The sequence below is a fragment of the Lathyrus oleraceus genome, chromosome 1, assembly GCF_024323335.1.
Source record: "Lathyrus oleraceus cultivar Zhongwan6 chromosome 1, CAAS_Psat_ZW6_1.0, whole genome shotgun sequence".
NCBI lineage: Eukaryota > Viridiplantae > Streptophyta > Magnoliopsida > Fabales > Fabaceae > Lathyrus > Lathyrus oleraceus.
Genome location: NC_066579.1, coordinates 345,860,186 through 345,932,274, shown reverse-complemented (window position 1 = coordinate 345,932,274; position 72,089 = coordinate 345,860,186). Strand labels below are relative to the sequence as shown.

Sequence of the window (72,089 nt, the reverse complement as noted above, 5' to 3'; positions counted from 1 at the left end):
CCAAAGACATTCACAAGGGGCCAATTCAGGATCAAACCAAAAAGGCAAACTGAATCAAGACTCATCCTAATGAGGATATAACTCAATAGGGGAACCCATCCCAATATATGTGTTGGGAGGAAACGGAAACAACTGTCGTCCACGAGGATATAACTCAGTGGGGAAATGGCAGGAAAGATAAACACTTTCTGCTTAAGGGGGTGACTCTACATGGAGAGAACAGACACACACATCTGCTTGGGGAAATACATATCACCAATTAGCAGGAGACAACAAACAAAAGATATATGCAAAGAATGCAACATGAATATCTGAATGTTATAATTATGCATGTGTATGCGTGATTTATGTTTGATGAATGCTGACAAAAAGACATATCTAACACAAACAGGTCCAGGAATCAACCACCCGGTACTACATCTCAAGAGAAGGAGCCAGGATCACCAGAGAATATCCAATCTGCCGGGGATCAAAGACAACAAAATCTCTGCAGGGATGAATCATCAGTCTCAGCTGGGAAAAGAGAGTTCAGCGCACAGGCAGAAACTGCCACACAAGCAACTCTACTGGGGAATCCAGAGATACCAGGAAACAACAATCTCTGCAGGGGATAACATCACCACAGATAAAATCCAACACACCAACTCTACTGGGGATCTATCTGAGGAAGAATAAGGGGAATCTGGTGATCCAACATCAAGTACCAAACTCACCAAGGAAATCACACCTGCTGAGAAAAAACGCTCTTCTGCTGAAGGGAAAATAGAGGAGAGTGGTGAACATCTTAACAAGCATACCACTCGGGGATGAACTATAGGTCTCAGCTGGGGAGAAGAGCTTTAAGCACAAGTAGAATCTTCCATCCAAGCCACTCTATTAGGGATTGAACCATCACATATAAAATCCACCACACCAACAACTCTACTGGGGATTTATCTGAGGAAGATAACATCATCATAGATAAGATCCAACACAGCAACAACTCCGCTGGGGATCTATCTGAGGAAGTGAAGGAATTCTGGGGATCGACCACCAAATACCGAACCTTCCAAAGAGAAATATATCTGCTGAGGAGGGAAGACCACTGCTCTGTTGAAGGGAAGGGAGTTAAAAAACCTCAACAAGTACTCTGCTCGGGAGAAAAACCACAAAAGGCTCCAGAGGAAGAGGATACAGTCATGCCAGGGATATGAACAAATGTCTTACCCTGTTGGAAATCATGCCACCCTTGGGAGAGCATTGAGGATCCCTTAAGTATCCTTTCATCATTGTGAACGTTCACTTAGTTTAAAAACAATTTGTGAAAATTCATTTTTCAAAACAATGATATTTTCTCAATTAAAACATGCAAAACATTTGTTGAGTAGAAACAAATAAGAGTGCAAATAATTGGATAAAGGCTCAAATTTATTTGATGGAATGGTAGCCTGCAAATGGCAAGACTCCATAGATCTTTACAAATTTGAAATTGGTGATATATATTGGAAAAGGGCTACATTGAACATAATGACCATTTCTCCACCAATTCTGAATTCGATGTATTCGAAGCTTTGGTTGACGACGAATGAACAAGAATATCTGATGGATGACAGTTGTAGAACACAGTCTTGTCAGGATGCAGTTACTTGCCAAATCCCTAATTTTTGCCTAGATTGCCCCAGGATGAGGTACTCAATCTAGCGGGATGCATATATTCATTTTTTCATTTCTCTAATTTTTGCCTGGATCGCCCTTTCGGGTTTTCAATCCACCGAGACGCTCATTTTTTCCTAAGCCGCCCTTTCGGGTTTTCAACTTAGCGAGCCATTCTGTTTTTATTTTTAGGCGAAGTATTTCTTGACTGCATCTGAATTCACAGGACGAGTGAAATCCTCCCCATCCATAGTTGTAAGTATCAAAGCACCGCCTGAAAAGGCTCTCTTAACAACATATGGACCTTCATAGTTTGGAGTCCACTTGCCCCTGGAATCGGGCGCGAAAGACAAGACTTTCTTGAGCACAAGGTCACCTTCTCTGAACACACGAGGCTTGACCTTCTTATCAAAAGCTCTCTTCATTCTCTGCTGATATAACTGACCATGACACATGGCAGTCAATCTCTTCTCTTCAATCAAATTCAGTTGGTCATAACAACTCTGAATCCATTCAGCATCAGTCAACTTGGCCTCCATCAAGACCCTCATTGATGGGATCTCCACCTCTACTGGGAGTACGGCCTCCATGCCATAAACAAGAGAGAAAGGGGTTGCCCCTGTTGAAGTGCGGACAGATGTACGATATCCATGTAAAGCAGATGGCAGCATCTCATGCCAATCTTTGTACGTAACAACCATCTTCTGGATAATCTTCTTGATATTCTTATTAGCAGCTTAAACAGCCCCATTCATCTTGGGTCTGTAAGGAGAAGAATTATGGTGTGCAATCTTGAACTCATCACACAACTCTTTCATCATCTTGTTATTCAAGTTAGATCCATTATCAGTAATGATCTTATCAAGCACACCATAACGGCATATGAGTTGATTCTTGATAAACTTCATGACCACCTGCCTGGTCACATTTGCATATGACACAGCTTCAACCCACTTAGTGAAGTAATCAATTGCTATGAGAATAAACCTGTGTCCATTGGATGCTTTCGGCTCAATCATGCCAATCATGTCAATTCCCCACATAGAGAAAGGCCATGGTGATGAAATCACATTCAGAAGTGTCGGAGGAATATGAATCTTATCCGCATAAATCTGACACTTATGGCATTTCTTCACATACTTGCAGCAGTCAGACTCCATTGTCAGCCAATAGTAGCCTGCTCTCAACATCTTTCTAGCCATGGCATGTCCATTGGAATTAGTACCAAATGAACCCTCATGGACCTTAGTCATCAACAGGTCTGCTTCGTGTCTATCCACGCATCTGAGCAAAACCATGTCAAAATTTCTCTTATAAAGCACTTCGCCATTGAGGTAGAAACTGCCTGACAATCTCCTCAAAGTCTTCCTATCTTTCACAGATGCCCCAGGAGGGTAAATCTGGCTCTGAAGGAAACACTTGATGTCATAATACCATGGCTTATCATCTTTTACTTCTTCAACTGCAAACACATGAGCTGGTCTATCCAAGCGCATCACGATGATATTGGGAACTTCATTCCAATACTTAACCACAATCATCGAAGCAAGCGTAGCAAGAGCATCTGCCATCCGATTATCATCTCGAGGAATATGGTGGAAGTCAACCTCGGTAAAGAACGTTGAAATCCTCCTCACATAATCTCTATATGGAATAAGACCAGGCTGATTCATTTCCCATTCACCCTTAATCTGATTGACAACGAGGGCCGAATCACCATAAACATCAAGATGCTTGATCCTTAGATCAATGCATTCTTCCAATCCCATAATACAGGCCTCATACTCAGCCATATTATTCGTGCATTTGAAGGTTAGCCTTGCTATAAAAGGAATATGTGTGCCCTGAGGAGTAATAATTACTGCCCCAATACCCTTTTCGTACTGATTTACAGCGCCATCGAATACCATACTCCATCTGGAACCAGGCTCTGGCCCTTCATCGAGTATAGGTTCATCACAATCTTTCATCTTTAAATACAGAATCTCCTCATCTGGGAAATCATACTGAACTGACTGATAATCTTCGATCGGTTGATGTGCCAAGTGGTCAGCCAAGATACTACCTTTAATAGCCTTCTGAGCTCGATACTCAATATCATACTCAGATAACAACATCTGCCAACGGGCAATCCTCCCGGTTAAAGCAGGCTTCTCAAATATGTACTTGATTGGATCCATTCTGGATATCAACCAAGTTGTATGATTTATCATATACTGGCGTAAACGCTTAGCAACCCAAGCCAAAGCACAGCATGTCTTCTCAAGCATTGAGTATCGAGACTCACAATCAGTGAACTTCTTACTCAGGTAGTAGATGGCATACTCTTTCTTTCCTGATTCATCTTGCTGACCAAGGGCACAACCCATCGAGTCTTCAAGAACTGTCAGATACATGATCAAAGGTCTTCCTTCCACAGGTGGAGACAAGATTGGAGGTTCAGACAGATACTCTTTGATACGGTCAAAGGCCTTTTGGCAATCCTCGGTCCAATCATGAGACTGATCTTTCTGAAGGAGCTTGAATATCGGCGCACATGTGGCAGTCATGTGGGATATGAATCTGGAAATGTAATTCAAGCGGCCAAGAAAACCTCGGACTTGCTTCTCAGTTTTGGGCGCAGGCATCTCTTGTATTGCTTTGACCTTGGCAGGATCAACCTCAATACCTCTTTCGCTGACAATAAAGCCCAATAACTTGCCAGAACGGACTCCAAATGTACACTTGTTAGGATTCAGACGAAGCTTGAACTTCCTCAAACGCTGAAAAAGCTTCAACAAGTGCTCTACATGTTCAACTTCTGTTTTCGACTTAGCAATCATATCATCAACATATACCTCAATCTCCTTGTGCATCATATCATGGAACAAGGTGGTCATAGCTCGTTGATACGTGGCTCCGGCGTTCTTCAAACCGAAGGGCATCACTCGATAACAGAATGTTCCCCAAGGTGTGATGAATGTTGTCTTCTCCATATCCTCGGGTGCCATCTTAATCTGATTATATCCAGAAAATCCGTCCATAAATGAGAAGATATTGAATTTAGTTTTATTGTCTACCAACATATCAATGTGTGGTAGAGGAAAATCATCTTTCAGACTAGCTTTATTCAAATCTCTATAATCCACACACATCCGGACTTTTCCGTCTTTCTTAGGCACGGGCACAATATTGGCCACCCATTGAGGATATGTAGAAGTCACCAGAAACCCCGCATCAATTTGCTTCTGAACTTCTTCTTTGATCTTCACTGCCATATCAGGATGAGTTCTTCTGAGCTTCTGCTTCACAGGCACGCACTCAGGCTTCAAGGATAGGAAATGTTGCACAATATCTGTATCTAGACCTGGCATGTCTTCATACGACCAAGCAAAGATATCGACATATTCTCGTAGCAATTCGATCAACCCCTTCTTAACAAATTCTTCCAGGAGTGCCCCAATCTTCACTTCTCGCACACAATCCTCAGACCCCAAGTTGACTGTTTCCAGATTTTCAAGATGCGGCTGAATGATCTTCTTTTCATGCTCAAGTAGACGGGTAATCTCATCAGGAATCTCTTCAACATCATCTTCCTCTGCCTCAAATACAGGGAACTCAAAATTGGGAGATAGTGTTGGATCATTATGTTCAATGGGTTTAGAAATCAACCTGCATAATGATTTTGGATATGAAAAGCTTTTAGAAATCAAACAAGGAAAATCATTATGCAGATGAAAAGATTGATTTTATTTTATTTTATGGTTTTATGTGATCACCAATTTCATGTAAAAAGCAAAAAGGGAAAATAATTGGAAAAATAAACATTTAACATGAATTTATTGAATGAAAATATCATTGTATTTATGTTGCCAACAATGTCATCACTTCTCCTTTTGGCATGGGAGAAGGGTTTTTAAACAAAGTGATCATTACGTTGACTTGTGGACAACTGTAGGAACATCCACAGCGACCCAATTATTGCAGATCCCTCCAGGGATGACAAAATTGTCAGAATCCTCTGCATCCTCTTCCAAGACAGCAGCAGCTTCTTCCTCCTGACCGGTGTGGATAAAACCTCCACTCTTGAACAGCCCTTTCTCGTTGAAAACCCCAGAAGAAAAGCCAATACCAGCCCGGGACTTATTGTCTTCCAGCTCAATCATTTTTCCTAGACCAGCAATTGCACCATGCTCAATGGCCAATTTCGCATCTTTATAGGAAGTAAATGAAGGAGTTCTCTTCTCAACAGGCTCAGCTATAGATAAAGCTTAGAAAGGAGTTCCAACTTCATCCTCAGCATCTATGTATGAGAAGGAAGACAAGTGGCTAACCAGGAGAGCCTTTTCTCCCCCTACCACTACCAGTTTCTTATTCTTCACAAATTTCAGCTTCTGGTGTAGGGTGGATGTCACGGCACCAGCCTCGTGAATCCATGGTCTGCCTAGGAGACAACTGTACGATGGGTGAATATCCATAACCTGGAAGGTAATTTGGAAATCACTTGGTCCAATCTTGATTGGGAGTTCAACTTCCCCAATCACAGTCTTACACGACCCATCGAAAGCTTTCACAACAACTCCACTATGCCTCATGGGAGGCCCTTGATAAGACAGACTGGAAAGAGTGGTTTTTGGCAATACATTCAGGGATGACCCAGTGTCCACCGGCACATTGGACATGGCGTCGTCTTTACAATTCATGGATATGTGTAAAGTCAAGTTGTGGTCTCTTCCCTCTTCAGGGAGATCAGAGTCACAGAAACTCAAATTGTTACAAGCAGTAATCTTTGCAACAATGCTATCAAACTGTTCTATCGTGACATCGTGATCTACATATGCCACATCCAAAACTTTCTGCAGAGCCTCTCTATGCGGTTCTGAATTCAGCAGCAAAGATAACACGGATATCTTGGATGGCGTTTGTAGAAGCTGGTCTACAATACTGTACTCACTCTTCTTGATGAGCTTCAGCATCTCATCACAGTCTTCTTTCACATTGCCACTAGGGCCAACAGAAGTAGGAGCTTTCTGTATAGAGGAGGGTTTAACAACAGGTGCCGGATTCGGGGTGCTCACAGCATTCCCAATCGGGCGTTCAACAAAATCAGCACTAGCCTGAGGCTTCGGTGGCGCAGAAAAATACACGACCGCTACGGGTCAAACCACTTACGTCAGCAATATTCACAACAGAGTAGGATGGCAAAGTCACCTATTTCCCATCTTCTACAGCAACAGCGTTGTAACGGAAGGGAATTGCCTTTTCAGAAGAATACGGTACTGGATCGGCAGGCTTAATGATCAAGGAAGGAGAAACCTTCTGCTTGCTACCATCATATTTGATGATAATAGGCTCGGGTATCCGAAATACTGGGGAGATTACGTTGACCTCTGGTTCATCTTCGTCAACATTCCTATTCTAAATAATCTCAATAACTCCTTCATCCAGCATTTCCTGAAGATCTTTACGCACCTGGCAACAACCCAATCGGTTAACAGGACAAATTCGGCATCTATCATGATCGTGCTCATAGTGACTATAATCACACAGCAAACGATGCAACTCAACTAGAGACTGTCGAATGTGACTGACATATTTGACTTTGTACTTGCCATTGCAACCCTGGACCATGTTAACAGATTTCCCATGCTCGGGCAATGGGTTCTTCTTCACATTAGGACCTACGTCCTCAAAGCACAAAATGCCACACCTCACAAGGTCTTGAACCTTGGTCTTCAACGGAATACAATTCTCCACGTCGTGGCCGGGAGCACCAGAGTGATAGACACAATGCAATTCAGGCTTATACCACCACTGAGGGTTAGCAGGTATAGCTGGTGGGTCTCTCGGAGTAATCAACTTCCTTTCTATCAAAGAGGGGTATAGTTCTGCGTACGTCATCGGAATCGGATCAAAAGTGATCTTCTTCCTCTCATAACTCGTGTTGGCTTGATTACTGTTGCGAGGCTGATAGGTCTGCTGTTGCGGACGGTGTTGTTGCTGCTGATATTGCTGAGATGGTTGTTGATTGTTATTATGTTGCTGATATTGTTGGTTGTCTCTGAAAACAGGTGCTATATGAGCCACCTGGTGCTGATTACCGGCGTGACGCACGGTCTTCCTCCTCACAGAGGGTCTTCTGGATTTCACATGGGAGGTCACAGCATGTGCCTCTCCATCTTTCTTCTTTGCAAACGCCCCATATCGTTTGACAGAAGAGCCTTCTTCTTTGGTTAGACGTCCTTCTCTAACCCCTTCTTCTAGACGCATCCCCATATTCACCATCTCGGTGAAGTCAGAAGGAGCGCTAGCAATCATCCGCTCATAATAGAATGAACTCAAGGTCTTCAAAAAGATCTTGGTCATTTCTTTCTCTTCTAGCGGAGGCACGATCTGAGCTGCCAACTCTCGCCACCTTTGGGCATACTCTTTGAACGTTTCTTTGTCCTTCTGGGACATGGCCCTTAGCTGATCCCTATCGGGAGACATATCCACATTATACTTGTACTGCTTGACGAAGGCCTCGCCAAGGTCATTGAAGGATCAGATGTTCGCACTGTCAAGCCCCATATACCAACGCAGAGTTGCACCGGACAAACTGTCCTGAAAGTAGTGGATGAGCAACTGGTCATTATCAGTCTGAGTAGACATCTTCCTGGCATAAATGACCAGGTGGCTGAGAGGACAAGTATTCCCTTTGTATTTTTCAAAGTCAGACCTTGAATTTCACCGGAATCTTCACATTGGGAACCAAGCATAACTCGGCAACAAACTTGCCAAAGAGATCCTTTCCTCTAAGAGTCTTCAATTCCTTGCGAAGCTCAAGAAATTGGTCGTTCAAAGCATCCATCTTCTCATGAACATCTGGGCCCTCAGACGGCTCAGAATGATAGATGGTGTCGTCTACCCTAGGCATGGTATGCACAACAGAAGGAGGAACAGCAAGGACCGGGCTAAATGTCGGCATAGAAGCAAAAGTTGGAGCAGGGCCCTCAGGCATAAAGCTGGGAGGCATCCCCCACGGAAATCCGGTTGGCATGGCTGTTGGCACAAAGTGTGCATTGGCTGCAGGCGCAGTTGACGAAACAATCTCAGAGATGATTGTCCTCTAGGGAGGAGTTGAAGGCGTTGGAGAAGACTGGCTTTGGGCAGCCAGGAACGATTCCATCAAAGCACTCAGTCTGGCGACTTCTTCCTTGAGTTCACGGTTCTCTTGCTCTAGATGATCCATCAATCTGGAAGAGTTGACTTTAGTGTATTACCGGTGAGTCAGCTTGTCTTCAAAATAAATGAAGAGCACAGAGTTAGACCACAGGACCAGAAGCCGAGAACAAAACCTACTTATGCATATGATGCATGCAATGCTTGTGCATATGGTTTGTTTTTATTTCAAAGGAACTTTAGGGTTTTATTTGCAAATTTTGGAAATATTAAGCATTTTATCGCATATGGAAATATCTCATCAAATTATATCAGGGAAAAGAAGTACAGCATTGTCAATCATTTACAAGAGAAAAGGAAAATAATCATCCTATGGATCCCTAGAAACAATCATCTAAGGCTCGGGACACAGGAAGATAAGTTGCACGAAGCCTCTTCACCTCTCTCTCGTAAGCTGCCTCCATATCTGCCTTCTCTTTGGCGAGTCGATCATACCTCCTTTTCCAAAACTTGGAAGACTGAGGAAGTAGAAAAGTCCATGCATCATCAGGATCATCAATAACCTGATGCTCGAGGAACTCAATCAAATCATCCTTCTCCTTAATCTGCTGAAGCAACTCTTCCCTTTCACGGATCCAGGCACGTGATAGGTCTTCGTCTCTCAACTCCTCTACTCCTTGGTTAGGGAGGGTTGAAGGCCCAGCCACAACCAAAGGTGTAGGTCTCGGATACTCGTAAGGCATGAGATACTCAGATAGCAATGCAATTCTTAGGACCAAGCAATGCAATTCTTAGGACCCAACTCCTTCCTTCCTTTCTTATGAACCTTGCGCCAAGCGCGAACCATTCTGCCCTTCAAGCCTTGGGGATCTTTACCCTCCTGAAAGAACACACCCTCTAACAGAATGTTATTAGGTTTATCCTTTAGGGGGAACCCAAGCTGACGACGTGCTAAAACAGGGTTGTAGTTAATCCCCCCACACGTACCAAGAAGAGGCACATTGAAGAATTCACCACAAGAGTCGATAATCTGCACACCATCATATACACGGTTATACCAAGAGATATCATCATTAGTGAGAGACATGAGTCTCGTGGACCACCGTAGACATCCCTTGTTCTCCTTGAAGGCGACCGTCTGAGGCAAGTGAGAAATAAACCACTTGTACAACAGAGGCAAACAACACACAATAGCGCCACCACCCTTTGCATTCCTCATATGCAAAGAGAAATAGGTATCACCCAACAGAGTCGGAACAGGATTAAGAGCGGAAAAGATCCTAATAGCGTTCGCATCCACAAACTTGTCGATGTTGGGGAACAATACCAACCCATAGATGAGAAGTACAAATATGGCTTCAAAGGCATCCTCACTCATGGCCTTCCCATAAACAGTAGCTTGAGAAATGAGGAACTCAGAAGGGAGACCTCGAATTCCACCTTTGGTAGTCATATGAGCACCAACCAGAGATTCATCTATGTGTAACATGTCAGCTATCTCTTGAGAAGTAGGAATACTCTCCAAGCCACTGAATGGCAACTGATCCAGGATAGGTATACCCACAAGATAAGCATACTCCTCAAGGGTAGGCAACAGCTGGAAGTCCGAAAATGTGAAGCAACGGTGCAGAGGATCATAAAACTGCACCAATACGCTCATCAACCCTTCATCAACCTGAGTAGTCAGAAGAGGAAGAAGCTTCCCAAAACGAGCCTTGAAACCCAAGGGATCTAGTACATAGGATGTCAAATTCCTTAACTCTTTCAGGTCAGGTTGTCTGAAGCTGTACTTCTTTGTATTCCTTCTTTGTATTTCCATGTCTGAAAATTTATCAAATAAACCCCTTAAGTTCCTTGAAAATTTTCCTTCTTTTACTGATGATATGGATGCAAATGGGTGCATGAATGCATGAATGCAACAATCACACTCAAGGATCAAGCAAAGCACACCAAACAAAGGTCATGGGATGGATCATATTATCCTTAATATCAATCATCCATTTTGGTGGATTATGGTTTAGACCTTATCAACACCCAAGTTCCATTGATATTAAGGATACATGAACGGATCAACCATGAATCAAGGGTTTGTTGCAAGTCACGAGCATGGAGTCTCGGTTAAGAACCACCCAAAGGGAGTGTACTAGGGTTTAAACCTGCCAAACATGTTCTACAAGAGGTTCCCATAGTCATCATCCCATCTTTCGGATATTATCGGAGAAACGACTACTCGTATTCCAAAAATATCCTCAAGAGAGACTCTTATGAGTGTAGTATCGCGTAACAATCACATCAAATCTTACATTTGAACGATTTCCGCACTACATCCTAAAAATAGGCCAAGATGGGTTTGGTAAACTAAGGTCCTTGGCTTCTAAGGTCTATGTTGGAAAGAGTAATGTCTAACCATAACTTACTTGTGTGACATTATTGATCCCAACATGACCTCCACCAAGTGAATGGACTCGCAAGTCAACTTGCTAAGGAATAACTCCACACAAGTCGGCAAGACTACGTCATTCTCCTATCCTAGGTGCACTCGAGTTCGGGTATAGAACTCATCTCACAAAGATCACCAAGCAAACAAGTAATTAATATATCAAGCAAATCAAGCATTACATACAATACAGTAATCCCAAATTGCACAAAAATATGTCACAAACAAATATAATACAACAAGGGTGAAAAGTTGGAAAACCCCACTAGGGTAGATAGAGTCCGCAGCAGAGTCGCCACTTTTCTGTAGCAGTGTATTCGTTACCATTGGAGATATTGACTAAATCCAAGGTAAATCATACAAAGTCGAGTCGCCACCGCACTTCTATTTATCCAAAGGAATGGTTAGAAAGCGAATAAAAACCTAAAAGTTTTACAAACAAAACTAGTAAAAGAAACAGAGATCTGGGTAAGGGGGTTGGTTATGCAATGGGAAGGTGTTAGGCACCCAAAACATCCTAGGTACTCCTAGGGAGCCCTTTTCACACTTGTTGCAAAGGTTATTGTTTTTGTGAAATTTTATTTGTGCAAACATGATTGAAGAGATGAGAAAAGAATATACAAGTTTATTTACATTTTGTGTTTGGATGGATAAACCCATTGCCTACGTACCCTTTTATAAAAATATTAGGATCAAAACCTCGTAGTTCGGGTAAAAAAAATTCAAAAACAACTGAGTGGATTGATTGGTCCAAAAGCCTTAAGGTCTTTTGTTATCAAAGGGAGAAAACTCAACCTGAAAAACCACAAGTCCACCATGTGAGGATAGCTTCAACATGCTAGTGAGGGGTTAACCCTATAATAAGCATGAAAGGCTCATTGTCCATCACTAAGGACAAAGGTGAGCATTATATCTACCACAAAGATAACTCAAACCTAATAGCTAAAGGTTATGGAAAATTTTAATTAAGAAGTGGACATTGGAACCACAAAAAAACATTTGAATGGGTTATATTTACCAATTAGAAGTGTATACAAAAATGGTCAAAGTTGACATAAAGATTCAATTCAAAATGAGTATTATGAAAAGAAAGTTTGAAAATCAAAAGCATAAGGCTTAGGTTTCTAATGTTGAAAACAAATGAAATGTTTGCACAAAAACGTTTTTGGTTTGGGTTAGGGTGGAAAGATGAAGAAGAGTTAAGTTCTAAAGAGAACAAAAAGGTGAGGGTTATGAAATAAAACCACACTAGGAGTTCCTCTCTTGAGATCATATAGATTATCCAAGTAAGTTCCCATCCTTTGGAATAAGCAAGCACAAAGCAAAAGCAATCACATAAGTCTCATAAGAGATCCTCAATAAAAGGAAACAGAATGCCAATACATGGACTTACACCCGACTCCTAACAACAAAACGGAAACAGAACGCCAATACATGGACTTATATCCGACTCCTAACAACAAAACGGAAACAGAATGCCAATACATGGACTTATATCCGACTCCCAACCATAAAAAGGAAACAGAATGCCAATACATGGACTTATATCCGACTCCCAACCATAACAAACAAACATCAAAAGCAAACACATCAAAAGCAAACATCATAATCTATATACATACAAGAGGCTCAAACAAATGGGTGGGCTTTAGTCAAGAGGGGTCATATCAACCTCGACAAACAAGCCAAACTATAAATGGGTAAGCTGTAGCTCTTAACCACTAACATTGAGAGTTAGGGTGAAGCTGATCAAAATGGTAATGAGGATGAGACCTCATGCTCTTAACCATGGCCAGGGTGAGCTCATGACAAAGAAAGCGTGGGGATCCAGAAAGTGGGATCCTATTCCACTTGACAGACACTGGACAAAGATTTTGGGTACATTTTCAAAAGCATAAGCACGTAGTGCGAGCATAAAGAACGACTCACTGAATAACGGGGGATTGACTACTAATCCCTTTTATCTGTCAATTGCCTCAACTCTTGGAGGTCTTATCAAGTATCACATGCCTCATCTTGGAGGTCTTTGGCACAACTGTAAACAAACACAAATAGAGCCTCTGAAGGAGGACTTGCCAGCAAAATGCCTGCCAAAAAAGGTGACAGGACTTCCAGACTACATGGAGTAAGAAGATAACTACCTAAGTGGTGTATCAACCATAATCCAAAGCTCAAGCAAGAGCAAAAAGCAAGCAACTAAGGTACCTGTACAAAGACTAAATAGTTAATATTTCAGTCAAAAACCAACAGACAAACAATGAAACCATTCACAGTTACACGATCCAATGAACAATGCTCAAGAACTCAAATGAACCCAAGCACATCACTTAGAACCTACAAAACAAACAAAAGTTAGAACTCAAATCATTTTCATCTCACAAAGTGAGAACAAATCAACCATCAATCCTAAATGTCCAAACCTGAAATACAAAGCACAGTTAGTTTATGCATAAAACACTAGTACAAAGACTAAGTTCAAAACCAAACCAAATGATCAAAACAGAACTCAACCTTCCACATAATGCACATTCAAACATGTCACAGAATGTCCTCAAAAGGACCAGCATCAATTCAAAAAGCAAATGCCTCAAATGGCTCATGTAATGCAATGATCACAAAATATGCAAAAAGTGAACTTCCAATTTAGAAAATCCAAATCAAAACAGAAAGGCATGCAAAGGCTTTGAAATTTTTTATGCAAGCTCCTTATGTCATGAACAAACATTATGCAAAAATGTGACACAAATTGTCACATTCATCTTCATGTGTCAAAAAAAATGATAGCATATGAGAAAAATTCCAAACCAGTTACCAAAAATTCACATCATGTATGAATATCAAGCATGCAAAAAATTGGATCAATTGGCTCAAAGATGAAGATTTCACAAAGCATTGAACACAACATATCAATTTGGCATAGCATAGATTCAAAAATTCACCAATCACAAACCAGACATCAACAATCCACAAAATTAATACCATAAAAAACTAGACATTCATACAAAACTAGGAAAAAAAATTGGAGTTAATTTGGATCATTTTTCAATTTTTTATGAATTTTCAAAGATGAGCAAAATAAATGAATAACCAAAGGAAAATGGAGGGAAAACAAATATTTGAATCAATTCAGAAATATTTTTAGCAACACGATGAGGCGCGAAAAGCAAATCAACGGATCACATTCAAATGCCAAAACGCACAACTTCATTAATTGAGTCAGCAACACACATCATCAGTCCAAGGCACGCGTGGATCAGTCAACGGATTCCTCACCAATCAAACAAACACGTAAGCACTCGCATGGCAAACACATGGCAAAAACCCTAAGACAACTCAGACGCCGGAGTTGTAGCTCCGGTCGTCTTCCCCGGCCAGATTCCGGTGAGTTCCAGACCAAAATTTCCAGAAATTCATGAACCTTATACCGTTCGAACCGCCATTCAACATACATTCCAAATATCAAATCAAAACATCCTAATTCCTCATGTATTTTCCAGATCGAACGAAAACATTTCCTAGATCTAAACTTGAAGTTCATCATACAGGCTCAATACTTGATCATTTTCAAATCTAAACATATCTACATAACCTACACAGCATGCTCTTCACATCTATGATCATAAAATAGCAAAAGGAGAGGATGAATTTTCATCACCTGGAAATGAAGGTTGTTGTACACGTGTTATCAACAACTCAAAAGCTCCAGATCTACTCCTTTGACCTTGCCTTGAAGCTTTGTGCACAAAGAAACAATTGAAACCACCTGGATCTAGCTCAATTTCCAACTTCCATTGCTATAAGTTTGCACTTGAACTGCTCGAATCCGGACTGAATTGCTCAAACCAATGGTTGATTCTTGCTCAATGAAGCATGATGAACAAGATTATGCAAGAATTTTTGGTGTTTGTGTGAAGAGATGAAGAATTCGAAGAGAGAGAATTTTGGAGGGAACTTTGAAATTCTAGATCTGAATTGGTTCTGTTATGGTGATTATGGTTAGGGTTTGGTATTTATATGGCATGCTAATCACACTGAAATCCAATTAAGCCTTGTATTAAATATGATTAGAGAGATGTGGATCAATTTGCAAAAATTCAAAAGTGAGCTCATGTGCCATGCTACACGTGATAAGCTCCATGTTAAGCTTTTCAAATTTACTCAAAATCAACCAATGGTCATGATGGAATGGTTGTCTTGTTTGTACCATAAGCCAAATTTGAATTGTGGAAATTCCCTCCAAAATGATCACATGATAAATGATGAGCATACACACTTTTCCCATGCATGGAAAAGGCTATTTTGAGATGTCATGATCAAGAGAAACATTTTGCAAAAAGAATGGACCAAATTGGAGCTTTGTATCAAAAGTTAGGCCATTTTGAATTTCCATGCACACCTTGTGTTCAAATGACCATAACGTCTCAACCAATCATCATATGGACATGAATTAGGACTTTTTGGAAAGGGGAGACAAAGATCTACAACTTTCATGTTCACCAAAAATCCATTTGAAACTTCTTTGACATTGACAAGTCAAGTTGAATGTGGACCAAAAACTTGTCAAATTTGGAAACTTTGAATTACAGGTCATTTTCCATTGTTAGTAACTTTTGCCATGACCTTTGAATCTTCAAGATAGATGTTTAGAATGATGAATAAGCCTTGTTTGAACATGATTGAGGTGTCTCAACTCATTTCCCCAACCTCATAGCCCTCAGTTGACTACACAGTTGATTTTTGGTCCTCAGATGACCTTGAAATGCTTTGATTAGCTTGAGCCTTTACCACTTGATGAAATTGCTCCAAAATGAACCCCTAGCTCATATAAGTTCCATATAATGATCATGTGGTCCTCATCTCAAGAAAATACCTCATCTCTTGCACAAAGGATCTCCTTGAAGCTCTTGACCTGGTGCTTGCTTGAGCTACAAACAAAAGATGTTAAATGACATATTTTTGTGCTTTTGGTTAGTGAATAAGATAAGAAAAGCAATGATATACAATTCAAGCATGCTTGGTGATCTCAAACCACTTACAAGAGATCCCTACCCAAAGGGAAAGGGAGCCAAGATGCTCAAAGATCCTTGAGGCTATGCAATGCAATGTTATGATGCCATGAGGGATCTTAGGGACAAAATTGGGGTTTTACACCTACCAACCCTTAGTGGTGGTATAAGCCCGAGCTACACTATGTTTATCATTCTGGTGCTCCCAGACATGACGTGGAAAATTGTTACCCACTGAAGACCAAGGTTCAAGACCTTGTGAGATGTGGTATCTTGTGTTTCGAGGACGTAGGTCCCAATGTGAAGAAGAACCCATTGCCCGAGCATGGGAAATCCTCTGTCAACATGGTCCAGGGCTGCCCTGGTAAATATAAAGTCAAATATGCCAGCCATATTCGACAAGCTTTGGTCGAGATGCACAGACTATTGTGTGAATACAGTCATTATGAGCATGACCTTGACAGATGTCGAGTTTGCACTATCAATCAGAGGGGATGTCGCCAAGTCCGTAAAGACATCCAAGAAATGCTGGATGAAGGTGTAACTTAGATACTTCAGAATCGAGATGTTGATGATGATGAAGTCAATGTGATATCTTCGGTATTTCGGATTCCAGAGCCTGTTATCATCAAATACGATGGAAGCAAGCAGAAGGCTTCTCTCTCTTTGATTATTAAACCAGCAGGCCCTGTGCCATATTCTTCTGATAAAGTTATCCCCTATCGCTACAATGTTGTGGCATTAGAGGATGGGAAGGAGGTGCCCCTACCCTTTACTTCTGTCGTTAACATTGCCGATGTCAGCGGCCTAACCCGTAGCGGTCGTGTTTTCTTGGCTCCGCTGAAACCCCAGGCTAACATCAAAAGGGTTGATGTTGCTGATTGTGTTGTGCGCCCGGTTGAGGATGTTGTTATTGCTCCGAATCCGGAACTTGTTTCCAATAAACCTGCCTCTGTTGTAAAAACTCCTGTCTCTGCTGGCCAGAGTGGCACCTTGAGAGAAGACTGTGATGAGATGTTGAGGCTCATCAAAAGGAGTGAATACAACGTTGTAGTTCAGCTTCTACAAACGCCATCAAAGATCTCTGTGTTATCTTTGCTTATGAATTCAGAACCATACCGTGAAGCTCTGCAGAAGGTGTTGGATGTGGCGTATGTAGATCATGACGTCACAATAGAACAATTTGATAGTATTGTTGCAAACATTACCGCTTGTAACAATTTGAGTTTTTGTGATGCTGATCTCCCTGGGGAGGGAAGAGACCACAATTTGGCACTTCACATATCCATGAGTTGTAAGGATGATGCCATGTCTAATGTGCTGGTAGACACTAGATCATTGCTGAATGTGTTGCCAAAATCCACTATTGCTAGATTGACATATCAGGGGCCTCCCATGAGGCAGAGTGGAGTAGTGGTTAAAGCTTTTGGTGGATCCCGCAAAACTGTGATTGGAGAGGTTGAACTCCCAGTCAAGATTGGACCAAGTGATTTCCAGATCACTTTTCAGGTCATGGATATCCACCCATCATATAGTTGTTTGTTGGGCAGACCATGGATTCACGAGGCAGGCGCCGTGACATCCACCCTACACCAGAAATTAAAATTTGTTAAAAACAAGAAGCTGGTGATGGTAGGGGGCACTACGCCAAATAAGGGAAAAGAGGGCGCTTTTTTTGGCCTATAACAGCGCTTTAAAGCGTCCTCTAATCTGGCGCTGGCATAGGTAAAGACAACGTTTTTTTTCCTGGTGAAAGCGCTCTCTAAAGTGGCTCTTTAAGCCCTTTAAGGGCCACTTTAGAGGGCTTTTTTTAAAGAAAGCGCCCTCTAAAGTGGAAACTTTTAAGGGTTTAGAGGGCGCTTTTACTGGAAAGCACCCTCTAAAGTGGAAACTTTTAAGAGTTTAGAGGGCGCTTTTACTAGAAAGCACCCTCTAAAGTGGAAATTTAAAGGGTTTAGAGGGCGCTTATTTTGGAAAGCGCCCTCTAAAGTGGGTGGTTATTAAATTTTTTTTAAAAAAAAAGCGCTATATTTATTTATTTATTTTAGACAACCTGTATATTGAAGCAGTACACCTAAAACTGTATAATTTGAAGCCCTTTTTCACACATTGCATTCAACAAGCCTTATATACAGCAATCCATACATATACAACAATCCACTGATATATAATCGTTTAACTTCTAAAGATTCTAAATATACAACCAATTCATAACTTAAAAAGAAATAAAACTAAGTAGCAAAAGCATCTCTGAGATGTATGTTTTTTTTGCTAGCCGCAGTCTTCTTAGCAACAACCTCTTTTTGTTCAATATCAATAGCATGAACCTAAAATATCATAAAATTAGTTAGGTGAAGTATAAGATCAAGAATTAACATTTTCTATGCATAAATATCATATAATTGTGTTTATACCTTTTTTTTATGCAACTGACTCGATTTGCTGTAATAAAAGCCATTTTACCTGTAATAAAGAAAACAATTAAAATCATTTGACCTGTACCTTTTTCACTAAGTTCTCTTTCTTTTCTTGGTTGGAATATGTTCTACATGTCTCTTAACAACACGGACGGTTGGATTGATCCAAATACCCTCATTATGATCATTTCTAATATATGAATCATTTGATATAATATTCTCATCTTGATCATTTCTGGTAAACGATTCAATCTCAACATCAATATCACCTTGATCTCCAGTGTTTTCATCAATTACTTTGTTGGAAAAAATAACTATAGACCATTTCGTACTTTTCGGATCATTGACATAGAACACTTGTCTAGCTTGAGAGGCTAGAATAAAAGACTCATCTTTGTATCCCACCCTATTAAGATCCACTTGCAAAAATCCTGACTTATCCATTCGAATGCCGTTATTATTTTCAACCCACTTGCAACCAAATATAGGAATCTGAAACTTCTCATAATCAAACACCCAAATGCGCTCGATAACACCAAAATACGACAGATTTGCAAATTTGGGGTTTAAGTCCTTCACACTTGATATGTGCATTGCTTCAGCTACCACGGTGACACCACTATTCTGCATAGTACTTTTATCATCTTGTTCTTTGGTATAAAATGTGTATCCACTAATCGCGTATGTGCTATAAGAAAAAACATGGAAACTTGGACCATATGCTAAGCATCTCAACCTTTCTGTTATTGAAGCGGGATCTGAATAATACTTTGAATAAATATGATCCTTAAACCAAGGTATAAAACATCGATTGCGCTCTCGTACTATCCAATTTTCATTTCTATTGGGATTTAAACCTCGGAGAACATCCTTGTGAATTTCAACATACGGCTCAACCTCATTCTCATTGTGCAGAACATACAAATGCACTTGATCCCGTTCGACCCTTGATACTGCCACGATTTTATTTCCAATTAGATTTTTTCCTTCTTTCTTTTCGACAAGCTGAGACTTGGGGAGTCCGATTGACTGAACATTAGACAAATATTCAGTACAAAACTCAATCGCTTCTTCAACAATGTATCTTTCAACCATACAACCTTCTGGTCGACTTCGGTTTTTCACGTACCCTTTTAATATTTTCATATAACGTTCAACAGGGTACATCCATCTCATATAAGCTGGTCCACACAATTGTGTCTCTTTCACAAGATGAACAACTAGATGTACCATTATGTCAAAAAATGATGGAGGAAAAAACATTTCAAGCTCACACAAAGTAATAACGATTTCTTTTTGCAACATTAGTAAGATCGCAGGATCGATCACCTTACTGCAAATTGACTTGAAGAAAGAACACAACTTAGTTATAAAGCTTCTTACTTTTTCTGGAAGAATAGAACGTATACCTATTGGGAGAAAATATTCCATTATAACATGGCAATCATGGGTCTTTAAACTCTTTAACTTGAGGTCTTTCATAGACACAAGTCTTCTAATATCTGAAGAGTACCCTTCTGGAACTTTAACTTCACTTAGAACAATTCTCGTTACTTTTCTCACCATGCAAATTCCAACATGTATAACTTCGATCAATTCCATGCCTCATTAGATGCGATGTCAACTGAACTGCGTCAACCCGTTTCCCATAACAACAACCCAAGCAAGGACATATCATTCTACTGGGGTCTTCGGCGTGCGCAACGGCAAACTTAACGAATTCTGATACCCCATTCTCGTACTTGCTCGACAATCGATTGGAAGACATCCATGTATTATCCATTACTAATTAGAATAAACAAAAAACAATTTCAGAAGAGAAACCAAAAATGGGATGAGACAAAACAATTTCGCTTTATTGAGTTAGTCTCTGTGCAGGGCATTCATGTCTCCAACAACAACACAAAACCAAAACAATTTTGGTTTATTGAGTTAGTTTCTCAACATTTTCAGATATCTCTGACTTCAATAGCATGAGAATGTATGAACCATGCATTAAGCATTAGTGGTATGCACTAATTTGTAGCATAGTTATATATCATCATATAGTTTTTACAAAAGATAAACATTGACTAGAAAATATATATGTAGAATTGTATAATGGTCTAACTGAAAGCTAACAGAAGAATAGTCGACTCTAATTTACTCTATCAAATAACATCCATACCTAAACTTCTTAAGTTACTAGCTACGCTATGTATGCTAGAATAAATACACTCACAAGCTGCATAGTGTACCTTTGATTGGTAGAAGGTGTTTTAGATATTGCTGCCTCCTTTTTCTACATCGAGAAACAAATGGAACAGTTGGTGAAATTTAAACCATAATGCCTAGTCTCCATTGCTAGCATTGCAACACAATAATTATTGTTGAGAATACTCAATAAATGTATGAACCAAGAAAAATGAAACCAAAAATGAACAATAGCGAACGTCAGAAGAGAAACCAAGTAATATGAAGATTAGAAAAATACATATGGTGTCAAAATCGAACAGCTAACAATGAATTAATAGAAGGAGGAAACGTCGTAGGTCTAACAGAGGTGGAAGGAGAACGCCTTAGAAGTAGCGAAAATCGTAGCAGTGAGAACCCTAACGTGAAAAAGAACGAAAATAACAGAGAGTGAAATAACAAAACGCGCAGTATGTTATAATTTTAATGTTTACTAAAGGGGACCTTAGAGGGCGCTTGTGGAAAAAAAGCGCCCTCTAAAGGGGGCCTAAGAGGGCGCTTATGAAAGCGCTCTCTAAGGCTTTCCAAAAGCGCTTTATAAACTGGAAATGCACATGGACTTATAGAGCACTTTTTTAAAAGCGCCTTCTAAGGGTAACCTTAGAGGGCGCTTTCTAAAAGGCGCCCTGTATTGTTGTCCCTCTATCTCCTCCTTATTTTTTCGCTTCACCTTAGAGGGCGCTTTATTACAAAAGCGCCCTCTAAAGTGCGCTGTCTATTCCAGTTGTTCGCTCCTTATTTTTTCGCTTCACTTTAGAGTGCGCTTTTGTAATAAAGCGCCCTCTAAGGTGCGCTGTCTATTCTAGTTTTTGGCGTAGTGGGGAGAGAAGGCTCTCTTGGTTAGCCATTTGTATTCCTTTTCTTACATAGATGCTGAGGATGAAGTTGGAACGTCGTTCCAAGCTTTATCTATCGCTGAGCCTACTAAGAAAGGAACTTTTTCATTTGCGTCCTACAATGATGCTAAGTTGGCCATCGAGCACGGCATAACTACTGGTTTAAGACAAATGATCAAGCTGGAAGACAACAAATCCCGGGCTGGCATAGGGTATTCTTCTGGCGCTTTCAACAAGTATGGGCTATTTCAGAGTGGTGGGTTCATCCACGCCGTCTAAGACGAGGAAGTTGCTGCTATCGTGGAAGAAGATGCAGAGGAAGATTTTGGCAACTTTGTCGTCCCTGGAGGGGTCTGCAATAATTGGGTCGCTGTTGATGTTCCAACAGTCGTCCATAAGTCAACGTAATGTTCATTTTGTTTAAAAACCCTTCTCCCATGCCATAAGGAGGAGTGATGACATTGTTGGCTCATAAATACAATGATATTTTCATTCAATAAATTCATGTTACATGTTTGTTTTTCCAATTATTTTCATTTTTTGCTTTTTGCATGAAATTGGTGATCACATAAAACCTTAAAAATAGAATAAAATCAATCTTTTCATCTGCATAATGATTTTCCTCGTTTGAATTCTAAAATCTCTTTATATCCAAAATCATTATGCAGGTTGATCAAACCCATTGAACATAATGATCCAACACCATCTCTCAACTTTGAGTTCCCTGTATTTGAGGCCGAAGAGGATGATGTTGAAGAGATTCCTGATGAGATTACCCGTCTACTTGAGCACGAAGAGAAGATCATTCAGCCGCATCTTGAGAATCTAGAAATAGTCAACTTGGGGTCTGAGGATTGTGTGCGAGAAGTGAAGATTGGAGCACTCCTAGAAGAGTTTGTTAAGAAGGGGTTGATTGAGTTGCTACGAGAATATGTTGACGTCTTTGCCTGGTCATATGAAGACATGCCTGGTCTGGATACTGATATCGTGCAACATTTCCTACCTTTGAAGCCTGAGTGCGTGCCTGTGAAGCAGAAGCTCAGAAGAACTCATCCCGATATTGCAGTGAAGATTAAAGAGGAAGTTCAGAAGTAAATTGATGCGGGGTTTCTGGTGACTTCTACATATCCTCAATGGGTGGCCAATATTGTGCCCGTGCCTAAGAAAGATGGAAAAGTCCGAATGTGTGTGGACTATAGAGACTTGAATAAAGCTACTCCGAAATATGATTTCCCTCTACCACATATTGATAAGTTGGTAGATAATACAGCTAAATTCAATGTCTTCTCGTTTTTGGACGAATTTTCCAGATATAACCAGATTAAAATGGAAACCGAGGATATGGAGAAGACAACATTCGTCACACCTTAGGGAACATTCTGTTATCGAGTGATGCCCTTCGGTTTGAAGAACGCCGGAGCCACGTATCAATGAGCCATGACTACCTTGTTTTATGATATGATGCACAAGGAGATCGAGGTATATGTTGATGATATGATTGCAAAGTCGAGAACGGAAGTTGAACATGTAAAGCACTTATTGAAGCTTTTTCAGCGTTTGAGGAAGTATAAGCTTCGTCTGAATCCTAACAAGTGTACATTTGGAGTCCGTTCCGGCAAGTTATTGGGCTTTATTGTCAGTGGGAGAGGTATTGAAGTTGATCCTGCAAAGGTCAAAGCAATACAAGAGATGCCTGCGCCCAAAACTGAGAAGCAAGTCCGAGGTTTTCTTGGTCACTTGAATAATATTTCCCGATTTATATCCCACTTGATTGCCACATGTGCGCCAATATTCAAGCTCCTCCGGAAAGATCAGTCTCATGATTGGACCGAGGATTTCCAGAAAGCCTTCGACAGTATTAAAGAGTATCTGTTTGAGCCTCCGATTCTGTCTCCACCTGTGGAAGGGAGACTCTTGATTATGTATCTGACAGTTCTTGAAGACTCAATGGGTTGTGTCCTTGGTAAACAAGACGAATCAGGAAAGAAAGAATATGCTATTTACTACCTGAGTAAGAAGTTCACTAATTGTGAGTCTCGATACTCGATGCTTGAGAAGACATGTTGTGCTTTGGCTCTGGCTGCTAAACGCGTACGCCAGTATATGTTAAATCAAATGACTTGGTTGATATCCAAGATGGATCCAATTAAGTATATCTTTGAGAAGCCTGCTTTAACTGGGAGGATTACCCGTTGGCAGATGTTGTTATCTGAGTATGATATTGAGTATCGAGCTCAGAAAGCTATAAAAGGTAGTATCTTGGCTGACCATTTGGCATATCAACCAATTGAGGATTACCAGTCAGTTCAGTATGACTTCCTAGACGAGGAGATTCAGTATTTAAAGATGAAAATTGCGATGAGCCTACGCTCGATGAAGGGCCAGAGCCTGGTTCCCGATGGAGCATGGTGTTTGATGGCGTTGTAAATTAATATGGAAATGGTATTGGGGCAGTGATTATTACTCCTCAGGACACACATTTTCCTTTTACAGCAAGGCTAACTTTCAAATGCACGAATAATATGGCTGAGTATGAGGCCTGTATCATGGGATTGGAAGAGTGTATTGATCTTAGGATCAAGCATCTTGATGTTTATGGTGATTCGGCCCTTGTTGTCAATCAGATTAAGGGTGAATGGGAGACGAATTAGCTTGGCCTCATCCCATATAGAGATTATGCGAGGAGGATTTCAACGTTCTTTACTGAGGTTGACTTCCATCATATTCCTCGAGATGAGAATCGGATGGCAGATGCTCTTGCTACACTTGCTTCGATGATCGTAGTGAGACTCTAGAACGAGGTTCCTAATATTATTGTGATGCGCTTGGACAGACCAGCTCATGTATTTGCAGTAGAAGAGGTGCAGGATGATAAGCCATGGTATTATGATATCAAATGTTTTCTGCAGAGTCAGATTTACCCGCCTGGGGCATCTGTGAAAGATAGGAAGACTTTGAGGAGATTATCTGGCAGTTTCTACCTCAATGACAATGTTCTTTATAAGAGGAACTTTGACATGGTTCTGCTCAGATGCGTGGATAGACACGAAGCAGACCTGTTACTGACTGAGGTCCATGAGGGTTCATTTAGTACTCATTCCAATGGACATGTCATGGCTAGAAAGATGTTGAGAGCAGGCTACTATTGGTTGACAATGGAGTCCGACTGCTGCAAATATGTGAAGAAATGCCACAAGTGTCAGATTTATGCGGATAAGATTCATATCCCGTCGACACTTCTGAATGTGATTTCATCACCATGGCCTTTCTCTATGTGGGGCATTGACATGATTGGCATGATAGAGCCGAAAGCGTCCAACGGTCACAGATTTATTCTCGTAGCTATTGATTACTTCACCAAGTGGGTTGAAGTGGCGTTATACACAAACGTGACCAGGCAGGTGGTTGTGAAGTTTATCAAGAATCAACTCATATGCCGTTATGGTGTGCCAGACAAGATCATTACTGATAATGGATCTAACTTGAACAACAAGATGATGAAAGAGCTGTGTAGTGAGTTCAAGATTGCGCATCATAATTCTTCTCCTTATAGACCCAAGATGAATGGGTCTGTTGAAGCTGCTAATAAGAATATCAAGAAGATTGTCCAGAAGATGGTTGTTACGTATAAAGATTGGCATGAGATGCTGCCATTTGCTTTGCATGGATATCGTACATTTGTCCACACTTCAACAGGGGCAACCCCTTTCTCCCTTATTTACGGCATGGAGGTTGTGCTCCCAGTAGAGGTGGAGATCCCATCAATGAGAGTCTTGATGGAGGCCAAGTTGACTGATGCTAAATGGGTTCAGAGTCGTTAGGACCAACTGAATTTGATTGAAGAGAAGAGATTGACTGCCATGTGCCATGATCAGTTATATCAGCAAAGGATTAAGAAAGCCTTTGATAAGAAGGTCAAGCCTCGTGTGTTCCGGGAAGGTGACCTCGTGCTCAAGAAAGTTTTGTCTTTCACACCCGATTCCAGGGGCAAGTGGACTCCAAACTATGAAGGTCCATATGTTGCTAAGAGAGCCTTTTCAGGCGGTGCTTTGATACTTACAACTATGGATGGGGAGGATTTCACTCGTCCTGTGAATTCAGATGCAGTCAAGAAATACTTCGCCTAAAATAAAAACAGAATGGCTCGCTAAGTTGAAAACCCGAAAGGGCGGCTTAGGCAAAAATGAGCGTCTCGGTGGATTGAAAACCCGAAAGGGCGATCCAGGCAAAAGTTAGAGACATAAAAATGAATGTGTATCCCACTAGATTGAGTACCTCACCCTGGGGAAATCTAGGCAAAAATTAGGGATTTGGCAATGTAATTGCATCCTGACAAGACTCTGTTCTACAACTGTCATTTGTCAACGATTCTCACTCAGTCATCATCAACTGAAGTTTCAGATACATCGGACTCAGAGTTGGTGGAGAAATGGTCATTATGTTCAATGTAGCCCTTTTCCAATATATATATCACCAATTTCAAATTTGTAAAGATCCATGGAGTCTTGCCATTTGCAGACTACCATTCCATCGAATAAATTTGAGCCTTTATCCAATTCTTTGCACTCTTATTTGTTCCTATTCAACAAATGTTTTGCATGTTTTAATTGAAAATATCATTGTTTTAAATTTTCATAAATTGTTTTTAAACAAAGTGAACATTCACAAATGATAAAAAGGATACTTGGGACGTCTTCGGTACTCTCCCAAAGATGGTATGATCTCCAAAAGGGTAAGACATTTGTTCATATTCCTGGGATGTTTGTATCCTCTTCATTTATCTTTCAGTTTGTCTCTTCCGCTAGCACAGAAGAAAATTGTACATCCCACCAACTCCCTAGAGAGTTTGGAGTTTTGAATGCGGTCTCAATCTTCTAATTCCCCAGTGAGGCTGGATTTAGCATTCGTGTCATCAATTATATGGTTGTCATCCCTTGCATGGATTGACTTAAAATCCCTTATAGATTGATAAATTGAATACGCTAATCTTTCCGAGGAAGTTGGTTTTCGCTCACTTCGAGTTAGAAGTCTCTTCGCTAGAATGAGCAGGAAATCCCCAGCATGAGCAGAATTATCATCAAAGTTGGTTTGTAGCTTTCCCTTTTGTGGACTTGTTCACTTTGATCTCCAGTAGATTTTCTCCTCGACCTTCCTTAGAGGGGTTGATGCCACTTTTACTCCCCAGTATGGTCACCAGCAGGGTATCCCCAGTAGTTGTCTGTGGGTAATCCCCGATTCGGTCGTCAGCAGTATTTCCCTGGTGGAATTGTCTGATCAGAGCCCGTTTGTGGTTTCCTCCTGAGCAGAGTGGTTGATGAAGATGTTTATCTTTCCTTCCCCAGCGGAGTAGTGTTCTCTTCTCCTCGGCAGACATGATTTATTCAGCAGTACAAGAAGATATGGTGGCATTGGAACCTTCTGATTGGTGGTTGTTCCCCACAGAGTTTCATTTCCCTCTTCTATAATTTCCCCAGTAGAGTTGATTCTACGGTGGATTTTATCCGTGTATAGATCCCCCAGCCAAGACATTGCCTGATTGCAGAGTAGCGTGGGAATTTCTGAGGAAGATGTGTTGATTCCTTCCAACGGGAGTAACTGGTTCTCCTTTCCCTGCAGAGATCTTTGTTTCCTGGTATTTGTCGCCCCCATCAGATTGCATGTTCTCCAGTGGGCCTGACTTTCTCTCTTGAGATGTAGTACCGGATGTTTGTCCGTTGATTCTTGAACTTGTTTGTGTTAGATATGTCTGTTTGTCAGCATTCATCATACATAAACCACGCATATATGCATAAACTTAACATTCAGATATTCATCTTGCATTTTTTGCCATATATCTTTATCTGTTGTCTCCTGCTATTTGGTGATACATATTTCCCCAAGCAGAGGTTTACGTTTGATCTCATTTTAGAGTTAACCCTATAGGCAGAAAGTGTCTACCCTTTCTTCCATATTCCCCACTAAGTTATGTCCTCGTGGATGAGTGTTATTTTAGTTTCCCCCTAGCACGTGTATTGGGATGGAGTTCTCCCCTGAGATATATCCTCATTGGGTTGAGTCTTGTTTCATTGTGTCTCTCTAGTTTGTTTCTAGACCGACTGCTTTTGTTACTTCCCCTGCACTTCCCCGTAGTTTAGATGAATGATTGCTCAGTAACCTGTAATTGTCCATCTTTTCCCCGGCGGAGTTTGTGGCCTTCTACCCAGTAACTGGTAGTTATAAGTCCTATTTCTGTGGTTTTCTACCCTCATACCGATAGTTGTAAATCCTTGCAGAGTTAACCTTATTTTGTTCATCCTAACCGATGACAGTTACTCTTCAGTGGCTTTCTACCTAGTATCTGGCAGATGTAATCCCCCTTGTTGGTTATCTTTATCCAATATTCGGTACTGATATTCCTTCACTTTTTGAGTATATCTCCCAGTAACCGGTGATATATCTCCCGGATCATTGCCTTCGTCGATGTATCCCCAGCGAGTCATCTTTCATTTACCCTTTTTGTTTGGTAATGATCGTTTCTCCCCGTTGATTGGTCATCATTTTATACCTAGTATTCGGTATCCCAATGTCCTTTCCTTTTGGTCGATTTATCCTTCATTAACCCAGTAACCGGTTGTGGATAATCTTCCATGCGAGTACATTATCTACGTTTTGACGGTAATAGATAATATATCTCATGCGCTCTTTGGTCTAAGTCTTTTGTTCTTCCCCAGTCGAGTAAGATCTGTATCCCCTTTTATGGAATCGAATGCCCATCTTGTAATTGAGTTTGCTTTTCAGCCCTCCTTTTGGATGATGAGTGTCTTGGAAATATTCCCCAATTCACGCTTGGTTGGTCACCTATTATATGCCCAGTAACCGGTATCCCTGGTGTTCCTTCCCCTTCTGCTCCCTATTATAACTTTTTATCCCCTGTGGAGTCAGATTCCCTGAGTTGAAATATACCTTTTTAGGTCTTCCTCAGATGTTTTTGGATGTTTGATACCTATCACCCTCAAACCGGTCTTAGATGTTCATTCTCCCCGAGTGTGTTGTTTTCTCACCCTCATACCGGTGTTTTGATCACATGTCTCCTTGAGCTTATTATCCAATAACCGGTAATACCTCATCCTGTTGTTTCCTCAGATGAGTCCTGTTTGGACATTTCCCAGTGAAGTCCCTTAGTGGATGTTCCCCGTCTGAGTCTGGATGTTCATCCGAAGTATCCTGTGTGGATAGTTTTTGCTGTGTTGGCATATTCCCCAATACATGCATCTCTAAGTCAACTCGAGTCTTTCCATTGATTTATTTTCATGGAATTCCTCTCGTGTCCCTCAGCAAGTCTTAAGTCGTGACCTGCTCACGCATTTCATTCCCTTTCTTATCCCCATTAGAATCCCCAGAGTCTATGTCCCATTAAGTGTATTACTCATACGATTTGTCAGTTTCTCCTAATTTCTTTTCTTCTTTGTGGACACATATCCCCCACAGAGTATTACCTTTTGCATACACACATTTGCATCATGAGGTCTCTTAGGGACCAAAATTCGTCTCTTTGTTATTATTTAAGCCCATTCTACCTCGTCGAGACGAAGATTTTAACCTTCACTTCTCCGGCTAGAATGACCTTAAATAGGGGCATCTGTAAGACCCTAATTTCGACCCTAAGATCTCTCATGGCATCATATCATTGCACATTGCATTTGCCTCAAGGATCATAGCATCTTGGCTCCTTAACCTTTGGGTGGGATCCCTTGAGATTTGGTTTGAGATCACCAAGCATGCTTTAATTGTATATTATTGCTTTTCTCATTTTATTTACTAACCAAAAGCACAAAAATATGTCACTGACATTTTTTGTTTGTAGCTTGAGTAGTCACAAGGTCCAAAGCTTCTAGGAGATCCTATGTGCATTGATAGGGCCAATTGAAGATGAAAGCAAGCATGAAAATGGTTCCCAAAGCTCTCATCCATCAAATATGCCTCCCAAGTATCTAAATTCATCATTTTGATCAAAGCAAATCAAGGGATTAGAGGCTTGTTTCCCAAGGAAACCCTAATTCATTTGTTCATCAACTGTGCCTTGCTCATGAAGCACCCTCAACCCATGATCAAATGCAATCAAGGAAAGTTCTTTAATTCATCATTTCATGCATATTTGAACTTATTTGAGTGTCCTCAATCATCAATTCATCAAGATATGAGGTTTGGACTTGAGAAGTTGATCATGCAATTCATCTGACTATTTCGAAATACACTGAGACCTAAATTTTTATGTGTTTGTCAAATGGAGATTACCCCATAATAAAAAATGTTCTTAAGAACTATATGAACAACTTTCATGTTCATCAAAAATTGATTTGAAGCTTGGTAGGTCATCATCCATTTCAAAACAATTTAGGTCATTTTGACTGAAACCCTAATTTTGGGTCAACTTCCCAAGAACATAACTCATTCATTTTTTATGATTTTGAGGTGGGATCAAATGAATTGGAAATAATAAGATGTCTACTTCAAATTTTATGTTGAGAAAAATTTCAAAATACTAAAATAAATACATGTGATAATGCAAAACATTATAGGTCACTTTGGACCAAAAGCATTGACATGTGAAAAAGTCCAACTTCAAGTGCCCATAACGTCTTCATCAAAAATCCAAATGATGCAAAATTTAAGTCCAAATTGATTTCCTTAAAACTATATACAACTTTCATGTTGAAGATTTTGTCATTTGGAGCTTGCATCATTGAAACAGAAGGGCTTGAACTTTGGCCAATTTTGAAATTCTCACATATACATGTTTTGCACCCTACACTTCATGATCACTTTTCACCAATTTCCAAGGCTCAAATGCAGTTGTGATCAACATAACAAATGATCCTCATGCAAAAATCTTTCCAACCATTACTCATAAGGTTGTGTTTCAATTTTGGACATGGTATTTTCGAAGACTTGAACATGTTGGTCAATTTTTTAAAATCATTTAAATTTGCATTGCATGAGATGATTGGATACAATTTGCACGACCAGTTTGATTCCAATTAGCATCATCTGCCAAATCCAAGTGGTATTGGGCCCTCCATACGCCTGTACAGGCCCATGCATGGAGGCCCTTTCCATCCATGCACATGAATTGTTCATGCAACTCAGCCTTGCTTTTGCTATAAATACAATGCTTATGCCTCTCATTTTAGCAACCTAAAGGCGTCCCAAATGCTGCACAATTGAATCCTCACCCTCACTCCAAAGGAACTCACTAATTTTTCTCTCAATTTTCAGATCTAAAATTCAATTGAATTGATTGTTTCTTAGATCTAAAAGTTCCTAAGCTTTGCTACCTCATTCCCTAGAACAAACTGCAAGCATTAACTCCAAGGAATTGTGCTCTCAAAATCTGCAAATCAGAAGTTTACTTCAATTTTTATTTTCTTCGAATCTACTCATATACTGCTTGGTTCTTTCTGTTGTTGTGTGATCTGAAGTCCTCTTCATAGAGGCAGTTGATTGGAGCTTTAAAATTTTAAATTCCATTAAGTTCAGTTGAACACCATAGAAATTTCATCTCTGATTTCTCTCAATGTAGAAACCTAGAGTGGATTTGGTTGGTACAGGGGTGATGTACATCACCCCAGCTTTCGATTGGTACCTAGATCGTGGCATTTATTGAACATTTATTTCTCTGCAAATTTGATCAGTGTCGGAAGTTGGCCGGAGAAGACGGAGGCGCTGGTCACTGTCCAATCTCCAGATTTAATCATGGTCGTGCGTTTGTGTTTCCAGATCAAATCTCGTTCGTTCCATGTGTAATACCCCAAAATTTACCCTTCATTTTTCCTGGAAGCATACGCTTTACACCTCATGCATGCATTCATTTTTAGGTCATTTAGCATTTGCATTTCATCATGGCAATCGGAATATTTTTTCAAAAAAAAAACGAAAAACGAAAAGAAAAAAAAATAATTAAATAAATAAATAAATAAATAAAAGAAAAAATCTCAAAGTTGGACCTCTCTCAAAAGCCCACTAAGCTACCAATATTAGTCTATAAATACTAGAGTTTCATTGAAACAAAACAGACAGAAAAAGGAAGGGACACAAAAAACACTCTGAGGTTTCCTTGGAACAAAATCCTGGACAAAACCTGGAGAGAAACCTGATAGAGAACTCAGAGCAGCCTCCAAACCCTGAAGGGAACTCAACTGCACAGAATCACCTCTGCCTCACATAAACCCTAAAGGTTGTTTTGTAAACCTCACGGGTGCAACTCAATTTCAATCAAGCTCTCCAATCAGGTTTGCCTTTATTCCCATTACCTTTTGCTTTGAAGTTGAATACTCTGAATGTTTGAGGTATGATGGATGAATTTCATTAGGTTTTTGCCCACGGGTTCATAATTATGTATGAATGTATAAATAATGCCTTGAATGCTTAATCGTTTAATTTCTGAAGTGTATGCCACAGGGTTTGAGGTTTCTGAAACCATACTGTTATCCATGAAAAAAATGCTTATCGTGTTTCACTAACCCTTTTGTTGAGTTTTTGTGAAGGCTCACAGGACTTTTGCAGGGATAGCTCGCTGGGTATTCCACTTTGCTTGTGGGATACCATTTGGGAGATTTATTCTGATTGCCTTGTTGGCACATTTACTTTATACATGTTTGTTTTGTATGTGTTCGTATCCCCGCAGGTAGCGCGGTTCCTTCGTCAAGGACTGCCTTTTTGCATGAGCAACCCTAACCCTTCATTGATTTTTCTTCTCCTAAACACACGTTTACTCCTTCTACTACAGGCGAGTAAGTCTCCAAAGGTCGAGCATCCGGTAGATTGCGTAGTGACGTCGTTCGTCCAAAACCCAATCCATAACCCCGTAGTTAGCCGAACTACGGCTTGCTCTGATTCTCATTCCAGATGAGATACGTAGGCATAAGACGCGATGTCTTAGAGAGCACACATCCCCCTAACCCATAGGTCAGCCGAGCTACGAAGACTCTGATTCTCATATTCAGATGAGATACGTATGCAGTGGATGCGACATCCGCGCGAGTCATTTTCATTTAACCCCTTTTTTTAGTAAACAACACAAGATAAACTCACACCCTTTAGACAAGAACTACAAAAGTGGATCCCGTAGAGTACTACGGATGCGTAGGGGTGCTAATACCTTCCCTTCGCATAACCGACTCCCGAACCCAAGATTTGGTTGCGAGACCTTGTCTTTTCCTTTCCTCTTTTCAGGTTTACTTAGAGCGTTTCCTTTCCCTCCTTTGGGATAAATAACGCACGGTGGCGACTCTTCTATCATTTTCTTTCGCCGGTTGTTTTTTCGCACACTGTATTTTTCAGGTTGCGACAGCTGGCGACTCTGCTGGGGACCCGGTTTCCCTAAGCGAGTCCCTCCTATCTTTTGTAGTTTGTTTGTTTATTGGGTGTTCATGCTTTTGTACAGTTATTTATTTACCTGTTTTACCTTATTGCATTGTGTACATATCATTGCTGTATTTGTTGGCTGGCTATGGCTGCTTGGTGATCTTTGTGAGATGAGTTCTATACCCGAACACGAGTGCAATTAAGATAGGAGAATGACATAGTCTTGTTGACTTGTGTGGAGTTATTCCTTAGCAAGTTGACTTGCAAGCCCATTCACTTGGTGGAGGTCATGTTGAGATCAATAATGTCACACAAGTAAGTTGTGGTTAGACATTACTTTTTCCAATATAGACCTTAGAAGCCGAGGACCTTAGTTTACCAAACCCATCTTGGCCTATTCGTAGGACGTAGTGCGAAAGTTGTTCAAGTGTAAGATTTGATACGATTGTTACGCGATACTACACTCATAAGAGTCTCTCTTGGGAATATTTTTGGAATACGAGTAGTCGTTCCTCCGATAATATCGGAAAGATGGGATTATGACTATGGGAACCTTTTGTAGAACATGTTTGGCAGGTATAAACCTTAGTACACTCCTTTTGGGTGGTTCTTAACCTAAACTCCATGCTCGTGACTTACAATAAACCCTTGATTCATGGTTGTGTCGCGGTTGGAAAAATGACAGAGTCGCCACCATCCTTTATTTGTTCCTACGGAACAGGGAAATAATGATAAAACCTAATAGTTAAGAGTAAGAGACTAGGTTCGGGAGTCAGTTAAGTAAGAGGAAGGTGTTAGGCACCCCTTACCTCCATTGTACTCAATGGGATCCTCCTACAATTATAGGGCTAGTGTGTGTTTCTAAAGTGTTTGCTTTAATATTTATTAATTATTTATTATTTATTTATTTACAGAAGGTATTACTTTTAAATGGACGAGAGACCCAAAAATATTTGTCATAATTGTACTCGCTAGAGTTTACAACTCTATGCCTATGTACCTTCGCATTAGGCGAGGGATCAGAGTACCGTATTTCTTCTTAAAAAATGTTGGTTGGTTGGTTGTTTTTATCCCTTGAAAATTCTCACGCCTCGGAGCGGAGAAGTAATTGATTTTGAAAAGTGCCTCAATACACTAGGGTAGAGGTCTTACGATTTGAAGTGAGTTCAAATCGATTTTATCCCTTTTACCCCATGCAAAAATAGTATTTTAATTTATTTAAGAAAATAAGTTAGGAGACATAATTAGGTATTAGACATAACCCTTTATCCCGATTTTATCCCCGATTTTACCCTTGAAAATAATAGAGTTTTATCCCATATTTTATCCCAGGTTCTTGTCCCATTTGATTTGAAAATTTAATTTAATTAAGAAAGATAAATTAAATAAGATGCAACAAGATGTATCCCCTATCTCAATTTTATCCCTAATTTATATCCCTTAAAACCCTAGAAATTATACCTGAATTTTATCCCATATTATCCCTAAAATTATCCCAAATTAATTATTAGTTTATTTAAAAATAAATAAAAGAGAAATTATAAAAGCCCAGGTGTTATATCCCTTATCCCTAATTTTTCTATCCATAAAATCCTGAAAATTTATTCCTATTTGTTGTCCTGAAATTTATCCCAAAGTTATCCCTAAATTATCCCATAGTTATCCTATAAATTTTTATCCATTAAAATCTTAGGGTTTTGCCCATAACCTTATCCAATATTTATCCCGAAATTTATCCCAAAATTATTTTATTTTATTTATATTAACCAATTTTTTAAGAATCAATCCCTAATTCAAACCTGCCTAATTGTTCTAAAGTTAAACTCTAACACTAATTATATTTTGTTAATTATAATTATATAAGTGATTATTTGATTATTTTTTTTATTTAATACCTAATTGAATTAAACTCCTAAATTAATTTAATCAATTTTTATATTATAACCCTAATTAATAATTATTGGAATCATACTAATTAACCCTAAATATCCTAATTTAATGTTATTAATCCTAAAATCTTAATTAATATTTAATTATATCTTTTATTTATTTGTATTTTATTGATAAGTGTATTAAGTAAATAAAAGATAAGTAATTAGATAGAATAAAAGATAAAAGGGGTGTTAATTTAAATTGGAGTGGAAAGAGAGGAGGGATCAAAGCCCAACCCAATTAGCAAATCTTAAATCACAACAACTAATAAAAATAGAAAAAAAGGAAAAAAAAACAAGAAACCTGAAGCATGGTGGACGGCGCCCTTCTTGATTCTTTGGTAGTTTTCAAAATTTTAGGACAACTAATAGTAGCTGGACACTTGGCATAACAATTATATTAGAGAAAAAAAATTAAAATAACATATGCTAAAAGTAAATAAGGAATGACATAAAGGTTCAACAACCTGTACTTTCTCTTCCTTCGCTTCTTTTTTATGTGAGATTACTTTACCATAGAAGCAAACACTACCCATACTAACACAACCTTACTTTTACAGTCACAAAAAAAAATCTTCAATCCGATCAAAAGATAAACAATCAATACAAATCAATGATGAATAAAAATGTTACCAAAACAGTGATCTCCGGTGGATTGGTGATTGCGTAGCAGGGTGCGTCCGACCTCTTACTCGCGGTGTGGAGAGGCAGTGACATCGGGAATGGTCCGGTCGGCGACACAGAACAGAGATCATGGTGCTTGTTCTGTCGTTGATGGTGGTGGTTTGAGATTGAAGCTTATAATTTTGTTAAATGGTTGTTTGATCGTGTAATGTGATAGAGGTATTTGTTAGTAAGGGTTAGTTGTCCCCTGTTAGTACGATAGAGGAGACTATTTATAGTATAAGTAATTAAGTTAGAAATCTTTTTAAAAGAGCAGGTAATTATAATCAACAAAAATAATCAATAGCTCATAAATGAATTTATTTAATTTTGATTCAAACAGTTAATTAAAATAATCAAAAGTTTAAAAATATATTTTATTTGATTTGAATTTTAATTATTTTAATTAATAGAAATAGATATTTCCTAAAATGTTATATTTGCCTTTAATGATATGCAAAAAATAAATAAAATCAATAAAATTAATGATTTTTCTGAGTTTCTTAAATTAAAATATATAAAAGTAAAAAAAATAATTTAAAACTTGATTAAAAAGAAAAACGAAAATTAGGCAATAAACTTATTTTTGTATTTTTTTTGCTTTATTTAATTACTCATGTTAATTCTTTCCAAAAAATAAAAATATTATCCTAAAAATGAAATAATGTAAAAAGGGATAAAAATTTCTAAATATATTTTATATTTTTTTATATTAAAAATTAAATTACTAATTTATGACATTGGATTGCTATCCTAAAATAAAATGGGAGCAAAATATTTTCAAATCTTTTGATTTTATGATATTTTGACCATTTTTTAATTAAAATCGAAAAAGTGAATTTTTTTAATGCCTAATTAAAAATACGAAAATTAATAGAAAAAATACAATTTATTTGATATTTTGCACATAAAAAAGGAAGTAGAAGTATGAAATAAATAAGAGAGAAAAAATGATAAAATATGGGAAGGGTAGGACTTGAACTCAAGACCACTCCATTATAACATCTTTCAAATACTCTTCTACCAAACAAGCCAATATATTAAATTGAAATATAAGGGAACCATGATACTAATATGTTAATGAAAGTTAATTATATTAATAATATTAAAATCTCTATAAATTTATCAATTTATATTTTTATTAAGTAAATACTATCCCTAATTAATTGATTTTTTTTTAAATAAGACATATTATCTTGATTACTAACTCTACTAACTTTCCTAAAATTTAATAGTAATACCCTTTTTAGCATGGTCCCACAAGTTGTGTTTTTTTATTTTTCAAAATTTTAAATAATACCCCTAAACTAAAATCAACTCCTAAGAGGGACTAAAAAAAAATTAAAATGGTCTTCCTTTGACTTTTTAGGTCATTTGACCGGATGACTGGTATGCTCTGGATGTGTTAGTGTCGGCTGAAAATAAAAATGAAAAGGTGGTCAAAATTTGGGGTACGACTGGTTGATCCGATCAGGTATCCTTAATATCAATGAAACTTGGGTGTTGATAAGGTGTAAACCATAATCCACCAAAATGGGTGGTTGATATTAAGGATAACATGATCCATCCCATGACCTTTGTTTGGTGTGCTCTTAATTTCTCTCCAGACAGTGCAACCTGACAGATGTTCAAGCAGATACAGCGATCCTGATTCCCATGCCACTGCACTGCATTCACATCATTTTGCATCACATCATTCTGCATTCATAATCATTCACACATGTTTATCCATTTCTGTGGGGTTTATATCTTCTACTTGATTCTAGTCGGAATTTTCTTGGTTCTCATCAACGGCTTAGTCGTTTTTTTTACATCGTTTATCTATTGAGAGACTGGAATCAAGGGGGTAGAATACCTTTGGAATTGATAAACATGTCATTGCATTTACATATTCATTAGCATGTCTTGCATAACAGGTACCGCCACAGTGTTCTCAGTTTGTTTGGTGTTCCATCAGCAAGATAGTTGACCCAGGCATTCACCGGTACGGTACCCGCAGAAACCAACAGAGAGTAATGGAGAGCCTACAGGCAGAGTTCACCGAGATGAAAATCCGCATGAATCAATTCATGGATGTGGTTCAAGGGGTGGCTCAGGGACATCAAGAGCTCGGGCAGATGATACAGAGGAATCCCACTGCTCAACCAGAGACGGTGACTGATCCTCCAGCTGGAGAGGCTAATGAACCCAATGGACCGGGGCCTATCCCAATCCTACATGTCACCTCCGGTCAACAGCCCGTTCATGATGATCAGGACGATCAGTTCCCCCTGCTGCAGGAAGACTTTGGTATGGGTCATGGTGTGGACCCCATGTTTAGAAGATTGGAAGAGAGGTTGAAGGCAGTGGAAGGACAAAATCCTCTGGGAGTAGATGTTGCTGACTTGGGCCTGGTCCCAGGTGTGAGAGTGCCACCGAAATTCAAGGTTCCGATATTTGACAAATACAATGGCAACTCTTGCCCGAAGACCCATGTGCAAGCCTATTTCCGTAAAATGGTTGCATACTCCGATGACGAAAAGTTGCTTATGTACTTTTTCTAGGACAGCCTAGCTGGGGCATCCCTGGAATGGTATATGAGGCTGGACAGAGCCCACATCCGTTGCTGGAGGGATTTGGCTGAGGCTTTCGTGAAGCAGTATCAATATAATGCAGACATGGCTCCAGACAGAACTCAACTTCAAAATCTGTCTCTTAAAAGCAATGAGTGCTTCAGAGAATACGCTCAACGCTGGAGAGAAACAGCTTCCCGTATTCAACCTCCTATGTTGGAGAAGGAAATGGCTAACATGTTCATGAACACTCTGCCAGGACCTTATTTGGAGCGCCTGGTGGGTTGCAATGCCTCCAATTTTGCTGATGTAGTCTCTACCAGAGAGAGAGTGGAGAATTACCTGAGGACATACAAGACCCAGAGTGGAGGTGGATCCTCATCAGGGGTGAAGAAGTCGTTCATTCAGGGACAGAAGAGGATAGAAGGGGATGCAAGTGCCATATCTTCTTATCAGAACAGGGATAACCGGAGGAATAACTTTCAGAACTATCATCAGCAACCGTATGTTGCGGCTGTGACCATTCCAACTGCAGCACCACTACAACAACGACAACCACAGCGTCAACCAGCTCAGTACCAACCACAACAACCGGGTAACAGACTCGCCTATCAACCGAGGCTAAGGATGATGGACCGGCGTTTCGACACTCTTCCAATGTCGTACGCTCAGTTGCTTTCTAGTCTTCAACAACTACAACTTGTGTAGTTGCGCACTCTGGCTCCTCCCATTGGTAGGCTTTCGGTGGGTTATGACATCAATGCTAGGTGTAGCTTCCACTCTGGGGCACCTGGCCACAATATTGAGAACTGCAAAGCTTTTAAGCATGTAGTTCAGGACCTCATTGATTCAAAGGCCGTTAACTTTGCACCAGCTCCTAATGTTGTCAACAATCCCATGCCCCAGCATGGTGGAGCCAACGTTAACATGGTTGAAGGAGAAGTCAAATTAGTCTCTGCGGTCAACAATGAAGATGGGGATAGTGATTGCGACATCGATAACTGGGTGCGTCCGAGGATCCCGGGTGAAGTTCTCAACAATTGATCTTCTGAGGAGATTGTCCAAGCCACTTGTCTGGAGGAGTAATTTTCTTTGTTTATTCATGCATATCCAAGTCTTACGTTCCGCCAGGGCATAATGACTCATTGTAGGGCTCATCTATGTGACACTTGCATTTTTTATCATAAATAAAGGACGTCTTTTTGCATTCAAATATTTTGTTCCCTGTCTTTCTATTTTTGCAGTTTTTCAAAAAAAATGGCAATGTTTTGTTTAGTTTCCACTTTTTTTTCTCACACTCATAAGCACACACCATCACTCATGCAGATGCACATCACCGGATCCTATTGATAACGGTTCTGCTATGGCTCACATCGACTTTGAAAATCCAATCTTTCAAGCTGAAGAAGAGGGTGATGAAGACTGTGAACTCCCTGAAGAACTTACCAGGTTATTAAAACAAGAGGAAAGGGTCATTCAACCGCATCAAGAGTCTGTTGAAGTGATTAATCTCGGCACCGAGGACGCCAAGAGAGAAATCAAGATAGGGGCTGCTTTGGAAGACAATGTGAAGAAGGGGTTGATTGAATTGCTGCAAGAGTATGTTGACATCTTCGCTTGGTCTTATCAGGACATGCCAGGGCTTGACACAGACATCGTGGTACATCGCTTGTCGCTCAAAGAAGGTTTTCCTCCGGTCAAGCAGAAGCTCAGAAGAACAAGACCAGAGATGGCTGTCAAGATAAAGGAAGAAGTACAAAAACAGTTGGATGAAGGGTTTCTAGCAGTAACAAATTATCCGCCATGGGTTGCAAATATCGTTCCGGTACCTAAGAAGGATGGAAAGGTACGAATGTGTGTTGACTACCGGGATCTGAACAGGGCTAGTCCTAAAGATGATTTCCCCTTACCTCACATTGACGTTTTGGTGGATAACACGGCTCAGTTCTCGGTATTCTCCTTCATGGATGGCTTTTCTGGCTATAATAAAATTAAGATGGCACCAGAAGACATGGAGAAGACAACATTCATAACCCCATGGGACACCTTCGGTTACAAGGTGATGCCGTTTGGTCTGAAAAATGCCGGAGCAACATATCAGCGAGGGATGGTGACTCTGTTCCATGATATGATTCATCATGAAATCGAGGTTTATGTTTATGATATGATTGTCAAATCTCAGACAGAAGAAGAACATTTGGTGAATTTGCAGAAACTTTTTGAGCGTTTGAGGAAATTCAAGCTGAGGCTTAATCCGAACAAGTGTACTTTTGGGGTGAGATCTGGAAAACTACTGGGTTTTGTTGTTAGCAAAAAAGGGATTGAGGTGGATCCGGCCAAAGTGAAAGCGATACAGGAAATGCCTGAGCCAAGAACAGAGAAACAAGTCCGTGGTTTCTTAGGGAGGTTGAACTACATTGCAAGGTTCATCTCTCACCTAACAGCCACGTGTGAGCCAATATTCAAATTGTTGAGAAAAGATCAGGCTATCAGGTGGAATGATGATTGTCAAAGGGCATTCGAGAAGATAAAAGAGTATTTGCAGAATCCTCCTATCCTTGTGCCTCCGGTCCCAGGGAGACCGCTGATTATGTATTTGACAGTACTAGACAATTCCATGGGTTGTGTTCTCGATCAACACAACGAGACAGGTAGGAAAGAGCATGCCATCTACTACCTAAGTAAGAAATTCACAGATTGCGAGTCGAGATACTCAATGCTTGAAAAAACATGTTGTGCACTTGCATGGGCTGCTAAGCGATTGAGACAATACATGTTGTCTCACACAACCTTACTAATCTCCAAAATGGATCCAGTCAAGTATATATTTGAGAAGCCAGCTCTCACCGGAAGAGTTGCTCATTGGCAAATGGTACTGACAGAGTACGACATCCAGTATACTTCCCAGAAAGCCATCAAGGGGAGTATTCTGTCAGACTATCTTGCTCAACAGCCGGTTGAAGATTATAAGCCGATGAAGTTTGATTTTCCAGATGAAGACATCATGTTCCTCAAGATGAAAGACTGTGAAGAGCCAGTTGTTAAAGAGGGACCTGATCCAGACGAAAAGTGGACTTTAATGTTTGATGGGGCCGTCAACGCCAGAGGAAGTGGAATTGGTGTTGTCGTTACAAATCCGAAAGGTGCCCACATGCCTTTCACCGCTCGTCTGACTTTCGAGTGCACCAATAATGCAGCTGAGTATGAAGCCTGTATCTTGGGTATTGAGCAAGCCATTAATTTGAGAATCAAGACTTTGGACATTTTCGGAGATTCAGCTCTGGTAATCAATCAAGTGAATGGTGATTGGAACACTCTCCAGCCTACTCTGGTCCCCTTACAGAGATTACACGAGAAGACTGTTGACTTTCTTCACGACAGTAAAGTTGTACCATATACCTCTTGATGAGAACCATATGGCAGATGTCTTGCTACTCTATCCTCCATGATCACGGTAAACCCTTGATTCATGGTTGTGTCGCGGTTGGAAAAAATGACAGAGTCGCCACCATCCTTTATTTGTTCCTAAGGAACAGGGAAATAATGATAAAACCTAATAGTTAAGAGTAAGAGACTAGGTTCGGGAGTCAGTTAAGTAAGGGGAAGGTGTTAGGCACCCCTTACCTCCATTGTACTCAATGGGATCCTCCTACAATTCTAGGGCTAGTGTGTGTTTCTAAAGTGTTTGCTTTAATATTTATTAATTATTTATTATTTATTTATTTACAGAAGGTATTACTTTTAAATGGACGAGAGACCCAAAAATATTTGTCATAATTGTACTCGCTAGAGTTTACAACTCTATGCCTACGTACCTTCGCATTAGGCGAGGGATCAGAGTACCGTATTTCTTCTTAAAAAATGTTGGTTGGTTGGTTGTTTTTATCCCTTGAAAATTCTCACGTCTCGGGGCGGAGAAGTAATTGATTTTGAAAAGTGCCTCAATACACTAGGGTAGAGGTCTTACGATTTGAAGTGAGTTCAAATCGATTTTATCCCTTTTACCCCATGCAAAAATAGTATTTTAATTTATATAAGAAAATAAGTTAGGAGACATAATTAGGTATTAGACATAACCCTTTATCCCGATTTTATCCCCGATTTTACCCTTGAAAATAATAGAGTTTTATCCCACATTTTATCCCAGGTTCTTGTCCCATTTGATTTGAAAATTTAATTTAATTAAAAAAGATAAATGAAATAAGATGCAACAAGATGTATCCCCTATCTCAATTTTATCCCTAATTTATATCCCTTAAAACCCTAGAAATTATACCTGAATTTTATCCCATATTATCCCTAAAATTATCCCAAATTAATTATTAGTTTATTTAAAAAAATAAAAGAGAAATTATAAAAGCCCAGGTGTTATATCCTTTATCCCTAATTTTTCTATCCATAAAATCCTGAAAATTTATCCCTATTTATTGTCCTGAAATTTATCCCAAAGTTATCCCTAAATTATCCCATAGTTATCCTATAAATTTTTATCCATTAAAACCTTAGGGTTTTGTCCCATAACCTTATCCAATATTTATCCAGAAATTTATCCCAAAATTAATTTATTTTATTTATATTAACCCATTTTTGAAGAATCAATCCCTAATTCAAACCTGCCTAATTGTTCTAAAGTTAAACTCTAACACTAATTATATTTTGTTAATTATAATTATATAAGTGATTATTTGATTTTTTTTTTATTTAATACCTAATTGAATTAAACTCCTAAATTAATTTAATTAATTTTTATATTATAACCCTAATTAATAATTATTGGAATCATATTAATTAACCCTAAATATCCTAATTTAATGTTATTAATCCTAAAATCTTAATTAATATTTAATTATATCTTTTATTTATTTGTATTTTATGGATAAGTGTATTAAGTAAATAAAAGATAAGTAATTAGATAGAATAAAAGATAAAGGGGTGTTAATTTAAATTGGAAAATTTTACCCTATACCCCTACAATTGTACCCATACCCCTACATTAAAATTTTTTTTGACCAAAATACCCTCATATAAATAGGGTATATTTTCCCTTTCAAAATTTTTTTACCATTTTCGTTGAAGACTTCCGGAGAAGACAAATATTTGGCGTTTTTGCACTGTATACCGGAACACTTAAGAGTAAGTCTTCCGGTTTGGATATTTGTATACCGGAACACTTCTCTAAAGAGTTCCGGTTTGTTGTCTATAATGGACACTGAACCGGAAGTCTTTTAGAAAGTCTTCCGGTTTATATACTTGTATACCGGAACACTTTCTTCAAGACTTCCGGTTTGGTTGATGTATACCGGAACTCTTTAAGAAAGTGTTCCGGAAGGCTTTTTGTTTTTTTTGCTAACCGGAACTCTTCTTGGAAGTGTTCCGGTACGTTTTTTTTTTTTTTTTTTAATTATTTTTTTTAACATTATTTTTGCAGTGGTTCGAAGAAGAGGTGCAGATGGCCGGATTCCAGTCCGCACGTTAGACCGGGGTGCATCTTCATCTGCAGCTGTAGCTGAGCCGACTGGATATCCAGGAGGGCCGTACGATACGTCTCTTTTGGTGAAGTACGAGCATCATGTTGCTCGACATATATGGTTCGGTGAGGTAAGTAAACAGGCTATATTTGAAAATGAATAATAGTTGAATATTTTATAATTTGTTTTCTAATATGTGTTTTAATTGTTTTTAGGAAAGAGGACCAAAGAAAGAGTTGAAGGTTGCCGGACATGGACTGAAGTTGACTTCTAGGGTTCCATTGGCTCTTCCACCACAGATGGAGAGTTGGGTATCTAGATCCGGTTTAGCTTCACTGCAGAGAACGAGTCTGAACAAGATAGACACAAATCTTGTCTCTGCATTTGTGGAAAGATGGCATCTAGAGACATCTTCATTTCACATGCCGTTTGGTGAAATGAGCATTACTTTAGATGATGCCGCATGTCTACTTCACTTGCCCATTAGGGGTATCTTTTGGAGTCCTCAGGATGTGACTGAAGAGCTAGTTGTTGAACTTGTTGTTGACTACCTAGGAGTGTCACAGGGTCAGGCACAGTCACATGTTCGGAGCTGCAGGGGGTCGTATTACAAGTTGGAGTGGTTATATGATATATTCGTACATCATAGGGCTGCTTCCAGCTGTGCATATGCGACTAGAGCATATCTATTGATGTTGGTGGGTTCCACCATATTTGCTGATAAGACCTTTACACTTGTAGAGGCACGATACCTCCTCCTGTTTAGGGACTTGGATGGATGTTCTAAGAGTACAACCACATATTTGCCTGTTAGTTCCAACATAATCAACTCTCAATAACTCTTCAGCAATACGTCTCAAAGCAGCTCGAGATACGGAACCACGCAAATAACCATAAAAGGGACTTACGTGCGCGTGCTCAACTTCGTAAAAACTCTTTTGAAATGAAGCTCTAATGTTTCCCAGTTGTAACCTCAAGTTGTTATTCATGGCTTCCCAACATTTGACCATGTCACCTATACTGTTTCCTAACATCTGCTTTAACTTCCAATGAGCAGATTCAACCCTAAAAATATCAGATATAAAAAATACCATTAGATATTGAAAATATCAAATATTAAAAATATCAGATATTCAAAATAACACATAAAAAAACATAAAAATAATATCAGATATAAAAATAACACATACAAAATTATAAGACGTACCGATTAGTCGTTGTGTTACCCAAATGTAGGACTCGATTAATCCATGCTCCAACAAATCTATGCCTATGTGGAGTCAACCATGTGTCTTTCACATAATTAATAAATCCACTATAATCAACACATGCTTGCTCAAGTTGATGCAACCGCTGACCATACTCAACCTCATCACTAGCCCAGACAACTTCCATCCATAATGTGTCTATCGTCTTTTGCAGGTCATTCACCACATGTTGTTTGCATTTGGCACCAACGTTTTTGTTAATGTGAAATCTACATAGCAAATTAATCGAGTTGGGAAACACAACTTCAATTGCTTTCATCAAAGCAAGATCTCTATCTGTCAAAATCACTTGTGGACACATGTCTTTCTTCACAAACAACTCTTTTAATTTCTCCAGTACCCAGCAAAAATTCTCTGTTTGCTCAGACTCCATATACGCAAATCCAACAGCAAAAGTCAACTCAGTCGATGTCATGCCAACAATTTCAAACAAAGGTTGTCTATATTTGTTTGTCTTGTAGGTGCTATCCATAACTAACACAATCGGAAATATATTCAACAACTTAACTAAATCAGGATGTGCCCAAAATATCTCTCTCACCACTTCCGAGTCATCCTGTTTTCTACTCCAATACACATATCCTGCATCCTCAATAAGCTTAAACAAATGTTGTATCTCACTCCTTGGACCTCTTATCTCTTTTTCTATCACACTCTTATGCTTGTATACTTGCGTAATCCGAGTGACATTCTCAGGAAACTTGTCTTGCAAGGAAAGCAAAATGTTTCTAGGTGCTACATGTCTCTTTGCCAAATCAGCGACATGTTGCTTCTCATCTGTGGTCAACCTACCAATAAATGAATGACCTTCTAATCTATCAAGTAAACCATGATTATGTAACCCACATTTTACATCAATCTTCCAACCATATCCATCTTTCGCCGGAGTCGACCTGATTTTAAATGGACATCCACATTTCTTGGACGCACTTTGGGTACCACTATCACTAATCTTGTGTTTCCCACCTTTATCACAACCAAATATTATTTTGTTACTTCTCCCTCTCTTCCCCGTTTCAGTATCTGAACGACTGATAATAACAGTTACTTTATTGTCGATTTCAACCTTTTTAATCCATCTGATAACCTCTTCTCGTGTACCAAATCTTTCCGTCGTCATAAACGCATCAGTAGTATCTACACATATTTTGGGAAGATTTTCCATTTCTGTAAAAAAAAAAAATTAAAAAAATTAAAAAAAAACGTACCGGAAGACTTTAGGAAAGACTTCCGGAACACACATAATGCATACCGGAACTCTTTGGAGAAGAGTTCCGGTATGCAAATTTTTTTGAAAATTTTTTTTATATGAACCGGAACTCTTTCCTTAAGTGTTCCGGTTTGCTTTTTTTGTGTTCCGGAAGTCTTTCCTAAAGTCTTCCGGTTTGGAAAAATACATACCGGAAGTCTTTTTGCAGGAGTTCCGGTGCGAGGGGTGTGAAAGTGTAATTTTTGCAATTTTCAACCGAATGGTAAAAATGAAATGGTAAATTGGTTAAAACCAATTAAGGGTAAAATGGGAATTTTTAAATTTTTGTAGGGGTATGGGGTTAATTGTAGGGGTACAAGGTAAAATTTTCTTTAAATTGGAGTGGAAAGAGAGGAGGGATCAAAGCCCAACCCAATTAGCAAATCTTAAATCACAACAACTAATAAAAATAGAAAAAAAGGAAAAAAACAAGAAACCTGAAGCATGGTGGACGGCGCCCTTCTTGATTCTTTGGTAGTTTTCAAAATTTTAGGACAACTAATAGTAGCTGGACACTTGGCATAACAATTATATTAGAGAAAAAAAATTAAAATAACATATGCTAAAAGTAAATAAGGAATGACATAAAGGTTCAACAACCTGTACTTTCTCTTCCTTCGCTTCTTTTTTATGTGAGATTACTTTACCATAGAAGCAAACACTACCCATACTAACACAACCTTACTTTTACAGTCACAAAAAAAATCTTCAATCCGATCAAAAGATAAACAATCAATACAAATCAATGATGAATAAAAATGTTACCAAAACAGTGATCTCCGGTGGATTGGTGATTGCGTAGCAGGGTGCGTCCGACCTCTTACTCGCGGTGTGGAGAGGCAGTGACATCGGGAATGGTCCGGTCGGCAACACAGAACAGAGATCATGGTGCTTGTTCTGTCATTGATGGTGGTGGTTTGAGATTGAAGCTTATAATTTTGTTAAATGGTTGTTTGATCGTGTAATGTGATAGAGGTATTTGTTAGTAAGGGTTAGTTGTCCCCTGTTAGTACGATAGAGGAGACTATTTATAGTATAAGTAATTAAGTTAGAAATCTTTTTAAAAGAGCAGGCAATTATAATCAACAAAAATAATCAATAGCTCATAAATGAATTTATTTAATTTTGATTCAAACAGTTAATTAAAATAATCAAAAGTTTAAAAATATATTTTATTTGATTTGAATTTTAATTATTTTAATTAATAGAAATAGATATTTCCTAAAATGTTATATTTTCCTTTAATGATATGCAAAAAATAAATAAAATCAATAAAATTAATGATTTTTCTGAGTTTCTTAAATTAAAATATATAAAACTAAAAAAAATAATTTAAAACTTGATTAAAAAGAAAAACGAAAATTAGGCAATAAACTTATTTTTTTTATTTTTTTTGCTTTATTTAATTACTCATGTTAATTCTTTCCAAAAAATAAAAATATTATCCTAAAAATGAAATAATATAAAAAGGGATAAAAATCTCTAAATATATTTTATATTTTTTTAAATTAAAAATTAAATTACTAATTTATGACATTGGATTGCTATCCTAAAATAAAATGGGAACAAAATATTTTCAAATCTTTTGATTTTATGATATTTTGACCATTTTTTAATTAAAATCGAAAAAGTAAATTTTTTTTAATGCCTAATTAAAAATACGAAAATTAATAGAAAAAATACAATTTATTTGATATTTTGCACATAAAAAAGGAAGTAGAAGTATGAAATAAATAAGAGAAAAAAAAATGATAAAATATGGGAAGGGTAGGACTTGAACTCAAGACCACTCCATTATAACATCTTTCACATACTCTTCTACCAAACAAGCCAATATATTAAATTGAAATATAAGGGAACCATGATACTAATATGTTAATGAAAGTTAATTATATTAATAATATTAAAATCTCTATAAATTTATCAATTTATATTTTTATTAAGTAAATACTATCCCTAATTAATTGATTGTTTTTTTAAATAAGACATATTATCTTGATTACTAACCCTACTAACTTTCCTAAATTTTAATAGTAATACCCTTTTTAGCATGGTCCTACAAGTTATGTTTTTTTATTTTTCAAAATTTTAAATAATACCCCTAAACTAAAATCAACTCCTAAGAGGGACTAAAAAAAAATTAAAATGGTCTCCCTTTGACTTTTTAGGTCATTTGACCGGATGACTGGTATGCTCTGGATGTGTTAGTGTCGGCTGAAAATAAAAATGAAAAGGTGGTCAAAATTTGGGGTACGACAGCTGCCCCTATTTAATCAGCTTCAAACTGAGAGGATGATGACGTTGAGCCTTCATCTTCTCATAGGGAAGATGATTAAATATAGAGAGAGACCCTAATTTTGACCACGTAGTCAGTAGATTCTGGGAGTACACAATGATTGAACAATCCTTGATGCTCTAATGGGATCAAGAACAACCTTTGATGGAACCCCAATAATACCCTGGTGATTAACCATCCAAGTGAAATTTGCATTCAATTCCTATAATCACCCGATCATGTTATTGAAATTGGGTAGGACTTTGACGATCCTCCGATCGTTATTTGATAAAATCTTGGCAGAACCCCTAATAAAACTCATAATAAAGCCCTTTGCAAAACTCTTGATGAAACCCCTGATACAACTTCTAATGGAACATCTGATGGTAAAACCCTAATGAAACCCTTTGACGAATTCCTGATGGAACCCCTTGATTAATCCCTGATGATCAGTTTCAACCTCTCTGGGTGGTATTTGCCTATGATCCTCTGATCATGTCACTGGAGTCGAGTAGGACTTTAGTGATATCACAATCACTCTGGATGAAACCCCTTTGGTGATATTCTGGTGAAACTCCTTGAGAAAGTTCTGGTAGACCCCCTTGATGGAAACTTTTGATGAAACTTCGAATAGAATCCCTAGATGAAACCCATTATAAAACCTTTTTGATGAAATCCCTTTATGAAACCCCTTGATAGAAATCTGGTGAAACCCTTTGATAGAACCCCTTGATGAAACTCCTGATAGATTCCTTTGATGAAACCCCTGATAAAATCCTTAGTGAAACCCACAGTGTAAACCTGGTGGAATCCTAGTGGAACCCTTTTATAAAACCATGTTGAAACCCTTAATACCTTTGATGAAACCTATTAATGAAACCCTTTTTGATCAATCTTAACCCTTCTAGGTGAAACTTGCATACGATTCCCATGATCATCCGATCATTTTACAGGAATCGGGTAGTACTCTACTGATACCCCGATCACTCTGAGATGGAACCCCTTGGTAAAATTCTGGAAGAACCCCTTGATGGAATCTTTTGATGACATTCTAGATAAACCCTTTTGATAAAATCCCTTGAAAAAATCCTTTTGATAAAATCCCTTGATAAAATTCTGGCGGAACCCTTTGACAGAAAATTCCGGTGAAACCCTTTGATAAATCCATGCTGAAACCCCTTTGATATTAACACTTTGTTGAAACTTCTTGGTAAAACCCCAGTGAACCCTCGGCGGATAATCTCTGATGAAAACCCCTTGATTGAACCCCTTTGATAAAACTCCTTTGATAAAATCCCTTGGTATAACCTATTGATGAAAATCCTCTATACTTCTGATGAAACCCCTATTGGAACTCCTGGTAAAAGCTCTTTAATGAAACCCTTGGTGGAACCCCTTGAAAAACCCCGGTGTAACCCTTTGATAAAACCCTGGTGCATTTGATGGAACATATCCCTCGTATGAGATAAGTTAATAAGCTGGAGATGTAAGAGGTGAATACCCGCTCAATAGTTGATAACAATCATTCAGGATGACAGACTAATGGATATATTCCTCTGACAACTCACGGTGAGTGAGTTTGTTGGGAAAGTCCTTTATTGAAAAGGCTCTATGGAGATGGTTACTTATTGGGGAAGCCCAATAAGCATTATTGCTTGGGAATTGTACTTGTATAGCTGGGGATTGAGAATTCAATCACCCTCGATATAAGAATCGATGCTAAATAAATTATCATTGTTGTAAAACCCCGAGAATAGTGATAGTGGTATAAGAACTAAAAGAAGTAACAACGTTAGAAGAACCGTAAACTGAAATGACAAACGGTATAAGAAACCGTACAAATGAATTGATAAACAACGTAAAAACCAAAATGACTGGATGAAAACGACGTAAAACCCACAGTGAGTAAATGACAACGGTGTAAGAGCCGAAGTGACTGAGTGGCAATAGTGTAAGAACCAAAGTGAACAGTGGTGTAAGAAGCAAAGTGACAATGGTGTTAGGACTTTTATTGAGGAGTTCTCTAAGAAGACGTGAATAAAAGTAGATTGACAAAAGAACTCGATGTCCCTAATGGGGAAGACTGGTGTTATGTAAGATGACTGTCTATTAGGAAATATGCTTCCAGGCGAGGTTTCCTAAGGAGCGCGAGTGTTGGAGAAAGCCCTAAGAAATCCCTGCAAGGATCTGGTAAAGGAATTGTATACCATTAGGGCATACTGGGGACAATGCTGCTAAGTATTTTCAGCTTGGAGAATGAGTTCCAAGGATACTTGCGGGGGAATTTTCCTTAAGACTAACCCACTGGGTGTACAATGAAAAAAGAGCTCGGGAGAAGCTTGGATAGAGATTTATCATCGATTAGCTGGGGATATCCAGACTCTCACGATGAGTCTTGAGTCTCATTTTGTGTTATGTATTTATGTTATGTATGCATGTTATGTTGTGTCATTTATGCATGTTTAGTGTTTGTATGGTATAATGATCCATATTAATGGATATTCTATGTGTGATATGATGTATTAACGCAATGATTGATGCACATGATGTATTAGTCTCGGGTTGCACCGCTGAAGATTGGGCCATTTGTAGGTATTGAGTGCCAAGCAAGGTTGGGCTTTTGTGAGATTCCAATCAAAGTTGGGCTTTTAGGGTGAATGTCAAATGAGGTTGGGCTTTTAGGATATAGGTGCCAAGTAAGATTAGGCTTTTGTGTGGTGCCAAGTAAGATTGGGCATGCGTAGATGTTAGATTCATGATATGGGAATATGCTATATGAATGAGATGATATGAATGGTTTTGACGCTAGAGCGTAGCGACATGATTAATGCATGACAATGATTTGAATGTTTCCACAAGTGCCCCTGTGGTGGGTCGTGGACTGTTAGGGATTAGAGAGGTTGTTTGTGTAACCAAGTTATTTTGTCAAAAGGTGGTAGGGTGTTACGCTAGCATGGCTTCCCAATACCCGTTTGAAACTTGACGATTGTTGATCTATGATAGATCTTGTACATGCATCTTGAAAGTATTGAGAGGGATTGTCCCTGGAGTATCCCATAGTTACCCCTGTCGGTTAGGTCTTTGAAGAAATTCTCCTTAATATGAATTTGAAGCGGCTTAGCCATACCATGCACTTGAGACGTCATGCCGTAATTTTAGCCTTGGAGAGATCCGTCCTTGACTAACCGACCCTTAGAATGGTATTGCCCCAGATGAATTGTTCTTTTGAAGTGGTCTCTTTTGATCAAGCCTTATGGCGGTCTGTCCCATATTGATAAAGGCTTTGAGGGTATTTCCTGAAAAGGAACTTGGATCCCATCATGATGTAGTATGACTTTGATATGGACTTCCCTAGTTAATGAATCTTGAAAATTATCTCCTTGGTTATTAGGGTCTGGAGGAGTACCCTGAGAAGGAACTTGGATCCCATAATATTGTGATATGACCTTTATATGAATTGCCCCAATATTTGAACCTTTGAAAGGTATGCCCCGGATAGATGACTTTTTGGAGTGATTGGCCTCTTTATGCCTCTGAGTTGGTATGCCCCAGTATGAGAGTCTTGAAAGGTATGCCTCTGATTATGAGGGTCATGGATGTTATTTGACATAGGTGTATCAAATATTGAAAGGTTTCTCCTCTAATCAATAGGATCTTCAGATGATGTGCCCCTGTGATTATAAGGATTTTCCCTCTAACTGGAAGGATCCTTAGGTGACTTGCCCCTAGTCCATAATGTCTCGAAGTGGTGTGCCCCTGATCAGACCATTGTTGATATTTCCTTGGTACTAAGTATTGATTTGTGAGAAAAATGTTCTTTTTGAAAAGTAATTATAACATCATGCTCATGCAAGTTTTTGAAATCAAAAATTGTTATGGAAAGTGGATATGGTGTATACAGATGATATCTGGCCACGAGGTTGGCACAAATGAAGATGTGAAAATGTGATAAAACAAGATGGTTATCAATGATTTAACAAACATTTGGAGTTAGTGTAACGATTTTGCCAAGTATGCTTTCATAGTGAACCTAGCTTCAATTAGGACTTTTAAATGTTATAACGTGGCCTGGTTCACGGTTTATGAAACAAAAGATGTAAGGCTCAAATTTTTATTAAGACCCACCCCTTCTCCTTGATGATCTTCATTCCTAAATCCAATTACTTCAACGAATGCATTTAGTCTACAAGAGAATTTTGATAATGATTATGGATATAATGATTCAAGCACTAATGAGATTCTTGATGTGGCTGCCACCTACTTTCACTCACAAGATTATTTCCTTTTTTCTTTCTTTCTTTTTAATCCCTATTTTTGCATGGAACCATTCTTTTGAATTCTGGTCCATTGGGATGCCCTAACTTTTGCCTAAGTCAACTCCGTTTTGGTTTTTGACTTAGCGGGTTTTTTTTTTAAACACGATGCCCTAACTTTTGCCTAAGTCAAATTTTTAGGTTTTATTTTTGACTTAGAGGGCTTCTTTTTTGAAACAACTCTTGTGATATTTACTTTTGATTTTGAAGGTTGTGACTGCCATGTTAGCTATTGCTAGCTTTGTCCTCATTGCTTCCTCGATGTTGAATGGTGTAAGGAAGATGTTGCTTGAACCTCTTACTGATGTGATTATGGAATAGTTCTCTTGAGACTATAATGCATTATTGACTTAATTGAAACTACCCTTCCCCTGGTTAATATTAAGGGTTTTTATGAATAGAAAAAGAAACACCAACTTCTGGCTCGAGGGGGTTGACTACGGATTAACTCCTTATTTCTCTAGTGTTTGGGGAAGCGAAACAATGCCTTATATCATCAACCAGGTCTTACTATTAAAAGCATACTCAGCAAATTCAGTTATTTATTACATCATTCTCCTCTTAAGTTTATTAAGAGGTAAAAGTGAAATGGAAATTTTTGATTTTTTTATGGAATAAGACAAAGTGAAAGCGAATGGATCAATCCAAAAAACGGGCATGCTCATTTTATTGAAATTACTTTTCAAAGAGTACAATTTTTAAATACAAACAACCCTTAGCAAAAAAGAGATTACAACTTAGAAATGATAAAGTCTATTGATCTTAGGGACAAGCTTCATTGTTGATCCTACCGGATTTAGGCAACACCTCTTGAAGTTCTCCCACTTATAAAGATAAGGGGTGACTGTTTAACAATGGGACTCCTTTTTTGGAAGTCAATTGCTTGTTGTCGATCAAGTCTTGGACTATGTGCTCACATTGGGAATTCTCGTCATAACTTGTAGGATATGGACGAGGAGGAAGATCATTCAGTTGTAGTTCCACTAGGGCACCTCTGAGCAAAGGCTTTAACAATTTATCATAAGACTTTGGTATAGGATCCAAGTTCTTTCTAAACCTCCTTTGTCGTGATTGATGGGGCGCATGAGGCTGTTGCTAAAGTAGATACTATTGCAGACTTTGTTGAGGCATCATCATCCAAGGTTGTATTTGAGGCTCTAGGTAGGTCGTAGCTTGCATGGCGAAGGGTTACCTACTCTCTTCAATGGTACTTTACCTTCTTGAGTCCCTTTATAACTTCTTGAGACGTTCTTCGAGTTTGTTCGTGAGTATCAGGAAGTCTGCTAGCTGGATGATAGTCGGATGAGGGCAAAAGCGGAAAGGATATGCAAATGTATGTGTATGCATGCAAATGCATGTGTATGCAAAAATATTTTTTTCTTTTTTTTAATTTTAAATTTTTAAGGTATGCTAAAAAATTTCTTTTAGATGCAATGCAAGTGTCATATTAGGATAATGACAGATAGGAGAACCCACATGGGTTTCAGGATAATGCCAAATATAAGGACGCCTTGTTTAAGAAGGCTCCATATAGATATGGATAATGATCGGCATCGGAAACCCAAACAATTTTAAGGATATGTAAGGTAATATGCAAGCATGACCTAGTTAAGGGTAGATTCCTTATGATATGTCAGATCTAGGCTTAGACTACCCAATCCCCTCACTCGTAGGATATAAAGCTTTGGGTAAGATAATAGTCCTAGGGTCATGGATTATACCCTTGTTTTACCATGAGAAGGAGCAAGCCTTCCTACGGTAATCCTTCGGGATAAATCTCGTCTAGGCGGGACCTTAGTAACGACCTTTGCAGGTTGATAATGAAGGTGAGAAAAACAAGAAAGGGGGGTTTGAATTGTTTTGGAAAATAAGCGCTTTTTCAAATAAAAACCACACAAGGAATTTATACTGGTTCGCTTATAACACAAAGTTACTCCAGTCCACCCGGCCAAGGTGATTTCGCCTTCAACAAGGACTTAATCCACTAATCTTGAAAGATAGTTTACAACCAACGTCTAAGAGAAAGATCTCTTAGTCCTCTCAAGTATACAGACTGCGCAGAGTCACTTGAGGAAATAAAATAATAGATAAAAAGACAATGTAATCTAGAGTGCTTCTAGGATAAGCAAATATTACAACAGTAAGATCAAAAGAATGTTTCACGTTCTAAGCAAAAGCTTCGTGAAAGATTGATAGAGAGAAGAGAGAGTTTATGTGCGTTGGTGTGTCTCTCAATGCTGTTTGCTGTCCTTTATATAGAGATGAAAGGACCGTTGAAATTGATGGCAGATGATTTGTCTTGAATAGGAATTAATGCCATAACTTCTGTTGTTTCTTGCCAAAACAACTTTGTCTCCCTGAATAACTTCTTTCCAATAATAGTTTCTTTCCATTTGAGATTGAAGTTGTCGTTACTCTTTCTATAAGGAAGTCCAATATCAGAGTCTGCGTGGCTCTGGGAATCTTTAAGAGTTCTGATGATGTCTTCAGATGACGCTGAGAACTTCTGGAATGATATACCGTTGTTCAGAATCAGAACTTCTAGAGTGCACTCCTTCTTCAGATGCTTCTGATATTCTGCGGTTTTGCTCAGAGTTAAAACTTCTTGAGCGTGTTTCTACTTCAGATGCTTCTGATCTTCTGGTAATTTGTATCTGATATGATTCTGTATCTGATGACGCAATCAGATTCCTTTCTTTTTGTTTAGAGTCCTGCACACTTAGAAACTTTTCGTTAGAGTGTCATTTTTGGTTTCATCCTTTGTTATCATCAAAATCTTGGAATCTGTTGTAGAACAGTTTTTGTTCTTATAATCTCCCCCTTTTTGATGATGACAAAACAAACTCAATTAGCAGATGAAACATTAAAAGAATCAGATCAGATAGAAGTGAGCTCCCCCTGAGATGGGCTAGGGAGTTCAGAAGTTCTTACCAGAGCTTCCAAGCAATGAAGTTTCGATACCTTCTGCAATTTCTTAAGTCCAATGTTAGAAATTTATTTTTAAGAAAAGTATGTTGCAGAGTGCTTAAGGAATTAGGCAATTTTTCATTAGAGCTATATTTGATTTCTCCCCCTTTTTGTCAGAATCAAAAAGACTTAAACAAAAATAATCAAGAAACAACATTTTATATATCCAGATAACAGACAACAGAGATAAGGACGAGAGAAACAAACATCAGAAACAAGGAAAACAAGGCAACAAATAAAAGATCTTAAGTGCCTAAGGGTTGGGAGGAGGAGGCATTCTCTAAAGCAGTTGAGCCAGCATGTTCTGAATATTATCATTGACGGTGTCCTGTTTATCCATTCTGGCTCTGAGTTCCTTCTGGTCTTTCTGAAGTTCTTCAAGTGTCTTGAGAACCATAGGAATGACAGAAGAGGACTCCCCCTGAGTCAAGGCATTCTGTGCTTCAGCAGCAACTTGTGCTTCAGCTTCAGTGGCAGCTAGTGCTTCAACTTCAGCAGCAGCAGTAGCAAGTGCTTTGGCTTCAGCTTCCTTGGCCCTTAGGATTTCTGCTTGTCGAGCTCTTTCTTCTTCTTGCCTTCTGGCTTCTTCTTCAGCTTCTCTGGCAAGTCTCTCCTGTAGTCTTGCCTCAGCATCTCTGATGAAGTCGTTTCTGACTTGCTCAGAGATGTGCTTTAGTTTGAAAGCCTCAGAAGTCATCCAACCAATGACTCTGTTCCAGTGTGTCCTTACAGAGTCAGGATCATCACTGATGCCAGAGTTTATGGTCAGAGACTTGACCTTTTGTACTGAAGCCTCTGCGAACAGCATAATGGCTTCCTCCAGGGTAGGTAAGGAATGTTCAAGATCAGATGTTTGAGGTGGAGAGGTTGGAAGGCTTAGGTTTAGTGTTTGAGGTTCAAGTTCAGGTTCAGATTCAGATTCAGGTTCAGATTCAGATTCAGGTTCAGGTTCAGGTTCAGCAGAAGGGTTTGGAGAGATAGTGTCAGAGGTATGAAGGTCAGAGGGTTGAACTACAGAAAGAGTGATGGTTGGTTGTGGTGAAGTTGCTTCAGGTGGAGGTTGGGTTGGTTGTTGAGAGGCAAAGTTTTGAGCCTGAAGTTGGGCTAGGGTTGGAGAAGTTGGGTCAGAGTGTTCTGTATCTGAGGAAATGGTGAAGTAGGGAGGTGATTCTGGGGCTGTGGATGAGGAAGTGGTTTGATTTAATTCTTCGGCTTCTGAAGGTGGTAAAGAGGTATGGGCAAGATTGAATTTTGGTAAAGGTTGTGAGGTTCTGGTTGTAGAAGGAGGGGTTTCAGATGGGGTGGAGATTGGTGATGGGAGAGGAGTAGAGGAAGCCAAAAATGGTTCAGAAGGAATAATAGGGGCAGACTTACCAGAGGATTCTTGTAGAGGCGCTGGAGGTCTTGATTCAGAAGATTCTCCTAGCCTTGCTTTCTTTGCTCTTGAAGCTTTCTTTTCAGATGGACCTCTTTTGAACTTAACGAAGTCTGATTCTGAATCTAACATATCATCTAGTCTGAAGTCTGAGATGTCTACTCCTTCATCCTTCAGACGTTGGAGATAGTGGAGGATTGCCGCTCTGGGTTCATTCTTGTAGAATCTTGCGAGACCATGTGGCATCTTCCTCTGATCTTTTAAAGCGTCCCAAGAGGTGTCCAGCGTGGGTTTGACTAGAACCTTCTTCAGAATTCCCATGCTCTTCAGATTTCTGGAGTTCAGAGGCCTTCCAGTATCTATTGCCAAATCTTCCATGAGTTTGTTCTTCTCCAGATGGTCTACGAGCCCATTTTCTATTAATACGTCAGAGAGAAGTCTCCCCAGAGGGATGTAGGTTCTGGGTTTCATGTTGTTTCTGGTCTCCCGTACGGAGTCTCTGAGATATTTGAAGAGTAGTGCTGGGAGGCATAACTTCAAAACCTTGTGAATGCAATACATAATACATTTCTGATCTGTATTGATGTAGTCTGATGAATTTGATGCTGGGCGATGATGAATGGTACCCAGAATGATCTTGAGCCATACTCGGAGGTTCTGATGAAGTTCTTTGTTCTTTGATGGATTGCCTTCTGTGTTGAGTTTGAAGATGGTGGGGTTGATTTCCTGAGCAATGTACCTTGCCCTAGGATTGATGTTGTAAATCCTTCTTCCTCCAGCCTTCTCCATGTTCAGCAATGAGGCAATTGATTTTTCAGTAATCACTATTTTGACCCCCAATACAAAGGAAACTATGAAGTTGTCGTCAGCGTCAGCAAATCTCCAGAATTCTTTGATGAGGTTTGGGTAAACAGGGCCATAGAGCCGTTGAAAGTAGTTTTCCCAACCTTGTTGACGGAGTTCTTCAGTTAGGTCTACTCCATTCCTCTTCATGTTGTTGAAATCTACCAGTGATTCACACAAAACATCCAGTTTCTCAAAAGGAGTTGCAAGGTTTATATGAGCTTCACGATCAAGTATATGAGGCTCCTTGTAAACTGGTGTAATAGTTACGCCTGTAACTGTTGGAGTGGGAATGCTTGTGCTTTAGGTTGTGTTGCTGGATTCCATTTGTTGAGAATAGTTGAAAACTGATTGTTGTTGAGCATCCATTGTTGATGAAGAACGAGATGAAGATGAACTGCTTGCAGAAATGCTTCAGAGAACTGGTTTGAGAAAGTGAGTGAGAATGAAGAGTGTGTGAAGTGTGAGAGGAGTGTTTAAATACCCTAAACAATACGCATGCAAAACGACACACAAATCAGCGTTAGCACAAAAATCAAGTAAGCACGCTTAGAGGGAGAAATGATTATGGCTCATTAATGAATGTCTAATCCCAACATTATGCACACTGCTCGAGGAGATCTCAAACCTCTGCCCTTTGAATTTCTTCTTGACAGCTGTCTAGAAGTTCCAAGGTTAGACGCTACGTGCTCCACGTGGTTTGATGTATCTGATCTTCAGGAATACCAAGGGATTGGTTCCTGGAGATTTCTAACTCAAATATCTTCTTAACTTGGTAGAAGTATCAGAGTCAGAGGCAGAACCCCATTTGTTTATGTCAGAGTCTCATTTTACATCTTCAGAGGCACAATTTATTCAGGGCAACTTTGAATGTTCAGATTTTCTAGGATAAAAAGAAATCTATCTTCAGCTAAAGGCTTAGTAAAGATATCTGCCCATTGATGATCTGTATCAATGAACTTCAATGTTACTATCCCTTTCTGAACATAGTCTCTGATAAAATGATGTTTTATTTCAATGTGCTTAGCTCTGGAGTGTAAAATGGGATTCTTACTTAGGCAAATGGCAGCAGTATTATCACAAAAGATAGGAATGTTACTCTCGAAGATTTGCAGATCTTCTAACTGATTCTTCATCCAGAGCATCTGAGTAGTGCACAGTGATGCTGAGATGTATTCTGCTTCTGCAGTTGATAGAGCGATGGTTGACTGTCTTTTGCTGGCCCAGGATATCAGATTGTTTCCTAGGAGCTGACAATTTCCAGAGGTGCTTTTTCGTTCCAATCTATCTCCTGCATAATCTGCATCACAGTAACCCGAAAGTCTATACTCTGATGTTTTCTCATACATCAGGCCCAGGTTAGGAGTTCCTTTCAGATATTTAAAAATTCTCTTAATTGCTGTTAAGTGAGTTTCTCTAGGATCTGATTGGAATCTGGCACAGATACAGACACTAAAGAGAATATCAGGTCGAGTAGCAGTCAGATAGAGAAGGGAGCCTATCATACCACGATAGAGCTTCTGACAAACCTTTTTACTGACTTCTTCCTTTTCAAGAATGCATGTTGGATGCATGGGAGTCTTTGCAGGATTGCATTCAGCCATGTCAAATTTCTTCAGAACATCTTTTATGTATTTGCTTTGATGCACGTACGTGACTTCTGGAGTTTGATTAATTTGAATTCCTTCTTGTTGACTGTAACCTTGAGCTACCAGTCGAGCTTTGTTTCTGACGACTTTTCCTTTCTCATTCAGCTTGTTTCTGAATACCCATCTGGTTCCAATGACGTGAGTGCCTCTGGGCTTGGGAACAAGATCCCAGACATCATTCTTTGTGAATTAATCTAGTTCTTCTTGCATGGCTGAAACCCAGTCGTTATCTTGAAGTGCTTCATCACAGGACGTAGGCTCGATCAGAGACACTAGTCCCAGAGGTGTATCTTCAGAGGTCCTGAAGGTAGATCTGGTTCTGACAGGTTCGTCCTTGTTACCCAGAATCAAATCTTCAGATACGTTGATGTGACTTTTAGCTTTCTTTGGGATTACTGGAGAATGAATTTCGTTAGAGTTCTGAGTGGCAGTTGCTTCTGGAGCTTTATCAGATCCTGCAAGAGTGATTTCTAAATCTGCAAAATTTTCAACTAGCTTTGACTTTTCAGGGTCAAGCTTATCGTCAAATCTGACATGAATTGATTCTTCCATAATTTTGGTTTCTGTGTTGTATACTCTGTAGCCTTTAGAGCGTTCTGAGTATCCTAACATAATACCTTTCTGTGCTTTGGAATCAAACTTGTTCAGATGTTCTTTAGTGTTTAAAATAAAGCAAGAGCATCCAAATGGATGGAAATATGAAATGTTTGGTTTCCTTCCTTTACACAGTTCATAGGGAGTCTTTTCCAGAATAGGTCTTATAGAGATTCTATTCTGAATGTAACACGCTGTATTGACAGCTTCGGCTCAAAAGTGCTTAGCCACATTAGTTTCGTTGATCATAGTTCTGGCCATCTCTTGGAGAGTCTTATTCTTCCTCTCTACAACTCCATTTTGTTGTGGAGTTCTAGGGCAGGAGAAATAATGGGATATTCCATTAGAGTCAAATAATTCCTCAAAGGATTTATTTTCGAATTCCCCACCATGATCACTTCTGACTCTGATGATTTTAGAGTCAAATTCTTTTTGCACTTTGGAGCAGAAACTAGTGAATACAGAGTGAGACTCACTCTTGTGTTTGAGGAATTTCACCCATGTCCAGCGACTGAAATCATCAACAATAACTAGTCCGTACTTCTTTCCATTGACTGATGCTGTTTTCACAGGACCAAATAAATCAATGTGAAGAAGTTCCAGAGGCTTAGAGGTAGTAACAATAGTTTTCTTTTTGAAAGATGTTTTTGAAAATTTTCCTTTCTGACATGCTTCACATAGAGCATCTGAAGAGAACTCCAGTTTAGGTAGACCTCTAACTAACTCGAGTTTATTTAGCTGAGATAGTTTTCTCATGCTAATGTGGCCCAAGCGTCTATGCCATACCCATTGCTCTTCGTGAACAGACATCAGACATTTTACATTTTGTTCTTTTAAATCAGAAAGATTAATTTTATAAATATTGTTTTTCCTCTTGCCTGTGAATAGGACAGAACCATTGTTTTGATTTATGGCTTTACATGTTTTTTGATTAAAGATTACATCATAACCGTTATCACTTAATTGACTTATGGATAACAAATTATGCATTAATCCTTCTACATAAAGCACATCAGATATAGAGGGAAGAGTACCATTACCAATAGCTCCGGAGCCTCTGATCCTTCCTTTCTGATCTCCTCCGAAGCCTACGAATCCAGCGTCTTTAAGTTCCAGGCTTTGGAACATAGACTTTCTTCCCGTCATGTGTCGCGAGCATCCAGAGTCCAGGTACCATGACTGGTGTTTGAACTTTGCTGCATAGGATATCTGCAACATAAACAATCTTATCTTTTGGTACCCAGAGTCTCTTGGGTCCTTTCTGATTAGTTTTCCCAGAGTTTCTTATAACCTTGGGTTTTCTAGCATTTTCAAATTTTTGTTCTTGTGTGTGTGTGTGTAGTGATATGAAAAAGGAGATTTGTGTTGGTCACTAATAGAAGTTTTATCTTCCTTAGGATCATACCCAATTCCCTTTTTATTGTTTTGACTGACTCCATAAATCATGGATGCCATAACACTCCTTCCTATCCCATTTTTCAGAAATTCTTGAAAGGCTTCTTCGTATTTATAAATTATCGTATTTTAAGTCTGTGGAGCTTAAGATAACGCTTCTTCCAGTTCTAAACGATGTTTAATTGCTCCATCTCTTTGTAATGTTAAAGATCTGATTTCATCTTCTCGTTTTAGAATTGTCATCTCAAGTTTGCCACATTCTTCAAATTTAGCTTCAAGACAGCCTTTTATTGCTTTAAACTTTTGTTTTAATTTCTGATATGAGCTAAGAGTTTCTGACAAGCATGATTCTAGATCAGATCGAGAGAGTTCAGAAAATACCTCTTCAGATTCTTCATCTGAATTGTTCCTGGATGTGGTAGCCATGAATGCCACATTGGCCTGTTCATCAGAGTCAGATTCTGATGAGTCAGATTCGCTATCATCCCAGGTAGCCATTAATCCTTTCTTTGTCCTGAAGGTATTTTTCTTGAAACTTTCTTTTCTGGAACTGTCTTTCTTTAACTTGGGGCATTCATTCCTGTAGTGACCTGTTTCTTTACATTCATAGCAAGTAATATCTTTGTTAGTTTTACCTTTTGAGGTTGATTCTGATCGATCCCCTCTGGGTCTTGGTCTTCTGAAGTTGTTGTTCCTCTTTTTCCAGAGTTGTTTAACTCTTCTGGTCAGGAGGGACAATTCTTCTTCCTCATCAGAATCTTCTTGTTCAGAGTCATCTGCATCTTCTGTCTCGGCCTGGAATGCTTTGGTTCTGTCAGATTTGCGTCTTTCAGATCTGGACTTTAATGCTACAGACTTGTTCTTCTTCTGAGGTTCGTCTTCCTCTAGTTCTATCTCATGGCTTCTGAGAGAACTAACAAGCTCTTCAAGACTGATATTGTTCAGATCCTTAGACAGCTTTAGAGCAGTGACCATGGGTCTCCACTTCTTTGGCAAGCTTCTGACTATCTTTTTGACGTGGTCTGCAGTTGTGTACCCTTTGTCTAGAACTTTGAGACCTGCAATAAGAGTTTGGAATCTAGAGAACATTACCTATATGGCTTCGTCATCCTCCATTTTGAAGGCTTCATATTTCTGGATAAGCACCAGAGCCTTTGTCTCTTTGACCTGAGAGTTTCCTTCATGAGTCATCCTCAGAGAGTCAAGTATGTCTTTGGCTGTTTCTCTGTTGGTGATCTTTTCATACTCGTTGTAAGATATAGCATTGAGAAGTATGGTTCTGGCCTTGTGATGATTTTTGAAAACTCGCTTCTAATCATCTGACATCTTACTCCTGGGAACTTCAACTCCATCCTCTGTGACAGGAGGTTTGTATCCATCTGTGACAATGTCCCAGAGATCAGCATCATAGCCTAGAAAGAAGCTCTCAATTCTATCTTTCCAGTAGTCGAATTTTTCTCCATCAAAGACAGGAGGCTTAGCATTGTAACTGTCTCTTTCATTTGTGTGGGCCATGGTTTTTCTCGTTCTGGATCTCTCTACACTATTAAGTGTTTGATTAGAAAATCAATAACAGAGCCGAAGCTCTGATACCAATTGAAGGTGAGAAAAACAAGAAATGGGGGTTTGAATTGTTTTGGAAAATAAGCGCTTTTTCAAATAAATACCACACAAGGAATTTATACTGGTTCGCTTATAACACAAAGCTACTCCAGTCCACCCGGCCAAGGTGATTTCGCCTTCAACAAGGACTTAATCCACTAATCTTGAAAGATAGTTTACAACCAACGTCTAAGAGAAAGATCTCTTAGTCCTCTCAAGTATACAGACTGCGCATAGTCACTTGAGGAAATAAAACAATAGATAAAAAGACAATGTAATCTAGAGTGCTTCTAGGATAAGCAAATATTACAACAGTAAGATCAAAAGAATGTTTCACGTTCTAAGCAAAAGCTTCATGAAAGATTGATAGAGAGAAGAGAGAGTTTATGTGCGTTGGTGTGTCTCTCAATGCTGTTTGATGTCCTTTATATAGAGATGAAAGGACCGTTGAAATTGATGGCAGATGATTTATCTTGAATAGGAATTAATGCCATAACTTCTGTTGTTTCTTGCCAAAACAACTTTGTCTCCCTGAATAACTTCTTTCCAATAATAGTTTCTTTCCATTTGAGATTGAAGTTGTCGTTACTCTTTCTATAAGGAAGTCCAATATCAGAGTCTGCGTGGCTCTGGGAATCTTTAAGAGTTCTGATGATGTCTTCAGATGACGCTGAGAGCTTCTGGAATGATATACCGTTGTTCAGAATCAGAACTTCTAGAGTGCACTCCTTCTTCAGATGCTTTTGATATTCTGCGGTTTTGCTCAGAGTTTGAACTTCTTGAGCGTGTTTCTACTTCAGATGCTTCTGATCTTCTGGTAATTTGTATCTGATATGATTTTGTATCTGATGACGCAATCAGATTCCTTTCTTTTTGTTTAGAGTCCTGCACACTTAGAAACTTTTCGTTAGAGTGCCATTTTTGGTTTCATCCTTTGTTATCATCAAAATCTTGGAATCTGTTGTAGAACAGTTTTTGTTCTTACAGATAACATAAGGTCACCCTAAGTTAAGAGGGTTCTAGAAGAGGTCCCCAGAGTCATGGATCGAATTCAAAGTTTTATCACGAAGAAGTGCTGGCCTTCTCATGACAACCCTTTTGAATTGATCTATTCTGGGCGGAATCGTCATCAAAGACCCCACGGGATGAAAACCCCGGTGGCCGAGACAAAACGACCCCTTACTTAAGCTTATATTTTTTCTCAAGCCTGGGTTTTGGCTTCACACCTTTGAAAATCCCAATCAATATGATATGACAAGTATAATAATATAATAAAGAATAAAGTGAATAAATAAATAAATAAACATAAATAAAGTAAAGCAAATACACATAGAAACAAACACAACCCTAAAACCCAAGGTTAGGATGGACTCTCTTTAGGGAAAGTATAAGAACTCCCCAGCAGAGTCGCCAGCTGTCGCGGTTGGAAAAATGACAGAGTCGCCACCATCCTTTATTTGTTCCTAAGGAATAGGGAAATAATGATAAAACCTAATAGTTAAGAGTAAGAGACTAGGTTCGGGAGTCAGTTAAGTAAGGGGAAGGTGTTAGGAACCCCTTACCTCCATTGTACTCAATGGGATCCTCCTATAATTCTAGGGCTAGTGTGTGTTTCTAAAGTGTTTGCTTTAATATTTATTAATTATTTATTATTTATTTATTTACAATAGGTATTACTTTTAAATGGACGAGAGACCCAAAAATATTTGTCATAATTGTACTCGCTAGAGTTTACAACTCTATGCCTATGTACCTTCGCATTAGGCGAGGGATCAGAGTACCGTAGTTCTTCTTAAAAAATGTTGGTTGGTTGGTTGTTTTTATCCCTTGAAAATTCTCACGCCTCGGGGCGGAGAAGTAATTGATTTTGAAAAGTGCCTCAATACACTAGGGTAGAGGTCTTACGATTTGAAGTGAGTTCAAATTGATTTTATCCCTTTTACCCCATGCAAAAATAGTATTTTAATTTATTTAAGAAAATAAGTTAGGAGACATAATTAGGTATTAGACATAACCCTTTATCCCGATTTTATCCCCGATTTTACCCTTGAAAATAATAGAGTTTTATCCCACATTTTATCCCAGGTTCTTGTCCCATTTGATTTGAAAATTTAATTTAATTAAGAAAGATAAATTAAATAAGATGCAACAAGATGTATCCCCTATCTCAATTTTATCCCTAATTTATATCCCTTAAAACCCTAGAAATTATACCTGAATTTTATCCCATATTATCCCTAAAATTATCCCAAATTAATTATTAGTTTATTTAAAAATAAATAAAAGAGAAATTATAAAAGCCCAGGTGTTATATCCCTTATCCCTAATTTTTCTATCCATAAAATCCTGAAAATCTATTCCTATTTATTGTCCTGAAATTTATCCCAAAGTTATCCCTAAATTATCCCATAGTTATCCTATAAATTTTTATCCATTAAAATCTTAGGGTTTTGCCCATAACCTTATCCAATATTTATCCCGAAATTTATCCCAAAATTATTTTATTTTATTTATATTAACCAATTTTTTAAGAATCAATCCCTAATTCAAACCTGCCTAATTGTTCTAAAGTTAAACTCTAACACTAATTATATTTTGTTAATTATAATTATATAAGTGATTATTTGATTATTTTTTATATTTAATACCTAATTGAATTAAACTCCTAAATTAATTTAATCAATTTTTATATTATAACCCTAATTAATAATTATTGGAATCATACTAATTAACCCTAAATATCCTAATTTAATGTTATTAATCCTAAAATCTTAATTAATATTTAATTATATCTTTTATTTATTTGTATTTTATTGATAAGTGTATTAAGTAAATAAAAGATAAGTAATTAGATAGAATAAAAGATAAAAGGGGTGTTAATTTAAATTGGAGTGGAAAGAGAGGAGGGATCAAAGCCCAACCCAATTAGCAAATCTTAAATCACAACAACTAATAAAAATAGAAAAAAAGGAAAAAAAAACAAGAAACCTGAAGCATGGTGGACGGCGCCCTTCTTGATTCTTTGGTAGTTTTCAAAATTTTAGGACAACTAATAGTAGCTGGACACTTGGCATAACAATTATATTAGAGAAAAAAAATTAAAATAACATATGCTAAAAGTAAATAAGGAATGACATAAAGGTTCAACAACCTGTACTTTCTCTTCCTTCGCTTCTTTTTTATGTGAGATTACTTTACCATAGAAGCAAACACTACCCATACTAACACAACCTTACTTTTACAGTCACAAAAAAAAATCTTCAATCCGATCAAAAGATAAACAATCAATACAAATCAATGATGAATAAAAATGTTACCAAAACAGTGATCTCCGGTGGATTGGTGATTGCGTAGCAGGGTGCGTCCGACCTCTTACTCGCGGTGTGGAGAGGCAGTGACATCGGGAATGGTCCGGTCGGCGACACAGAACAGAGATCATGGTGCTTGTTCTGTCGTTGATGGTGGTGGTTTGAGATTGAAGCTTATAATTTTGTTAAATGGTTGTTTGATCGTGTAATGTGATAGAGGTATTTGTTAGTAAGGGTTAGTTGTCCCCTGTTAGTACGATAGAGGAGACTATTTATAGTATAAGTAATTAAGTTAGAAATCTTTTTAAAAGAGCAGGTAATTATAATCAACAAAAATAATCAATAGCTCATAAATGAATTTATTTAATTTTGATTCAAACAGTTAATTAAAATAATCAAAAGTTTAAAAATATATTTTATTTGATTTGAATTTTAATTATTTTAATTAATAGAAATAGATATTTCCTAAAATGTTATATTTGCCTTTAATGATATGCAAAAAATAAATAAAATCAATAAAATTAATGATTTTTCTGAGTTTCTTAAATTAAAATATATAAAAGTAAAAAAAAAAAAATTTAAAACTTGATTAAAAAGAAAAACGAAAATTAGGCAATAAACTTATTTTTTTTATTTTTTTTTGCTTTATTTAATTACTCATGTTAATTCTTTCCAAAAAATAAAAATATTATCCTAAAAATGAAATAATATAAAAAGGGATAAAAATCTCTAAATATATTTTATATTTTTTTAAATTAAAAATTAAATTACTAATTTATGACATTGGGAACAAAATATTTTCAAATCTTTTCAATATATTTTATATAAGACATATTATTACAATATATTTTATATCCTAAAATAAAATGGGAACAAAATATTTTCAAATCTTTTGATTTTATGATATTTTGACCATTTTTTAATTAAAAACGAAAAAGTGAATTTTTTTTTAATGCCTAATTAAAAATACGAAAATTAATTGAAAAAATACAATTTATTTGATATTTTGCACATAAAAAAGGAAGTAGAAGTATGAAATAAATAAGAGAGAAAAAATGATAAAATATGGGAAGGGTAGGACTTGAACTCAAGACCACTCCACTATAACATCTTTTACGAATCTTCTACCAAACAAGCCAATATATTAAATTGAAATATAAGGGAACCATGATACTAATATGTTAATGAAAGTTAATTATATTAATAATATTAAAATCTCTATAAATTTATCAATTTATATTTTTATTAAGTAAATACTATCCCTAATTAATTGATTTTTTTTAAATAAGACATATTATCTTGATTACTAACCCTACTAACTTTCCTAAAATTTAATAGTAATACCCTTTTTAGCATGGTCCCACAAGTTATGTTTTTTTATTTTTCAAAAATTTAAATAATACCCCTAAACTAAAATCAACTCCTAAGAGGGACTAAAAAAAATTAAAATGGTCTCCCTTTGACTTTTTAGGTCATTTGACCGGATGACTGGTATGCTCTGGATGTGTTAGTGTCGGCTGAAAATAAAAATGAAAAGATGGTCAAAATTTGGGGTACGACAGGTTGACCCGATCAGGTATCCTTAATATCAATGAAACTTGGGTGTTGATAAGGTGTAAACCATAATCCACCAAAATGGGTGGTTGATATTAAGGATAACATGATCCATCCCATGACCTTTGTTTGGTGTGCTCTTAATTTCTCTCCAGACAGTGCAACCTGACAGATGTTCAAGCAGATATAGCGATCCTGATTCCCATGCCACTACACTGCATTCACATCATTTTGCATCACATCATTCTGCATTCATAATCATTCACACATGTTTATCCATTTCTGTGGGGTTTATATCTTCTACTTGATTCTAGTCGGAATTTTCTTGGTTCTCATCAACGGCTTAGTCTTTTTTTTTACATCGTTTATCTATTGAGAGACTGGAATCAAGGGGGTTGAATACCTTTGGAATTGATAAACATGTCATTGCATTTACATATTCATTAGCATGTCTTGCATAACAGGTACCGCCACAGTGTTCTCAGTTTGTTTGGTGTTCCATCAGCAAGATAGTTGACCCAGGCATTCACCGGTACGGTACCCGCAGAAACCAACAGAGAGTAATGGAGATCCTACAGGCAGAGTTCGTCGAGATGAAAATCTGCATGAATCAATTCATGGATGTGGTTCAAGGGGTGGCTCAGGGACAGCAAGAGCTCGGGCAGATGATACAGAGGAATCCCCCTACTCAACCAGAGACGGTGACTGATCCTCCAGCTGGAGAGGCTAATGAACCCAATGGACCGGGGCCTATCCCAATCCTACATGTCACCTCCGGTCAACAGCCCGTTCATGATGATCAGGACGATCAGTTCCCCCTGCTGCAGGAAGACTTTGGTATGGGTCATGGTGTGGACCCCATGTTTAGAAGATTGGAAGAGAGGTTGAAGGCAGTGGAAGGACAAAATCCTCTTGGAGTAGATGTTGCTGACTTGGGCTTGGTCCCAGGTGTGAGAGTGCCACCGAAATTCAAGGTCCCGATATTTGACAAGTACAATGGCAACTCTTGCCCGAAGACCCATGTGCAAGCCTATTTCCGTAAAATGGTTGCATACTCCGATGACGAAAAGTTGCTTATGTACTTTTTCCAGGACAGCCTAACTGGGGCATCCCTGGAATGGTATATGAGGCTGGACAGAGCCCACATCCGTTGCTGGAGGGATTTGGCTGAGGCTTTCGTGAAGCAGTATCAGTATAATGCAGACATGGCTCCGGACAGAACTCAACTTCAAAATCTGTCTCTTAAAAGCAATGAGTGCTTCAGAGAATACGCTCAATGCTGGAGAGAAACAGCTTCCCGTATTCAACCTCCTATGTTGGAGAAGGAAATGGCTAACATGTTCATGAACACTCTGCCAGGACCTTATTTGGAGCGCCTGGTGGGTTGCAATGCCTCCAATTTTGCTGATGTAGTCTCTACCAGAGAGAGAGTGGAGAATTACCTGAGGACATACAAGACCCAAAGTGGAGGTGGATCCTCATCAGGGGTGAAGAAGTCGTTCATTCAGGGACAGAAGAGGATAGAAGGGGATGCAAGTGCCATATCTTCTTATCAGAATAGGGATAACCGGAGGAATAACTTTCAGAACTATCATCAGCAACCGTATATTGCGGCTGTGACCATTCCAGCTGCAGCACCACTACAACAACGACAACCACAGCGTCAACCAGCTCAGTACCAACCACAACAACCGGGTAACAGACTCGCCTATCAACCGAGGCCAAGGACGATGGACCGGCGTTTCGACACTCTTCCAATGTCGTACGCTCAGTTGCTTTCTAGTCTTCAACAACTACAACTTGTGTAGTTGCGCACTCTGGCTCCTCCCATTGGTAGGCTTCCGGTGGGTTATGACGCCAACGCTAGGTGTAGCTTCCACTCTGGGGCACCTGGCCACAATATTGAGAACTGCAAAGCTTTTAAGCATGTAGTTCGGGACCTCATTGATTCAAAGGCCGTTAACTTTGCAGCAGCTCCTAATGTCGTCAACAATCCCATGCCCCAGCATGGTGGAGCCAACGTTAACATGGTTGAAGGAGAAGTCAAATTAGTCTTTGCGGTCAATAATGAAGATGGGGATAGTGATTGCGACATCGATAACTGGGTGCGTCCGAGGATCCCGGGTGAAGTTCTCAACAATTGATCTTCTGAGGAGATTGTCCAAGCCACTTGTCTGGAGGAGTAATTTTCTTTGTTTATTCATGCATATCCAAGTCTTACGTTCCGCCAGGGCATAATGACTCATTGTAGGGCTCATCTATGTGACACTTGCATTTTTTATCATAAATAAAGGACGTCTTTTTGCATTCAAATATTTCGTTCCCTGTCTTTCTATTTTTGCAGTTTTTCAAAAAAAAATGGCAATGTTTTGTTTAGTTTCCACTTTTTTTCTCACACTCATAAGCACATACCATCACTCATGCAGATGCACATCACCGGATCCTATTGATAACGGTTGTGCTATGGCTCGCATCGACTTTGAAAATCCAATCTTTCAAGCTGAAGAAGAGGGTGATGAAGACTGTGAACTCCCTGAAGAACTTACCAGGTTATTAAAACAAGAGGAAATGGTCATTCAACCGCATCAAGAGTCTGTTGAAGTGATTAATCTCGGCACCGAGGACGCCAAGAGAGAAATCAAGATAGGGGCTGCTTTGGAAGACAATGTGAAGAATGGGTTGATTGAATTGCTGCATGAGTATGTTGACATCTTCGCTTGGTCTTATCAGGACATGCCAGGGATTGACACAGACATCGTGGTACATCGCTTGTCGCTCAAAGAAGGTTGTCCTCCGGTCAAGCAGAAGCTCAGAAGAACAAGACCAGAGATGGCTGTCAAGATAAAGGAAGAAGTACAAAAACAATTGGATGCAGGGTTTCTAGCAGTCACAAATTATCCGCCATGGGTTGCAAATATCGTTCCGGTACCTAAGAAGGATGGAAAGGTACGAATGTGTGTTGACTACCGGGATCTGAACAGGGCTAGTCCTAAAGATGATTTCCCCTTACCTCACATTGACGTTTTGGTGGATAACACGGATCAGTTCTCGATATTCTCCTTCATGGATGACTTTTCTGGCTATAATCAAATTAAGATGGCACCAGAAGACATGGAGAAGACAACATTCATAACCCCATGGGACACCTTCTGTTACAAGGTGATGCCGTTTGGTCTGAAAAATGCCTGAGCAACATATCAGCGAGCGATGGTGACTCTGTTCCATGATATGATTCATCATGAAATCGAGGTTTATGTTGATGATATGATTGCCAAATCTCAGACAGAAGAAGAACATTTGGTGAATTTGCAGAAACTGTTTGAGCGTTTGAGGAAATTCAAGTTGAGGCTTAATCTGAACAAGTGTACTTTTGGGGTGAGATCTGGAAAACTACTGGGTTTTGTTGTTAGCGGAAAAGGGATTGAGGTGGATCCGGCCAAAGTGAAAGCGATACAGGAAATGCCTGAGCCAAGAACAGAGAAACAAGTCTGTGGTTTCTTAGGGAGGTTGAACTACATTGCAAGGTTCATCTCTCACCTAACAGCCACGTGTGAGCCAATATTCAAATTGTTGAGAAAAGATCAGGCTATCAGGTGGAATGATGATTGTCAAAGGGCGTTCAAGAAGATAAAAGAGTATTTGCAGAATCCTCCTATCCTTGTGCCTCCGGTCCCAGGGAGACCGCTGATTATGTATTTGACAGTACTAGACAATTCCATGGGTTGTGTTCTCGATCAACACAACGAGACAGGTAGGAAAGAGCATGCCGTCTACTACCTAAGTAAGAAATTCACAGATTGCGAGTCGAGATACTCAATGCTTGAAAAAACATGTTGTGCACTTGCATGGGCTGCTAAGCGATTGAGACAATACATGTTGTCTCACACAACCTTACTAATCTCCAAAATGGATCCAGTCAAGTATATATTTGAGAAGCCAGCTCTCATCGGAAGAGTGGCTCGTTGGCAAATGGTACTGACAGAGTACGACATCCAGTATACTTCCCAGAAAGCCATCAAGGGGAGTATTCTGTCAGACTA

The 72,089-nt window shown here is 38.7% G+C and overlaps 1 protein-coding gene across 1 annotated transcript; it reads left to right on the top strand.

Annotated features, from left to right (window-relative positions):
- Nucleotides 1–43,636: 43,636 nt before the first annotated feature.
- Nucleotides 43,637–53,083, top strand: LOC127106088 (protein MAIN-LIKE 1-like). The gene is made up of 3 exons (XM_051043371.1): nt 43,637–43,787; nt 43,873–44,355; nt 52,973–53,083. Exons 2-3 carry the CDS (start codon nt 43,957–43,959, stop codon nt 53,081–53,083), a joined length of 510 nt encoding a protein of 169 aa, XP_050899328.1. The 5' UTR covers nt 43,637–43,787; nt 43,873–43,956.
- Nucleotides 53,084–72,089: the final 19,006 nt, after the last annotated feature.

Coding starts and splice junctions, on each gene's coding strand:
- LOC127106088 (XM_051043371.1), top strand. CDS start 43,957: ATGGAGAGTTGGGTATCTAGATCCGGTTTAGCTTCACTGCAGAGAACG. Junction 44,356..52,972: donor GAGCATATCTATTGATGTTG/GTGGGTTCCACC, acceptor TTGATTTTGAAG/GTTGTGACTGCCATGTTAGC.